At 40.3% G+C, this 72,089-nt stretch overlaps 3 protein-coding genes across 3 annotated transcripts; 2 read left to right on the top strand and 1 right to left on the bottom strand.

Annotated features, from left to right (window-relative positions):
• Positions 1-18,687: 18,687 nt before the first annotated feature.
• Positions 18,688-26,504, top strand: LOC308379990 (homeobox protein Dlx4a-like; the record flags this gene model as incomplete). The annotated part of the gene is made up of 3 exons (XM_080857267.1): positions 18,688-19,003; positions 21,350-21,543; positions 26,253-26,504. The coding sequence occupies 3 exons, from the start codon at positions 18,688-18,690 to the stop codon at positions 26,502-26,504; spliced, it is 762 nt and encodes a 253-aa protein (XP_080713393.1).
• Positions 26,505-30,128: 3,624 nt separating this feature from the next.
• LOC308379204 (homeobox protein Dlx3b-like) lies at positions 30,129-32,213 on the bottom strand (the record flags this gene model as incomplete). The annotated part of the gene is made up of 3 exons (XM_080856262.1): positions 30,129-30,443; positions 30,783-30,967; positions 32,003-32,213. 3 exons carry the CDS (start codon positions 32,211-32,213, stop codon positions 30,129-30,131), a joined length of 711 nt encoding a protein of 236 aa, XP_080712388.1.
• Positions 32,214-33,590: 1,377 nt separating this feature from the next.
• Positions 33,591-36,775, top strand: LOC308378845 (dual specificity protein phosphatase 3-like; the record flags this gene model as incomplete). The annotated part of the gene is made up of 3 exons (XM_080855847.1): positions 33,591-33,712; positions 35,059-35,291; positions 36,576-36,775. The coding sequence occupies 3 exons, from the start codon at positions 33,591-33,593 to the stop codon at positions 36,773-36,775; spliced, it is 555 nt and encodes a 184-aa protein (XP_080711973.1).
• Positions 36,776-72,089: the final 35,314 nt, after the last annotated feature.

Here is a 72,089-nt window from a genome sequence, read left to right as displayed (position 1 = left end):
CACACCTCCCCATACGCACCCAGGGCCCCCCACCTCTTGGGCCGACCTCCAGGATGCAGACCGTGGGTAGGGTAAACACACAGGGAGGGAATGGGGGGAAGTGAGGGGTGGGGAGATTGGCATCGCTCAGACTCCTGGGGGAGCACAACATTGGGACGGCCTTCTGGGGACAGGGAGCAGACAGAGCGGGCGGGGGCCATAGTATGTGTGTGTGTGTGTGTGTGTGTGTGTGTGTGTGTGTGTGTGTGTGTGTGTGTGTGTGTGTGTGTGTGTGTGTGTGTGTGTGTGTGTGTGTGTGTGTCTGTGTGTGTGTCTGTGTGTCTGTGAGTGTATGTGTCGGTGTGTGTATGTGTCTGTGAGTGTTTGTGTGAGTGTGTTGGGAGGGGAGAGAGACTGCTGCTGCTGTGGTTTCTTCGACTAAACTTGGATGGCATGTCGTGCCACCCACCCTGCGCCTTTCTTTGAGGTTCACATGCAAACCCCCTCCCCCCTGGACGATGCATCATGCTGTCCCATAGTCAGATCGTTTGTTTAGAAATACAGACGTAATAAAATGTGCCTGGATCTTTTCAGTACTCTGCTGTGGTGTGTGGTGTGCTGTTTAGATCCATGTTGTTATTGTACAATGGATTGTAGCTAACATACTGTAAGCCATTTGCATATCAGCATATTGATATAAGACATATTGAATATATTTGAGTATATACTTAAGTGTAAAGTACATACTACATCATATATAGAAAACATACAGTGTGTCTCCATTATTTATTCTTTCCTCATTACCTGATATATAATTTGTTTGCTAGAACATTTTTTAGACACTCTTGCTAACTGATGCGTACTGAATGTCATAACATAGCAAGCATAACATCATGGGTTTGGCCTTGATGTTTAACCTTAAATACCACCTTTAAATCCATATAATGTATTTAATGCAGCAATATATTGTGTCATTGGAAAGACTGATTGACTGAGTTCCTTCAGCAAAGATATAAAACTGAGGTCCTAAATCTCTGTGGTCAGACAAGATCCCAATGTCATTATGAGTAAGGGTGGCTCAAATTGGTTCTTTCACAATCAAGACCCATTAAATTGACCCCAAGTATGAGTAATTGGTTAAATTCGGCCCCTTTCCTCCATGCAAGGCAGCCAAAGTGCGGTGAGCGTGTTAGCGGTGGTGTGATGAGCCTTCAGCACTACACTTGAACCACTTTGGGGTATCAAAGAAACACTGGCCCAGTGCAGACCATCTTTCAATAATTAATTCAGTTCACCCAGCATAGTCCTGAACAGAAGACCAGTGGTTGCTGCAAACAGTGGAAACAGACACAACTGAAAAATTTGGCATCAGAAAAGTGACCATGTCACCCAAACACAGAAAACTTCGAGACGTCCCAACCTGGCACTTTTCCAGAGCTGCACCAGACTCTGTTTTGTCTTCCTGTTTGAGTTGTTTCCGTGGTAACGGCAGTTGAACAGTGCACCGTTCCATCGGCACAGGTCCCTTGACCGTTTTCACAGCTGAACGCGAGGCTGCACAACGCATTGTAGACATCAAATCAAAGTCGATCTCAATTTATTTATACAAGCGATCTCACTCATTCATTTCTCCGAAAAGACAACATAACACAAAGAATCCATCCATATGTGGGAAGAAATTACAAGAATATGTAACTTATGTGATTTATGCGGTGTATTATGTATGCCATTTGCGAACAGCATGGCTAATTCATCACAGACATTCATTCACACATATGAGGGCCATATCAATTGGTCCGAAGGGGCCCATCAAATTTCACTCTTCACTCTCTGAACAACAAGGTGGTGAGAATTTGTACAGATTCATTCAGGCTCTTTAATCACGTGTCCTAAGATTAGCTGCTGACATGTTATGCACCTACTTTAGACTTTTAAACTGTCAGTGGAGTTGTGAGTTGCTGCTGAACAGAAGATGAGGCATTATAAGTGACAAGACACATAAGTCTTTGACAGTACTCCAAAGACCACCTGTGTCATTAAATCATATTACTCTACCTTACACCAGGTCTATAGACATAAACCCATCTAAAATACATGCCTTTTTTATGTTTTGATAACACTTCAACAAACTACACAAAGGATTCAACTACCTGGGCCAAGGAGACAGAGTGAGAAAGAGGGGAAGCTCGCCAGATTTCACAGCCTTTTAACAACAAAGTCAACGTGTCAGACTTCCCCTCGAGCTCTTTCCGTTGGGCCCTGGACACACAGACAGAAACTCACTGCCAGCCAGAGATACCTCCACTGTTCACTCCCTCTTAAACCTCTCTCTTTCTCTCTTTTTCTTTCTCTCTCTCTCTCACTCTGTCTCTCTCTCTCTCGCTCTCTCTGTTGCTCTGTCTCTCTCTTGCTCTCTCTCTCGCTCTGTCTCTCTCTCTTGCTCTCTCCCTCTCTTGCTCTGTCTCTCTCTCTCTCTCGCTCTCTCTCTCGCTCTGTCTCTCTCTTGCTCTCTCTCTTTCTCTCTCTCTCTCTTCCTCTCTCTGCCCATACAACTGTTGCTGATTTTGTACGTGTGAGTTTTTACCCGGTTTTTAACAAGCCCTGTTGGGGTTCTCTGGATTGCTGCCAGGCATCATGGAGGGAGTAGCTGGCGCAGTCCTGGCATGTACAACCATCCAAGCTGGCGTGCCTAAAATCGCATCGGAGCCAGCCTCCTTGATGTTTCCGTATGTATAAATTCACAAGTAAATCTGTATGTGTGTGTATTTGAGAGAGAGAGAGAGTGTCAATAATCAAAGAACGCAAGAGAAAGACAAAGACAAGGGGAGGAGAAATGAATGGTGCATTTGATCCTTTTTTCCAGCACTTGAAAAGGCCTCCAGAGACCAACAGACCAAATGATTTGGCTCTGCGTCATGGACAAAGAGGCCAGCTTGTTCATCTGGAATTGGACTCAAGTCCATGGCTAGAGTTTGGAACATAGAAGGAATTGTATACTAAATCATCGAACTATCTAAGGGGAACATAAGAAGTGGGATATACATTTACACCAGCCTACAATTTGATAATAACCCCACTAGTAAACGAAACATCTAGGATGCAACTGAGTTAACAATAATATAACAACAATAAGACGCCAAAAATTTTGATGCACTTTTACACTGGCGCAGTTCTGCTATCTTTCATGCATTTTCACTTGATGTCTTTCATCATTGGACTACGTTGTTTCCCGTTTGGCAGAGTTGGCTGTACACTGCTATCTGCTGTGCAATCTAGGGTCAGAACCGCTGCGAACTGCTTCTGTTTTCTGTTTTCTGACATTCCCCATTGAGTTGGCCTGCTAGCTACAACTAGTTGGCTTCCACTGTTTGTCATGGCATCTCCTTGTGCTAGCTCTGTTTGCTACCTGGCATTGAATATGTGCCTAATACTTGGTTGCTGCACCTTTGGCAGCGATTACAGCTTCAAGGCGTCTTGGGAAAGAAGCTACGAGCTTGCCGCACTTGTTTCTGGACATTTTTTGCCCATTCTTCGTGGCATATCTTTGCAAGCTCCGTCAGGTTGTATGGGGAGGTTGGATTTTCAGCTATTTCCACCGATGTTCAGTTGGATTCAGGTCTGGGCTCTGGCTGGGCCACTCAAGGACATGCACAGACTTTCTCCAAAGCCTCTCCTTTGTTTTTTTGACTGTGTGCTTAGGGTCGTTGTCATGTTGGAAGGTAAACCTTCGCCCCAGTCTGAGGTCCAGAGCGCTTTGGAGCAGGTTTTCCTCAGGGATCTTGGTGTACTTAGCTGCATTCATCTTTCCCTCTATCAGGACTAGTCGCTCCATTCCAGCTGCTGAAAAACATCCCCACATCATGATGCTGCCACCGCAATGCAATCATCCTTTTGCCTAACTGAACGGAGCCACAATTCAGTTCGGCAAAGGATGGCGACACCCCATTCAAAACTAATGGGGATCTGTTAACCCTGACGCATCAACGCATTCCAACGCGTACGTGTGACCGGTGTGTAAAGGCCGATTGAAGGAGTGCTGCCTGGATGGTTGATCTTCTGAAAGGTTCTCCCGTCTCCACAAGGATATGCTGGCGCTCCGACAGAGTGATCCTCAGGTTCCTGCTCACCTCCCTGGTCTTCCCTGATTGCTTTTGGCCGGGCAGCCAGGTTTAGGAAAATTCTTGGTAGTTCCAAACTTCTTCCATTTACGAATGATGGTGGCCACTGTGCTCTTTGGGACCTGTAAAGCAGCAGAAGTTTTGCACAATCTTGTTTCTGAGGTAAATATTTGGTATAGACTTTTTTTTAAATGAACTCAATCTATAGTATATTATGTCTGTAACGTAATAAAGCGTGAAGAAGGTGAAAGGGGTGTGCAGACTTTCCGGTTTGACCATAGGTCACGGTAAAGCAAGGAAGAGTAGAAGAAATAAATTGATGGGTATTTCTCAAAGTCAAGGATGCTTTTTTTCTTGCTAGGAATCGAGGCACCCTTTAAATAGGCTAAATTGGTCCAATCAACCAATTTGGACCCAACCATTGTGTTGGAGGAGTCCAAGTCCAAGGGCAACATGAGTCCAACAAGGGGGATTTCACCTTCTCACGCGTACTTATACACATATTAGGTAGCTTAGCTGTGCCCACTCACTTTGTCTCTTTTCTTCTCCTCCCCAGTCCCAGGCTGTCTCCGTTGTGGGATGCTGCCGTAGTCTCTCCACCTGATCTATTTGAAGAAACCCTTCTCCTCCATGTTTCTGATTCTCTTCCCTCCCTTTCTCCTCCTTTCCCTTCTTCCCTCCTTTTCTATCTCTACCTGTCTTACCTGGCCGGCTCTAAGCCTGGTGGCCTGAACTTTACTGTGATATGAAATACAAAAGGTATTAACTTTACAGGTCAGTGCAAAAATGCACCACCTGGCTTACACCTTGGCAACCAATTCATTAATTGTCTATCACAGAAATTCAAAGATATTTCTATCCCAACACCAACCTAGAAATGGAAGAGAAATTCTGGCCTTCATCTGTTCTGTACAATAATGCTAGGCACAGGAGTGACATCGTCATGACAGTGAACTTACCCCTTCACCTCAACACTGCCTCTGGCACCTGGCGCATAGATGTGCCTGTGTGTGTGTGTGTGTGTGTGTGTGTGTGTGTGTGTGTGTGTGTGTGTGTGTGTGTGTGTGTGTGTGTGTGTGTGTGTGTGTGTGTGTGTGTGTGTAGGTGTGTGTTTGTGTGTCTGTGTGTGTGTGTGTGTGTGTGTATGTGTGTGTGTGTGTGTGTGTGTGTGTGTGTGTCTGTCTGTCTGTGCCTGTGTGTGCATGTGTGTGTGTGTGTGTGTGTGTGAAGTGCTGAAGCTTGTTTCATCTTACACAGAGGAACCTGGACACACCTCTCGCTACATTACCTCCCTGGAGATGCACCAGGGCCCGATAAGCCACAAAGCTGCACTCTTCATACAGTGTGTTAAAGCTTAAGTGCCTTTGAGACAGTCTATCCAGAATTACCTGCTCACTGTGCTTAACCATGAGCATTATCTTTTAAAGTCGTCTGTAATCGCTATAATCCAGCTCTACCCAACATGCCTTCAGCACTTTCTTTTATTTCAGCGGTCATAGCATGCGAGGTATTAAGTCTAGCAGTCAAGGGGTTGAATTTCCCTGTTTTTTTGCACTTCAAAGTGGCATTTTTGTATGTGCACATATTCTCTTATAACATAACTGATATGACTAATGTACCCAAAAAGGTAAAAAAAAAAAAAAGAATTCCATACCAGCTGTGTTTCCAGCTTCTAGAAAAAAGGTTTGGTGCATTTCTAGGTTTGGTGCAAGTCACCCTCGCCTCAAAAACGTCTTGAATCACAGAGATGGATGTTTTGATGTAGCATTACTTTCAGACTAATTAAACGTTCTTAAAGGTAAACAAAAAGGCTTTACAGTGTTTTATGTCATTTTGAGTAAGTGGAAGGACATGATCATGAACTTTCAATAAAAATGTTCTGAACTGTGGCACTGAAGGTTTTGAATGCTGATGATGTTCTATCCAACCACACAGTAGTGTGTCGTATTACCATGAGAGAATCCCAAAGATCCTTGTTTCTTGTCATGGCCTTTTGGTTTTCAGGTCAAGACATGCTCCGTCTCTCATTCAGGCTTGCACATACACACACACACACACACACACACACGCACACATACATGAACACACACACACACACACACATGCACACACACACGCACGCACTTGCAGAAACACTTTCATCCCTCTCTCTGCTATGCGTTTCCTGCGGCACTGCTGTCTGGAAATGATGGATGCATTTAATGTTCTTGTCAGTACGAGGCAGATCCTGTGAACACGGCGAGGACACAGGCAAGATCAGTCAGAAATGCCACAGGGGTTATCAGCCAGAGATGTTCACAAAATCAGAGGAGATCCATCAGCCACATCCAATCATCAGGCTTCACTGCCCTGTCCTACCCGTGTTCAGCCAATCATGTAGCTGATACAGCGTGTTGTGACACAGTACTCTTATGTTGCCTGTTTACATGTTTAAGGTGCTCCACTTATCAATCAAAAAGAAAGTTCAAATCAGCATGTCATCAGTAAAGTTTTAGCTTTTAGTCAAGGGCAGCAGTTATGGCAGGGAGATAGAACATTTATATTTGGTTACCTTATTTTAATTAGTGTCAACAATTATGTTTCATAAACACCCCAGTACACATTAATGGTTGTGTTAACTCACTGTTTAGCTGTCATTCACATCGCTGCTCTTGGTGGGCCACCCATATAAGTTGATAGTCAAACCTATGTGTCATTTGTGTTGAGCCACAAACTGAGGCATTCATCACATTAAGTGAAGTATTTGATGATAATAGTCAGGTGTGTCATATCTAATGACCAGTATCATGTTATTTATGATTGTGCAGATGACAGACTGGAAGGCTCGTGTCAAACAAGTTGTTACTAAAAACGTAATTTACACAGACAATTAACCGCTACGAGAAAGTTACGATACTTTCATGATTAATACAAATGGTTCCAGTTAACAGACATGATGATTGCTATATGCATGGCTTAAGGAAATCCATTGTCTGTTTAACTGACAGAGTGAACCCAAAGCCAGTCAAGAATCTTTCATAGGCCTGAAGCTATACCGCTTCAAAGGGACAACACACACACACACACACACAAACACACACACACACACATGTGGCATCAGTGCACAGTGTCAGATTTACTGAGTCTCTACAGCCCACGGTCACATGTACATACCACTCGGCGAGGAGCAAATTTGAGCATTTGTGTGTGTCTGTGTATGTCGGTGTGCATGTGTGTGTGTCAATAGCATACTGAATGCTGTCTGTGAGGTACCGAAGCGGAAGTGATTAGCTGCAAGAAACTCAAGCTGTTAGTGCTTTAGAGCACTCAGCCTCAGGCTCCTGGGCCAAGCGGTCAAATCACGGGAACAACACACACACACACACACTCTTACAATACACTGATCATCACAGCCCCCGGGCCAACACTGTCTCAGGTGTCACATGAGAAACACACACACACACACACACACACACACACACACACACACACACAATAACACACACACACACACACACACACAATACAAAACATTGACATGTACACATTTACGCACCCTCTTCTCCTGCACGGTTCCCAAAGCATCTCTTTTGGAGATCAGTTGTCTCACTTCCTGTATTTAAGATCTATTCCAAAAGCTGCCCTCTAATGTATGTCATATGATGGCACGCAGTGTTTTGACACCTCTGTGTATGTGTGAATGGTAAATGATTGATGACAGCTCACTGGGAAAAATGAGAGGCCTGACATACTTGTGGCTGAAATGTAGTTCTGCTGAGGGTGTGCATGCATGTGTGTGTTTCTGTGTGTGTATGTGTGTGTGTGTGTGTGTGTGTGTGTGTGTGTGTGTGTGTGTGTGTGTTGTGTGTGTGTGTGTGTGTGTGTATGACCGCATTTATGTTTACATTCACTGTATATCTGTGTTTTTGTATATGTGTTTGTGTGTTTGTGTCTATACTATTGTTACTTTGTGATGACATATGGATGTGTATGTGAGTATATGTGCATATGCATATATACGTACAGTGTGTGTGTCGATACAGATCAATTGTATGTTGGGGTATGTTTGCATGTATGTGCATATTTCCTGCAGGCTACATGTGTGTGTTTGTGTGTAATTGTGTGTACAGTGGAAGTACTTCTTGTTGGCATGTTGGTGAACTATGACTTTATGTGCATATGCACATATTTGTTTCTATATTGTATAGATTTGACCATGTTTGTGCTGAGACCATCTCAGGTTTGTGGAGACTGTGTGTGTGTGTGTGTGTGTGTGTGTGTGTGTGTGTGTGTGTGTGTGTGTGTGTGTGTGTCTGTGTGTGTGTGTGTGTGTGTGTGTGTCTGTGTGTGTGTGTGTGTGTGTGTGTGTGTGTGTGTTTGTGATCTGAGCTGGGGGTGGGGTTGCGTTTAGGGAGAGGATTAGGTTTAGAGCAGCCGTAGGCAGGAAGGCAAGCCCCTGCCGTCATCCACAGGTGCGAGGGGACAGTGAGCGGGGGCTGGAGGCTGTCAGCTCAGATCCATAGACACTCTTCTGTGGATTCAACTGCCCCCCTGCCCTGGGCGCCACAGCCACACCCTCGCCACAGAGCAGATTTGCCTAATTGGTCAAATGAGTGACATTAAAGCAACACTATGCAGCAATTTGCCCCAATTTGAGACATGTTTTTATGTTTTGTATGTTTAGGTTACTAGTTTTGGTATCTTTTTCAAATACAGGTTGTTCCTAGAATAATAATAATAAAAAAAAAACATGTTAAAGATAACATTTCAATTTAATTAATGTCGAATATCATTGTTACCTGATACAAACATAATCTGCTGAAAAACTTCGGCATTTTAAGCTGGGCCCTGTTTTTAGATATTTTTGGGGCCAAAAATGTACAATTGGACACTTATCGATTGAAATCGGTCCTGTATTTAGCTAAAACCATCAACTGCAAAACTATTACAATGGAATCCTATGAAGCAAGCATCTGCGTCAAGGTAAATGCTTGTTTTCACCATTGACCGGCTCATATGTCTTATTAAAAGGGTCTGACAACATGGAAAGGATCCATACAGAGATACACCTGCGTCTGTTCACCTCAGTATCTGTACAGAAACTTACAGCCTTTACAATCCGGCGTTGACCTTTCTCTAGTTCCGGTCTCTGACGTCGCACCCCGTTCAGTGAACATACGACAAAACACATTAATGAATAAAATTATACCTGTTTATATAAATATATGTATAATATAGTATATATATATATATATATAAAATGGTGAGAGCGGCATAATGAACATTTAGCCGACAAAAGTTTTGCTGTGTTAAAATCAGCCATAGGCCTATGTTTATTTCCGTATCTTCGTCGACCTCTTCCTCATCCTCAAATTCCTTCTACACTGATACCCAACAGTGCACTTGCTCAGGCAGGATGCCATTCGCTGTACGCGATAGCAAATGTATGTGTATGCAGATGTTAACGTTTATTAAAGTTTACCTTTTTGGTCAATAAGCATGTCGGTCAAATTAAGTTCAAAAGGCAGCTGTTACGTCACCTGATATCACCAAATAAGGTGATAATTCAGCACTTTTAACATGGACAGCGTCGTAATTCTTTCGTTTATTCGAAACGTTCATAGTCTCGGAGAGTCGTCGTTTTTGGGAAACCCGGCCAGTCAGTCAGTACCAAGGTATGTAGATTGGGCATTTTAAAACAATTGTTTAGAATAACTGAAGAGACGCTATGGTTTTGGTCAAAGCGCAGTCAAAACACTCCCCCGACCGTGCAGCGATATTGACGCCATTTAAAATTATACTCACGTTTGACGCATTCAGTGAAAAGGAATTGTTTGGCATTGCATTTGGTCGGCTTTCCTTCCATTAAATACCCTCGGCTTAGCACTGTCCAGTTAAAGCTTTTGAGACACCTTTACCTCTCTCTCTGAAGCATCTATCTATTTGTGCAACTTTGTGCATGCACTGCGGTTTCCACTAGCCGTTTTCGCTCTCTATCTAGGGCCCACTCCGTCAAAGTAAACCAATGCGGCAGGATCCATAAAGTGAAGGCCAACTTTTCTGCCTCTTTCTCTATTGGGCTGCATGCTTTTCTAGTAATTCTAAACGTGGCCAGTCCCCTGGTTTGCAGTATTGTCTAGGTGTTCATTGAAAGAGACTCACATAGTTTGCTTTGGTTTCCCAAATAGAGACAGTTGTGATTAAATGTTACGCATGGATATGTATTCACAAGGAATTAAAAATGAACGGGTTATTAATATATACTGATGTTTTAGTTTTTATTTGTATTAAGTGAAGCACAAAATGTAATGCGACACATACTTTATATTGGTCTTAAATCACAGACAGTGCATAAGCTACGTCCAGACACACAGACACAATTTCTCTAGGCTCTTAAATGTTTGTTTTATCTGAAAGTTGCATTAAGGTATAGGAGTGGTCCAGGCGAACCTTACAAACATGTTTCTTGGATAAGGTATACTTAGCTAAGTACCTTCTGGGAAACACCTCAAAACATTAAGGTATAGCCTAAGGTATTACCTTTCCACGATTACTTTGAAAGCTGCCACAATTTAGGGCATTGTCATCTGCAACTGCAAAACTTTGTTGACCAAATGTCTACAGATTGTATTATATTGTAATACTTTATTTGAAGTGTTCTATCAAGGTATTTTCTGGTGCCATGGTGCCAATCTGATGCTACTGTTCAAACTGTAAATGGTGACGGTCAGGTGTTCAGCAGACACTTTTATCCAATTTAACTTGTGGCAAGAGACACCTCGCAGCAGTCGGGAATCGAACCCTGGTCATCTTCTTTCACCAATCCCTATTCAGCCTACTGACAATTTTTTTTTTTTTTTTTAATTAGAGCGTTCTATCAAGTTCTTATCTGGTGGACCTGTGCCAATCCAGTGCTACTGTAAGCATGCATGCAGATGGTGCTCCTTATCTCCAGTGCCGCTCACTCCTTCACTGGCCTGCAGCCACAGAGATGGTCCGGTTGTAGCGGTCCACTCCTGGGGAGCTCACACCGGGCCTTGACCTCACTTCACCCCTATCTGGGTGGGGCGCGGTGGGGGGGTGGGCTCCCTCCTGCCTCTCCTAATGCTGCCCCAAGCGGAGGGCAGAAAGCAGACCTGCCAGGACCTGTTTCCTGGGTGGCTGCTCCTAAGAGAGAAGTAGGGAGAGAGCAGCAGAGAGTGTGTGTGTGTGTTGGGTAGGGGGGGGGGGGGGGGGGGGTGATGAGAAATGACAGGGTTGGAGAGAACGCCAGAAGAGAGAGAGAGAGAGAAAGAGAGAGAGAGTGGGATGAGATATAAAGTGTAGAGAAGGGATAGAAAGAAAAGAAAGAGAGAGAGAGAGAGAGAAAGAGAACACAAATGCCTTAGAGCGGTTCAAAGTAGTGCTGAGTCGGAATGGGCAGCTTTGAAGTGGCTGGCAGGCGTCAGACAGAGGGAGCCAATCAACTGTTTCAGTGAGATGCCCACAAGCCAATCAGACGTGTTGCTGTAGCGTAGCAACTCTCCTCTGAGTCCATCAACCCCAACTGCTGTTGTCACGGACTCCCTTCCTGACTCCTTCTCTCTCTCTCTCTCTCTCTCTCTCTCTCTCTCTCTCTCTCTCTCTCTCTCTCTCTCTCTCATTCTCTCTCTCTCACACACACACTCACACACCAACACGTGCACACACACAGGTAGATACAGTCACACACACGTGTGCGTCTGTTCAGGGCTCGGCCGTGACAAATACCATAATGACTGTGCCTTTGATAACATAATCAATATTAGATAATAAGCCTACGATTACTAACAATGTATTAAAATGTGTGTTGGGTGATGTCTACAGTAGGTCTCATATCACTTGAGGTTAAGTAAGGTCACCCAGAGAATAGACTACAGGCCTATCAGAGGACTAGCTCTCTCTTCCCTCTCACAAACATACAAACACTCACACACTCTCATAAACACACACACACACACACACACACACACACACACACACACACACACACACACACACACACACACACACACACACACACACACACACACACAGAGACACACACACACACACACACACACACACACACACACACAAACAAACAAGGAATTTGACCTGGTGAACTGACTCTCAATGTGCTTACACATAATATACATTACAACACAATACAAAGCAAACACAGTACAATACAAAAACAAACAGTGCAATGGTCTATGAAAGTTTGAGAAAGTATATACAGGAGCTGTAAATTGTTTCAATTGTGCAAAGAAGAAGTGGAGAGTGCAAGAAGTGCACTCTCATCTCATCTTACCATTCTCTTTGTCACCTTCGCACCTACAGATTTAATGTCATGCATCTCTATTCTATTGGCATTGGCTCTGCTGACTCAGCCTTCGGGTATAACTGACTTTGAGTTTGAGCATTCGGTTTAAAAATGTCGCTTTGGACAAAAGCGTCTGCTAAATGACTAAATGTAAATGTTAATAGACTACTCCTTGCATGGTTGCAAATGCATTGAGCAGGCAGATTGCTCCCTTGTTTATCAATGACAAAAAGTGACGCGTCTTGAAATCGCCCCCTGTAGTCTTTCCCTAAAATCCATCAAACGAGTTCTCTTTTCCTGTGTGCGCTTTATTGTCACCTCTTTATAAGACTTGTCATGTGTTGGTCCAACAAATTTCTTGTAACATTTCGGCTAGGGTAAGCACTTTATTCTGATTTTATATATGTCTGGAAAGCAAGGTGTGACTACTCTGTTTACTTTCATTACAAAAAACAAATATACATTATGCATAATAATAATAATAATAATAATAATAATAATAATAATAATAAACACTTCACCTTGAAAAACCTTTAAAAGCATCACAAAGAATTTCCCGTCTTTTGCATACACATGGCTCAATAAGCCAAATAGTTTTCTTGAACACGTAACGGAAAAAACTAAAACCCAATTAGTTTACCTAGTTCCTCAAATAAAAGACTAAATATTTCCTTTCTGAGGCTACCAAAACAAGCCAGCAAACTCTTGAAATGTTAACAGAGGATCAAGAAAAGGCCCGTGGAAAATGTAACTATATGGCTCTGTGTGGCCAGGTACTGTTTCCCTTTATACACAGAAAAGTAATGGTTCTTAACTGGTTATTTAAAAGGCTGTGTGGTTCCACGAAAACCATTGTCTACGCAAGAGCAATATATGGGCCAGTCTTTAAACTGCTTCTGACAGATGCATCATAACCTAAGCAGCTCACCGTGGAAGTTTCATTCAAAAAAAAGACGGGTCCTATATTGTTCAGGGCTTAAATTGGCATGTTCTGTAACTTGGAAAGAACTGACAAAACACCTTAATTTAGAACGAGGAAAAGAAACAATTCACATTGTGAGGAATAAAATAAAATAAGAAAGAAAGATTTAAACGAAGAATTACCTGACCACAAAAACGTTTTAAACAACTGGCCTTGTGAAGTAACATGCTGGTGTAGTTCGTTTGAGCATTTCTTATCAAAGCTATAAAAAGCTAAGTGTGCTCAGTAGGCACCTGTTGAACCAAGCCACTTTCATTTCCTAATTAATAAATGACGTGCTCATTTTGTAGGCCAGTTGCAAACTGTTATTTAAACTGTTATCTTTTCTATTAAAAAAAGAGACTAACATATATCTTCAGCATATAGGCTCTGGGCTGTATGAAGCACCTTGAGACAATTGTATTGTTTTGACGCTATATAAATAAAATTGAATTGAATACCTGCACATTGTTTTCTTATGTGAGACAAATGCAAGGACAACCCTTTTTTGTAGCCTTTTCGCAGACCTGTAGTCATGTATGGACCTTTTCTTAGCTCTGTAGTCACGTATAGACTTTTTTTTAGACCTGTATAGACCTTTTCCTAGACCTGTAGTCATGTACGTATAGACCTAATTGTCCCACAATGGCTCCTTATCCTGTTACAGTAATATGCCCGTGGGCATTGTAGTGTAAGCGTTATTACATCTAAATTATGTTTGCTTTGGTGGAGAGGACTTGGTGGGTATTCTTCAAAGAGGATTCCCCTCGCCCCTGCATAACCACAAGTCTTCCTCCCCTAATTTGAGTCGTTGTTACTAATGCAACCCTGCAAATCTGTGGCTCAAATTATCCAGAGCCATGATCTCCTCGTCAGCTGGGAGCAAATCCTCGCAGTGAGTACAGAGTAAACATCACGGAGAGAAACACATGCGGCACGTCAGTGAAAGTTATGAAAATTATTATCATCTTGATAAAACGGACTGATTCGCTGGGGAAGTGGGTGATATGCTCTGTCGTTTCATCCCTTACGAATGGTTCCTGATCTCTAAAAGGTCATCGTCTATTCAATCTACTAAGTCTCAAGAGACAACAGTAATACGCATACAATCCCCCTGGAGGTATTAAAAAGTCTACTGATAATTCATCTTAAGTCAAGGACCTCTCTAAAATGTTGGTAGACTTTGTGCTTTCGCAGTCACTTTGCTTTAGTGTGCTATTGTTGTGATGGTCTCACACCCCGAAAATTCTTCAGTATGAACCAGAGGTTGCTGTCAACACAATTGTGATTGTGTGCAGGATGTGATAGTGTTCATATGACCAAACCCAAGTGTACATGCCAACACTCATATTCTGCACATGCATGCAGACATTTTGATTGGTTACATAGAGAACCAAACACACACACACACACACACACACACACACACACGCACAGACACACACACACACACACACACACACACACACACACACACACACACATACACAGACACACACACACACACACACACACACACACACACACACACACACACACACACGCGCGCGCGCGCACACACACACACACACACACACACACACACACACACACACACACACACACACACACACACACACACACACACACACATACACGTGGGAGGGCAGACGCCACTGTGTCTGGGTTGAGCTGGAGAGTATTGTTATTAACTTTTCTCCCTTCTGAGTGAATGAAAGCTGCAGTAAGGGCACATCCTCGCACCATGACTCCAGGGCCTGCCTTTGTTCTGCTCTATAATGTACTCATAATTACAGCCTTTAAGAGAGTCTGTGTTTCTAGTTCACCTCTCTCGCTCTCTCTCTCCTCTCTCTCTCTCTCTCACACACGCACACACACACTCACTCACAAACACACCACATATATAGAGAGATAGAGACATATATACATACACTTAATTACACACTGCCAAGCTTCAATTTCTGCTTCAATTTCAATCACCTTTCCCCCAGCCTTTTTTTTTGGTTGTGTTTTTTGGAGATAGCCTACATGGCATAGGTTTCCCAGACCCACAGCCCTATGGGAGCGGGATTCTGGTTTGCTTAAACTCAGATAGGATAGTGTTTTACATAGATGGATGAAGGCATAAAAGCATGGTAAGGTTATTCAGTTCATCTAAATCCCTGCCTTGATGTCAACCCATTAGTCTGTAAGCCTTTCTGTCAGACACCCCAGTAGTAATTCTATCTGCTCAAGCGGCAAACATGGTACATGTCTCTTGTTTAGTTTGCTTGTAACAATATGCTAAGGAACCTTGAACAAGCAGGTGCATCAATGTAAACACACAATGCAGGGTCAAGCTCTGTGACCTTAGTGTAGGTTAAACGGTACTTGACCTCCCACACGCGTTGTAAACAAAACCGCAAAGACTGGCAACAAGAAATGTCACAGTTCGGGGCTGGGAAAGGGCGTGCCCAGACGGTTGTACGGTTATAAATCAAAGCGCTGTGGAATGCTGGCGCGAGATGAAAGCCAGGGGGATCTGCAATTCTCCTCACGTCATTGCATTGGCCTAATAACACGAGTCCTGCGGCGGGAAACAAGCACCAACTGTACTCCAGGAATGAGTGTAGCAAAGTCTTTATTGGCACAAACTATAGTTTAAAGGTGTGAGGGCTACTTCGATGAGGCGAGGCTGATGTCCCTTGCTACTAGTTAAATGCAGGCATGCAGAAACAAAAACTCCATTGGATTTTTATCAAATGACTGTGTCTTAAATAAGCTCCAGCCAGGTATCACACTGCAGGCTTACTCTCCGGACTAGCATTTAATTACAAACTTTTGCGCTTTGCTTTTGAGCGAACGGCTAGGGCTGTTTCTCATCTCAGGGAAATTAATCAATAAATTCATCCAACCTACGAACACTAAATGAAAAACAAAAAAGACGAATTGCTCCTCAATGCTTAGACCATAACACGGAAGATATGATTTGCTTTATTGGAGTATAGGAATGAACTCAAGGAACCTCAAGGAACTAGTGACATGATCCATGATGGATCAAGAAATAAAAAAAATTAAAATGCATTTAAATACGAGGGTGCTGATTTTATTACAAGTAGGAATAATTTATAGCCTGACACGTCGACAACGAATCGTTTTAAGGACAATTGTTCCTCAGCGAGTTGCCAGCTAATATGTCATGTCACTGAGAATATCACCAGGAGGCCACTTCAGAATCAGGATACGAACGCATATTCAGATTTTCTTTTCTGTCTGAAATGACCACCTTGTCCCCAGTCTCAATAAGTCTCAGCATTGGACAGCAAATGATTGGTACCTTTGTCAATTAACAACCAATTCTAACTCTGTTGTATTTATTGTTCAAATAATTTACGGGCCTATTAACTTCGAAATAGGCTACCTTGCACCTGTAGGTTCGTTTTGAACACACAAAGCGTGTGGTACGGCTACACATGCCTTTTTATTTGACTGTGGACCTAAATAGAATTGGTCAATTAGTAGAATAACAACTGGTGAAATGCAAAGCAACAAAATAACAACGGGATAAAGTTGGGATGTTTTTTTTTTCCACTTATAGTGGGAATGTGAATTAAATTGTTTTGCTAGTGCTGTCTCCCATCTAGGCATACCCAATACATACTGCTGAAAATCGATGTTTCCATTTGTCAGTAATTGTCCAACCAAATTGGATTACGGCGACGTCCTAACATAGGATCTCTCTGATGAGAAAGTTCGATCAAATTTAGTCCGAATGAACACCTTTCTATACTCCTTGCATCTCACTCATATTTGTTGACAGGTTGGAATATTTAAAACTAGTCTGTATCACCTTAAGACGTCCTTTGAACTAACCAACTTAAATAAACGTATACACGTATAAACTAATGCTGAGAGGTCGTGCAGCTGCACCTTCTTAATATTTGTGCAGTTATATTATTATGAATTGATACACAATAGGGATTTCTTAATCTTAACAAAAATATCATCACAGTCCAGCGAGAAGCTCTTTGTGTCAACAGTGGCATAACTACTTTTATTTTATAGAACTGTGGGTGCTGAAGGGGAAACAAACAAAGAAGCAAATGCAAATGCCAGTTAAATAAATGTTAAATCCACTTTTGAAATGTATCAGAACTACGATGCATAAACCTTTTTTGCAATATTGCTGAAATTACAATAGTATTTTTCCATTCATAGCGTACCATAATAGCTACATATTTGCCATTGTTTACTTTGGAAATAAATACAATATTTAGGATCAGTCACCGTGCAACAGAAAGAATGGACATTGGGCATTGATGCTAACTTTTGGACGATATGCCTTACACATAGGCTGCTTCGCATAATTAGGAATAATGAGTTAGGATTAGAATCATGTTATTTGAGATTATACTGTAGCCCAAATCGCGATTACATATACCTCAAACAATGATTGGGTGGGCAGAAGAACAAATGCGCACCTCATCTTTACAATAATAGTTGGTTGACTGTTTTAGCTACCCCAGAAACCCCAGTGAGCTAAATCATTGCCTTTCATATCATAAAACGAAAGCGCATCATCTATTCTAGAAAAAGTTGATTTAAAACAACGTTGAAAATCTGAGTAAACCGTAGCAATTTTACAGGACCAAATCTCGTTACATTTGGGTGCATTGACTTGAGCTGATATGCATTGTTAATGGGTAATTGAATCTCTGAACTGTACAGTTTTTATCTAAATTAAATGTAACAACAGAAAGGGAAGACATCACCCACGATATGGATAAATAGTGTAACATTTATTTGGCAGGTTTTCATTTTTGGAATAAGGAATAACTTAATAAAACTAATAGCAAGTGATAACGACGAAGTGACTTGTGGCATCTATGTGTGGCATAACCAGTGTATGAATTTATGTTACCGATTTCTTAAGATCATTCTGAAGCCAACATATGGCATCAATGAGCATAGAATTGCGGTGTAATTAAAGATCACCCATCCATGCAAAATTGTATTATGAATCAGGGTGTTTATCAGGTTCAGTATACTTGTCCCCTATCCTTTGACTGATTGACATATTTTGTCAACCAATCAGAGAGAGCTCTTTATTTGACCAACGGAGACCGGAACGCACCCGCCCCCGATATTCGAAATGTGAAGATAGACTGGGAGCGCCCGTGATTCATGTCTAGTGCACTGACGTTGCTCTTTTGTTTGTGGTCTGGTCAGAAATTCTGAAGAATTTAGCTGTTTATGTTCATGTGACCCACTAAAGGATGTATATGGTGACTTGGATTTATTTTGCGTCCACCCAACTTACGGTGCGTTAATGGACCTCTCGCTTAATAATGACTATGAGTTCGCTCTCTGACAATTTGGTTGCTCCGGATCCCTCTAAATCGGCATTTTTGGAATTCGGTCACGGTTACCCACCTCACCAACAGCACTCTCCCGGGTTGTCTCACGGACATTATTCCGTTCATGGGTTGCATCCGGGTGGACATTCGCAGCACGACACTCCTTTCTCCTCCGGCGCGTCCTCTTATGGTCGCTCTCTTGGTTACCCCTACCCGGCCCCGGTGGGCGCTCACCATCCGAGTGCGTACCTTCCATACCAGCCTAGCCACAACAGCGGTTTGGGGCACACAAGAATCGAAGACTCAGGTGAGCGAAAGTGACCTGTCGACACATAGTCAGCCGATTTAGATATAGTCTAAGAAGGCAATGCAAAAAAATCCTTCATACTCGGAGTCAGCTGGATTGATATACCTATATATATGTATATATAATATGATATGAAAATGATATATATATATCAGCATTTCGGTGTAATTAATTTTAACACCACTGTACCGTTTAAACATCAATTGCACTTGTCTGTTTATCATGTTGGCACTGTTAGCCAAACCATTGAACTTGAACTGTGCATCCGGTGTTTATTATAGATAACTCGACATCGCCTACGACTGCAGGGCCTTGGAAGGCTGTGTTAAATCAGCTATGGGTCCCTAAATCATTTATGGTGTTCTCATTTGGAAGCCAACAAAGACCTTATGTAATGCATTCAAATTGAGCAAATTTGGCCATTTTTGTTTGAGTTTCAAGCCACCAGCGCCTCTCGCTGAATTTAAACACTAACGAATTCCTTCTTCGACTGCCCACAGTACCGGTTGTGTTTATATAGTATTAGAGAACAATGAGTTGGACGTAATTGATAAGAACTTAACTAGGTAGTTCCCCTCGGTAGTCGTGCTACCTAGCCATATGTCATATAAGGCCTATGGCTTTAACAAGTGAATACTTTTCAGTTCTACGTGATTAGCTACTTTGAAGGAAACATTAAGATAAAACACACATTTACTGAGCAAATAATGTATTTGTATTTGTAAATACTGTACATTTACATTAGTTTTGTTTATCCCACTCAAACCTGTTCGATGCTGCTATATTGTTGAAATTAATGATTGTTGTAACATTTTGCCTAGGGTTACAGTCAGGGAAACTAAATTCAAAACTTCCACTTATCTCCGAGCATAATCAATACTAACCAATCACTACCCCATTGTCTGAATGTATACATCTTTAAATCTGATGTCGTTTATATTAGCATTTGAGATTTTGTACTCATTATTATTGGTGTGGATATTATTCTTTGCTGTTGTTGTTAAATTCACTGGCCTAGATCTGCTTTTAACTGACATGCTGTCCTGTGGAAAACGTGCACTTCTTCAGGTGATGCTGTACAAACGGCGCAGAAGGTTTTGCTTAATGTGTTCAGGGTTGAGATGTGGATGTGTTTTTTCCCAATAATTTTGATAAATGGTATATATTGCCTATTATATGTGCTTTCATTGTATCTACTCTAATGAAAATATGGGCCCCGTTTCACTAAGCCTTCTCAAAGTTACGTCATTCGTAAACTATATCTTAAGATGTAGCCAACTTTTCGAGTTGTTTCACAGAGCGTCCTTGGCTAAGGTATACCTTATCAAGAGATACGTTCGTAAGGGTGGTCTATTCCTGAACACAGTTTCAGATAAAATAAACATTTTAGAGCCTAAAAATGTAGGCTATGTGTCAGGACGTATGAATTGATTGCGATGGAAGACCAAAATATATGACGCATTTTACTGTGCTCCATTTAATAAAAAGAAAAACATCGGAATAAAATGAATTAGCTGTTCATTTTTAATCCCTTGCGAATACAAATCTTTTAATAACTTCTAGAGCACAACCGTATTTTGGAACTTAAAAAAATGGATTTGCATAACGTTTCTTATTGATGTTCTTTCTAATAATGATCACCTGCGCTACAATCGGATAGGCCTATGCCTCATTTTAGGCATGGGCGAACCTAAGAGAATGACCATAATCAATTCCAGAAACATGGATTAATTCCCTTAAGGTTTACGCTTTAGAGAAAAATTGGGAAACATTCGTAGAATAACAAACACATTTAGTGAGGAATACCTTTCGAGTCTAAAACGCAAGGACACAGCGGGACTGGGAAACGCTCCTCAGTATGGAAAAAAAGCATACTTCCACATAATGTGTTTGTTAAATCCAAATTTCACAATATGTTTACAGTGAACGTCTAGACATTTAAGCAATTAAGCCTGTAATGTATTCTGTAATGTAACCAACCCAATTTACATTTTGAAGGCTAATGTGAAGATTGTGAACTACCTCGCACACAGCCTAGGCCTAATGGGGACAAATCAGTCTCCTTGTTCCATTTCCACAGGTACCCCATTGCAAGTAAGAAAGAATTAGAATAAATAGTTTAACAGGAGTTTATTAGGCTCTTTATATACTCAACATGGAAATTCGAGCCATTCGTGACGTCAGTGTGATAATGTTTGAATATTATTAATAGAAATTGGCATGAGTAGGGTAGACCTGTCGGTCACGTTGGTACTTTGACTGGAATTTAGGGCCTACAGTAGCAATTTTCGATATCCTCGTTGATTTTGCAAAAGCGTAATAATGCAGTACTTACTTATTTTATAGATCATGAAAAGCCAACTGTCATAGAAAACGGAGAAATTCGTCTGAACGGCAAAGGAAAGAAGATTCGCAAGCCACGGACGATCTATTCCAGTTTACAACTCCAGGCCTTAAACCAGCGCTTTCAGCAAACACAGTACCTAGCTCTGCCTGAACGCGCTGACCTTGCTGCAAAAATGGGTCTGACACAAACTCAGGTACATACTCTTTTTTAACTTTTTCTCAATTTCTGTTGACATCAAAATAAGAGTAAGAGACCGCTGCTTTTGAGTTTCTTTTTAATGCAACATGGGTTTACAAACTGCTGTCACTGTTGTCTTGTGAAATTAAGGTGTAACTATTCTGTTGAAATGTATGTAAATCCACTGTTAAAATTACTATAGGCCAAAGAGAGGTAATTAAAGGTATGGAGTGGTTAATTAACTTTATTCTTGTGATCCATGCAGAGAAAAAAAGAATTTGACCATTAATTACTTTGAAAGGCCTGATGTAGTGACACAAAGAGATTAGTTTCTCTAGATACTGAGGATAACAGATCTTTGTAACACTTTCAGGCATGGCAAAGCAGGCACCGATGATGTACTGTACTTCTTTGTTATTCTCATAAGTGTCCATAGCATATTCAGTACGATTCACATCATGATTATCACATAAATGTTCCCAAATGCACATTATGAAATATATGGTGATGTAGGTTGAATGCACTTATAAAACATCATAGATAAGAGAATTGTTACAACAATGTTCCTGTTGTTTTTAATCATTTAAACCTGCTACACAAACATGTCTGCTTAAGGTGTAGGCTGACGCTATAACATCAGATGTTCTACTCTTAGCCTACCCCCTGTCTTCATCATCTCCGCCAATAAATATTTGAACAAGATGTCCTCTCCGTACGTCAGTATGGTGCACCTTTCTTGGCTGTGGTTAGATGGTGCCAGCCCAGTGTAAGATGACCTCTGCCACAGGGAGTCTTTGCACCTCCTGTTGTTTAAGTACTGCCTCATCTCTTTTTTTGCTATCTGGAGGATGACTGAGGCCCAAGATTTCATTTAAAATTCTTGAAATACGCATTGGCAAGGCTGGCTAAAGAGTAACACACTATATAACTCCACACAGTAACGGCTTGCCAGGTTGGAATCTTGTGCTCAACGCAGATCAAACTCTTTGAAAAGATGTGTGAAGTCTATGACTGTGCTCTGTTCTGTTGCTTGTTAAGAGCCATCACTATCATTACTATTTTTTTGCAATCCCGACCAAGGGCAGGGCAGCTAGGGGTCCACGGAAAGGGCAGAGAACGAGAGAAGCCATTTTGTCAGTCATCAAAATGGCCTGAGTGTGTTCAGCGTAACCATGTCGACCTCTCAGGAGACCTTCGACTGGAAACAGTTTCAGGGGGACTGCCAGCTGCATGGCTTCTCTGCTGTCATCTTTATTTGGGGCCGCTTGAGTTCGGTTCACTGATGTGCTTTATTTTTGTAAGAGTGAGCTGGTGGTCAGTCTCAAGTTACGTTTGAGATTAGACATTTATCTTATATTACCACAGTAACACTCTTGTTCAGTTTTATGAGGAACCCATGGGAATTCATGTAATTAACTGGTTCATATTCTTAAACATAAAACAAGAAACAAGAAAAGACATGCCCTTGTGAAAAAACTAAAAACTTTTTGTTGCTGAATGCACGTGTATGTATCACACAACCTTCTAGTATTTTACTGAACAGTGTCCTTCAAGTTCTTATACTTAAGCCCAGCTGTCCATTTTTAGTCAAAGGTAGTTTTCAAAAATGGTAACGTCAGACATCCCTAGCAGTGAAGAGGTTGCTTTCTTCTATCTACAAATGTATTTAGAAAAAAGGCAGAATTAAATGGAATGTAGAATGCTGAAACGTGAAATATCAAAATCATGCGTAATGGTGTGAATTGTCTTGGTTATCAGCCGACACTAATGATAGAAAACAAACGTGCGTCTCCTCGTCTTTGAGCAGAACCATGACTATATGATGAACTATGACCTTAAATACTGCGCCACAGCAACATCTGTCACAAGTGCAAAATGTAGGCTCCATGTTGTGATTCTGTTTTTTGTGAAATGGTGCCACATTTCGCCAAAGTGGACACTTCACCTGACGTGAAACAATGCGGCACCATCACACTACTGCGTTTAAACACTTTTGTCCAAATCTTCTCAGTATTCAATAAAATTCCCTTTCATCCTAGTCTAAAAGTCTCATCTCTGATATGAGCTAAAATACATATGAGCTCAAATAAAAATGAGCTAATAAGGAAAATATGTTGATATTCATAGTTGTGTCTATTCCAGCGTCTCTTTGTGTTCTCAGTTTGACAGCTTGTTCAGCAGACCTTCAATGGTTTCACTAATGCTATAAAAGACTTATGATGCAAAAAGGGCTCTTCAAAAGTTGCATGTTGAAATTTAAATGGGATCAGTTCGAGCTATTTCTTAAGTTCAAATGCTTTTACACAAACTTTAATGTGAAGCACACAAAGTTTAATGCCAAAAAAATGTTAAACTCAACTCATCTGAAGCTGCAAAATAGTAGTGGCTTGGCAATGTATGGGGCTTGGTTGACTTTAAGATGTATTCCAAGTCTTTTTAACTTAAATATATAATTATTATATTTGTATTCTGTAAAAGATTAAAGACCTGACACGCCAGCCATGGAAGAAAGTTATGTTTAAAATGTGAAGACCCCCCCCCAAGACCTTACATCAGTTGACATTACTTATATAGGGAAATATATATTTAATATATGTATTATATGTTATACGTGTAATGTGATAAATCAGTGATTCACAGAAAAATGATGATGATAATGATTTGTTTCATTAATTGTCAGTTATTTCAATGGGTAAAGCATGATACATAATCACTTTATCTCTCTTTTTCTCTCTCTCACACACATACACACACACACACACACACACACACACACACACACACTCACACTCACACCACACATACAGTACACACAGACTGAGAAACAGGGCTGGCCCCAACTCCAGTTCTGCTGGCCAAAGCGCTCCACTGTCGTCAATGCCACTATTTACCTGTCAGAAACATGTGCCCACCCCATTCGTTCTCCCCAGAAGTGCACCTGCAAAACTGCACGGAGCAACTCAACCCTCGACACACACACTCACACACACACACACACACACACACACACACACACACACACACACACACACACACACAAAACATCCCGTCCAGTCCATATTGAATGCTCCGTTCGAATCGTTACTCCTCTGTTTCCTCCATCATTCTTATATTACAGGCTTGTTTTTTTTCCAGCCAGCAATCAGCTATCTGACCAATTTTCATATTCCCCTTGCTTACCATTCTGGCTCAGTGCTTTTAGTTATTGTGCTCTTTTTTCCGCCACTTAGATGCTCCCTACGGAGGACTCACACTGTTGTTGTCCACACATCTGTCCCACCATACCCCTGAAGGCATTAAGCTAGTCGCATTGCCTGTATTTGGAGTCATTGGCTGGTCATATGAACTCTTGCATTGGTTGCCCACCCAGTATTACTGTCTAGCAGGTCTCACAAGGTCTTTGAGCTTTGAGTCTTTGAGGTTTTTTTTAAACATCTGACATTACCCAATTAGTACACATATCAAGCTAAAAGCTTTGGTTATTTACTTTTGTAGCTATTGAAATCCACACCAGTAATTGCAGCATATTTGTGTGGGCCCTGGTTGATATATAAAAAAGGAATGGCTCTTGATTGATCGAATATGTTTGCTTGTCTGGAATAGAACAAAGCAGCATTAGTGGTGATTTTGTGGCTAAAATTACACGGTATAACTTGATTTTGACCTTTGTTTTCAACCTTGTTTTCAACACCTGTCTGTTACTTGCTGCTTGGATCCAACTGACTGTATGTATGTGTGTGAATGGAAGTATGGCCACAGTTTGAAACATCGGAGACGCCTGTTCTATACATGAAACAGTCAGCAAAGTGGATGCTTTCTTTGATCATCTTCAGAATAGTTTTACTATGTCATCACTCTCCATCGCCAGCAACAGCATCAGCTCTCATCTAACTCTCCTGCTGCACCTCCTCCTCCTCCTCCTCATCGTCATCTTCGTGTTTAAAATGGATAATGTTACTGTACATGCAAAGTGTTAGACTTGCCTGCAATGTGCCTGAGACTCAGCTTTGGAATACATTACCATAATTACCTTTTACTAGAGAGAATTTTACTGCACTGTGGGTGCTGCGGTTCCATAAACATTTTCCCATCTTCTTAAATCAAAATAGCTATAAAAATGCCCTCATTGTTCGTATCACGCCGAAAACAACCGCTAAAGCGTGCCAGGCCCAGAGTGACTCGCTCCATCATGTTAATTACGGCACATATTCCCTGGCGAGCCACCCGTGCGCTGCTTTGTTCCGTGTGCATTTTGGGGTGGTACAGTGCTGTTTCCAAACCCATGCGGCACTAGCATGGAAATTGTGAATGTTTGCAATTCTGTGGCACCCCGAGAGCTGTCACAGCAATTAAGACGCTTTCAACCTGCTGCCACCAAGCCACCCAGCCACCCAGCCCAACACTTCTTTATGACTGTCAGATATTTACATGGCCAAATGCTGGCTGGCATGCAAGGTGAATGAGTTGATATTTGATTGGCGGTGGCTTATGCGTGTCTCTTCAATAACATTTCAATCACATCCATTGTGTTTTAAGCAGAAATCATATGACAAAAATCATATCATATCAAAAATATGACTTTTTATAGTGTTAAAAGTGGTGGTATTTTATGATATTAGTAAGTGACCTCTCTCTCTCTCTCTCTCTCTCTCTCTCTCTCTCTCTCTCTCTCCATCTCTCTCTCTATCTCTCTCTCTCTCTCTCTGTCCTTCTCTCAATTCACAGGTTAAGATTTGGTTCCAGAACAAACGCTCAAAGTACAAGAAGATTATGAAGCACGGCTCGAGTGGACCTGAAGGGGAGCATCTCCACGGCATCTCCTCCGCCCAGCCCTGCTCACCCGGAATGCCACCACTCTGGGACGTTTCTATGACTACCAAAGGAGCCCCCATGCATTCTGGTGGATATATGAACTCGTTCAGTCACTGGTACCCTGGTCATCACCAAGACTCTATGCCTAGGACTCAGATGATGTGATAGGGAGCATCTACCATACAACATGCTATAGCCCAGCTTCTGGGTGTCCTCTCCATGTGCATTTCTATTGACGCTGTTGAGAGAGCGACTGCCTTTAAGATGTGGACGCAAACCCATTTCTGTTTTTGTCAGACGAACGCAGGAATGCTTCAGTATGAAGGTTGTAAACAGTTCTGATGTTGCTGAATTTCCATCTTGACGTTTTTTTGTTTTTTTTTGCTGAAATCCAAATGACTTTTCCACTGAAACAGATGTTGACTCCACTTTCATTGGACAGATGGTGTTTTGTGTCCAGCTGCCTTTGACATGAATTTTGTTTGCTAACACAAGTTTGAAATACCTTCTAAACTCACTTTTGCTCAGCTGATTTTGATATGTGGAGCAAAACTATTAACACAACCAACTGCTTGCAAAAATCTGCTTATCTATCAGGTGGAAAAATTCTGGTCCGATTTCATCTTGAATTTGTTTATGTTTATGCTTGATTTGTTTTCTTAATCTGTAGCACCAGATTAGGGTTCTCTAGTAAGTTTACATTAAATTACACCTATTGTCGAGACATAGTTTGTCAAAAATGTTTTGTCTCATAGTTTTTCCTTTTTTTGTTTCGTTTTTATTATTTTACAGGAATTGCTATTTTACATTACAATGTCTCTGACTTTTTCATAGACAATAAAGAAAATATTTGTGGAGTATTCAGTTTTAGTTCATTTTTTTTATGTAGCGTTTTTGACTGCTTGGAAGCAGTCAAACTGCTTTGAAGTGTGTCCTTGGAACTCACAGGAAATCATATAAGCAATAACCTAAAGCCATTTCTTATACCTGAGATATAAAATGGGCATATTTCATAGGCATTATCTAGATATTTGTATTTTATGCCATGGCAGAGTTCCAACTGAAGTCCTTGTTTTTTCAGAAGTGTATTTGTTAATAATTCATCATCTCGCTGTAACAGGTGATAGCATCAATTTGAGTATCAAATTTAGTCATAGAGTGCGACACATCAAAATGAAGAGATGTGGTCCAATGTTCTCCTTCTAAACAACATCTGTACAAGCAATGGGGGTCTTATTTGAGGAATTCCTTAAGCTTTGTAAAATGCTCACGTCAATTAAAGGTCATTTAGGGCACGGTTGTTAAATGGAGCTTTCACTCAAGCAGTATAATTACTAGCAATTTGCAGACTACAAATGTCTCTTTTAGTATGAAAAAGGTGCACGGGGAAGGCCCGATAGAGTCGTCCTCTACAGACTGTTGGGGGATGGAATAGAATCGCCACTGCGCGGAATCAAACGCAGGTGTGATGCTGATAGACCTAGGAAAAGCTGAGAAAGAGAAAGAATGGGAACTTAAAGTCCTGTGAAGGTAAAAAAGGACCCTGTTACATTACTCACTGGCATTATGCGTGATTCCTCTTTGTCGAGTGTTCCATGATCAGTAAGGCTATCTTTCAAAACACACCTTATTTAGAGATAACATATTTCAAGTCTTATGTTTGCAGTTTTTGCTTCTAGTCTCATCACTTTCCGTATAACATAAACAGTAACATTTTGAAATAATTTTGAATGTTACTGTTTTAAATTCATGCTTTATAGCCTACCGGTTTTTTTTTAAATTATGATTTCAAATGGTCTGTGTGCGAATACACGCATCTTGAAAGTGGAATATCCGAAAAAAAGTATGGTTGAGGGTCAGTTCAGCCAGATATTAACTGAAGATTAAACAAATGCACCTTCACTCTTAACTACACATGCTTACAGACTCAAGACTTGCTGTCCTGATACCGTTTTAATTGTAGCCATTGCAGACTTAAAATATATACTGAACTCAGAACGGACATATAGTCTACCCGTAATTGAACAAATGTCCATTCCAACCAGTAGGTCAAAAGGTTTTACAGGGGACAAACATTGTTTCATACCTGCATGGTGTAGCCTATGTCTTGCGTTTGTCTATTGCGCTGACGATAGATTATCACTGCCCGTCCGAAACCGTATATCTTCTGGGCTCTAGCAGCTGGAGCAGTTGAGCTCTCCCCTTCCACACTCCACTTCACCCCGTTCTGCACTTCTGTGGCTGTATCGTGGACCTCGTATTTGCCAAGTGTGCTTACTACAGATTGTGTTTTCGTTACACTAAGCCCAAACGTATTTGCTAAAATGCTGAGTGACTTCATGTCGCTTTGTTGTTAACCGGGAGGCCAAGATAGTCTACCATAATCGATGGGTTTGGGGGGGATGAGGGATTCCCTAGCGACAGACACATGAGGGCTGGGAGAGGCATGACCACACAAGCAGTAAGGGATCTCTCTTAATGATGGAGAATCGTGTTGAACATGGTTGTCATCATCAAAGGGCACACTAGAATGCACATTGAACAGCGCAAGGATTCGTGACGACAAAAAAATACTTCGGATACTTGACTTTTGAATTTGCAGATGCTTTAGCATGTAATAATTTCACTGAAAACTTAAACTTCTTCATAAGCCTACTTCAACAGACCACAGAATACCCAAATTCAAGAGAGGTGACAAAGCACAAATTATTTCACCTGGCAGTTTTTGCCTTAGATTGTGCTTTCCTTCCCCGTGGCTTGCGCCTTGCTAGCTCATCTCACTTTTAGAAATATAATCAAAATTCCGTGATGGTAAAACAGAAGTACATTCAGAAATCCTCATATTGTTTATTAAATTAAATATAACTATGGTTTTCATTCCTTGACGAATTAGGTGCTATGATCTCGACCTTCACAACCGTCACAGGTAATATAAGTTTACAATTAGCTTGATCCATGTTTCCATAACTGTGCAGCACACACTTCAAGCATGGGCCTTGTACCCCTTCCAGGTAAATCAGACTTGTCCACTACTACACATGTTTTTACACATTAGGGCCATAATGTTCAGAGAGACTATTTCTAAGGTAAGTTCTACTTCATTATCACCCGTCCAGGTAATTACTAAAATCGACATTTTTATAAGACTGATAAACACACCGTTTGTGTTAAACAAACAGTTTGTATGAAAACGTAGTCTACCTCAAAGGAAAAACTCACGTAAACTTTGACATAATGACCAATTACCAAACGTAAAATAGTAGACTACAATTTGCACAAATTGCTGCAACAAAGTTGCTTATTTTCACACAAATGTATTGTTTGTGTGGGCCTAATGCATTGTATGTACTGTTTCGGTTAATATATTGATGATTTATCAAAGTAAAGCAAATATGTAAAAAAAAAAAAGCACAAAACAAAACACACACAAAAAAAAAACATTAAAAAGGCTATATATGAGCCCCCTCTCAAACCCCTTCATTATGATAATAAAAACACATAGTTAACTCACAAATTGAAGTAGAGTATTTCACCCGCACTGTTTTTAATAAATGCCATTCTGATACAAAGGCCAAACGTTTATAAACTCTGAACTAAACGCTAAGAACACTGACAGAGCATGCAGTAGCAAGTGTTAATGCTGTCCAAATGGTAAGCAAAATGACAGTGCAAACGAATAAAGACGACCAAAACTGTAAAGTAAATAAACGTTCTTTTAGTTTCATCCAACGGACGAAATTAAAATTGTTCAATGCCATGGTAGATCTTAAATTCACTGTAGAGCGTCTATCAGGGTCGGTAAGCATTCTGCGTAGATGGGGGCGTATGGTGCACCGAGTTCGGGTGCTGAACTCCTAAATGTGAGCCTTGCTGATAGTGATGGCTGCAATCATCCATAAAAGACGGCGAAGAAGAATGGGACTGTGGAGGAATCTGCCCTCTGTTGGCTGCATTAGCGTGTGCGCTCGAATCCCAAGTTGCAGGGGAGGGCGGCGAGTTGCATGCCATTGAGTCGCTGGCATTCGGACTGTGATCCAGCGACAGCTCGCCGTTTTTGTACAGTTTCTTGAACTTCGACCGGCGGTTCTGAAACCATATCTTGACCTGAAAGGAGAAAGGTCATTTGTGATTACTGCGTGGCTGAAAAAAATGCCAAAATGTGGATCATAAACTAGGCTATGCAGCGAAAGGATGTTACACACTTTCATATAATTTGTAGACAAATAAGTTAAATAATAGGCGAATTTCATAACGGGCACTATTTTGTACTTAATGTAAAATAAAAAGCCCAGTCTTTCATAATTGTGAGGAATGTGGTGTGTTTGCTTTACAAGCGCTCTTACGGTTTTGACTAACGCTACAGCAAGAGATGGGTCGACTTGTAAACAAATGCCTGCCTCAAACTGATGTGCCAACTGAGTGGGTTTATTGCTGCTAACATACCTGTGTCTGGGTAACCCCAAGCTGCGCCGCAAGCGCTGCCCGTTCCGGTAGGGCCAGATACTGTGCCTTTTGAAAGCGCCGCTGTAAAGCCGTCAGCTGGTAACTGGAATAGATGGTTCGTGGCTTGCGAATTTTCTTCGGTTTTCCGTTAACCATTCGCACTTCAGGTTCCGGTTCTTCTTTCACTGAAAGAGATATATTATAAAAAGGCATTAAGTTTACACAAAAATTACTAACAGGAACGAAAAGGAAACACCATCAAAGAAAGTATACTTAAAATGGCATATGCCATTACATAGCTGTGTAAATCTTGCATAACTACAGCACATGCAGACCAACCCCGAAACCAAAACATATAATTTAAAAGGGACTTCCAGTCCTGAGTGTGTATGTGTGTGTGTGTGTGTGTGTGTGTGTGTGTGTGTGTGTGTGTGTGTGTGTGTGTGTGTGTGTGTGTGTGTGTGTGTGTTTGTGTGTGTGGGTGTGTGGGTGAGTGTGAGAGAGCCAGGGAGCCAGAGAGAGGGGAGGAGAAAGAGAAAACATGTTTAGGCCTACAGAGTTTATAGACTCCTTCATGTAGGCTACACAGAAGAACAAGCAAACACTCGCATGGAGAGGACACTTTTTGTTTGTTGCAGCGAATAAACGAACTCTGTGATGTACAGAGGACTGTATTTGGTACATACAAATGCTGTAAATAAGACTATGCAGTCTATTATATGCACGAAGACATGTAAAATAACTATCCGACATTATTATTGTTGTAACTATTGTTAGAATAGTTGCAGTAGTAGCATAGTGTGTTTTTTCTCTGAATATCTAAGTTCATTTTGGCGAAAACTAATTGCTTGAAATTCTCAACAAAACATTTCAAAGAGGGTGCAATCTCGGAAAGGAACTAGGTATTCTGTGACAATGTTACATTGAATCTTGCCAGTAGGTTTTGAGTTGTTTGACAGAAACAAAATCTGACACAAAGGCCTACGTGTTTTCCAACTGGGCAGCAACGACTGGCTTATTCTTGAAAACTACTGAAAAATATTGTATCTGACATAAAGATAACTTGCTCTCCATAGCTCTCTGGGATCATTTGTCAACTGATGGTCTTGATTTTAATGGCTGGGTGATGTTGATGTGTTCTACTCGATTTCACATCCGACCCAAACCACATCACTGACAGAAAGTAGGTCCTGCTACACATTTTGTTTCAGTGGTCTTACCTGTGTCTTGGGTTGTCTGTATTTCCCTACTGTAATGTCCATATTGTCTGTACGTATGAGAATAAGGATACTCCGTCTTCATGGGATAACCACCTGATGCTCCTATTCCGTTCGGATTGTACTGCTGATAGGAATATGGACTCATCGACTGAGAATATGGCTGGTAGTAGTCCTGGTGGCTGTGCGACGTGTGACCGGTATAGTAACTCATGCCAGCGACTTCAGAATCCGTGAGGGTATGTAAGTCAGTTTCGGATGCTTGTTCGAACACCGATGAGCCAAGCAAGTGGGATGAAACGTTAGAAAACTTTTTTTCAGAGAGGACTCCGGTCATTGCGCACCGTGGTCTGTGAAGGTCCAAGCAACTGACTCGCCAGTCCCGTGGAAATGACAGCCCAAGGAAAAAAAATAATCCAAACAATTTTGTGAAAAATGAAATTAAGGAGGTTTGCTGATACGAGACCTTGGTTTCTCACAAGGCAGTTCTTCGTCTCCGAGTCAATGCCGTCGACGTTGCATCTGCTCCCTAACCGGTGATTCACAGACTACCCAAATCAGACACCAGTGCATCAAACTGCGCAGCGCAGTAGTGGATGCTGCCTTTTCATTGGTTCTCAAGTGCCCACGCATACAGAATTATACAAACTTCTCTTGCACAAAATTATGTACGAAAATTCGGTCCTCCCCCTCCTTATCAAGTTAAAGAAGACTAACTAACAAAATAGTTTATGCATGGGTTCGCCCGTAAAAGCAGAAATTAAAAAAACAGGTCATTGCTAAATGTGGGTATTCTACGCACTACTCTCCATTAGGCCTATACTTATTCTATGTATTTGAGGTTATATAATAGAGTGCGGAACACCTCAGGAAAAATCGCAACGGAGTTAAATTCTTAGGCGTGGTATAAATTGGCTAATATAGTCTACTGCCTCTGATGATATTCAGCGACATGTTGGTGGTTATAACACAACAATATTATATTTTTGAGACAAAAATAGGCAGAGAACACGAACAACAAACGAGTGTGGATTTTATTAGCGGGGAGCAATCTCTCAACATAAGTCAACTGCACACTCTAGTGCCGAAAGTATATACAGTTTACTTCACGCATGAATCTTTACGAACTTACAATGGATTCCTTATAGCCAGGCTTTTCATACTGTATTCATCTGACCAACACACTTGAATAACGAAACGTGAGGAATACCGTGTCTCTTTCAAGTCTTTTTAATCTAATTTAAGATTTAATGTAACCTTGACCTCGACACAAACGTAAACCTTGTAATTCACTATGAAGAGGTCTGCATGGCAATACTCTGGTGTATACACACTGACATCTAGTGGCAGGGTCCTTACCACGCAGCTCCAAAGCAATTCATGCGCAAAACTTTCCTGGGCACTATTTGTTGTTTGGGGGCGTGTTGAGAGAAGGCTGCACTGCAACTTAACGCGAAAGGCTACAGTCACTTCGCGCTCAGTCTCAGCGCGGAAATAATACAGCGTTACCATATCCATTAGCTGACTGTACAACTAAAATAATATCACGGTCGTTGGTATTTCAAGGTTCAACTATTTCAGGTTCGTAAGCATGACTGAATATGAGGTGTCCGTGCAGCAGCTCAATGATCTACTGACAGACGAAAGTGGATTGTATATGATGCCTTCAAAACACTTCAACGAGGTTTACCCAAGGATATATGTCGGAAATGAGTGAGTATATCCTATGAAACCCAGAAAGATGTGAAAAGAATGTTTTGTAATGCATGGGCCTCAACACTAGTAAAAGGTGCCATTAATCAATTACGATTGTTATTATCAGGAGTTGATTGATTTTGTGGAAGGACATCTCCAAAATAAAGTGAACTATATTGAGAGATCAAGCAATTTGAACTCCCCATGTTTGTGTTGCATAGTTCTCTGGCTATTATGTAGAATATAATGGCATTTAATCCGAATTAGAGAAGTGAGGGGGAGAGGGAAGAGTTTTAAATGACATGACACAGAAGCTATTATTCCCTTTGTGAACATTTAAATTAAAATCTTTCCACGTGTGCAAGCTCATCCTGAGCACCTCCCCTCCCCTGGCTGTGCCTGGATGCTTTAAATAGACTCACTATATTTACTCCGCCACCTCTCCCGCTCTCCTTCCTTCTCTCCCTCCTTCTCTCCCTCTCTCTAGGACATACATAAAACACATGTAGTAGAAACAAAGGGAGAGCCACTATACATTGTCAGGTAGTCAGACAGACGCTGTTTTACCAGATTAGAAATTATGGAATCATTTTCCCATGATTTAGATGACTGAGAGCAGACTGGAGAAGGGTGGGACTCTGTTATGTAATGGAGACAGTTGTGTCTAAGGTTGCAGCGTCCTCTCTGGACCTTCCCACTCTTGTATTTCACTGATGGAATGATGAATAATTGACAAAGAGGATATAAAAATAGGAAAACACACACGCTGTGTGTTTGCTTGCTTGCTTGTATATGCACACAGGAATACACACACAGACCAAGAACTGCCACTATTCTTGGTTGTGATGATGCTAGGTTATGCTACTGCACACCAATTACTTTGAATCTTAATCTATAACATTTTGTGTATAAAGTTTTATAAATGTTATATAATGTCATTCTTTTTCTAGCTTACATTTACATATAAATATAGATATATTATACTATACTATACCGCACACACATGCAACTTTCTCACGCATATCATATCTTAAGCACACCAACATCCTGTCAAATCCTGTCAGAAGTGTCAAAAATCAAAGTATTTGCAGATGCAGCCAAGCTCGCCACCTCACATTGATAGCATAGAGATGTACTGTGGAGTTTAATGCTGTAATATTTATCACTCAAAGATAGGAATAATGAAATAAAAACACACACACGCGTGGGATAAAACTGAGAAAATATTTCACGTGTGGCAAAAATAGCAACATTTGAAAAGAGTGTATTTGCCTCAGTGCTGCCTGTGCAGTAATATCCCATCTCCCATAGCAACCACTCCCAGCAACCCCTGAAATCAGTTTTCCCTTGATGTGTTTCTTCAGGTGTGTGGCCACCAGTGTAATGCACTTGCAACGTGTAGGTGTGACCCACGTGCTGAACGCAGCAGAGGGGAACTCGCTCATGCACGTGAACACCAACGCTGAGTTTTACGCGGGCACGGACATCGTCTACCACGGGATGCCAGCCAGTGACACAGACCACTTTGACCTCAGTGTCTACTTTGAGGAGGGAGCTGATTTTATCGAGAAGGCACTAGCACACAAAAATGGGAAAGGTAAGTGTAGTCAATTCAATCAATTTGTTTGAAGTTTGGAATAGGTCATTGTGCTGTGAATTTTTAGAAAGATTATTACGGTGAATAAATGTAAGTTTATAGCATTTACATTTGTTTTAGATATACACTACTGTTCAAAAGTTTGGGGTCACTTATAAATGTTTTTGTTTTTGAAAGAAAGGTAATTGGAAGATTCTTTGACAAAAGGAAAGTCTGAAGGACACAATTATTATTTCAAATTAAAATAATAATTCTAACCTTGGCCATGATTTTCAAAAAGTACATCTGAGTGCCTCCAAAGTTTTGAACAGTAGTGTATGTAGTCGTGACTGACTTTGTAAGTCAAATAGAAATTAATATCAATCAATATCCTTATTGATTAATTGAATGGAGAACGTATGGTGCAAGCGTGGTTGATGTGAGGACAGGACTATGTAGTTCCAGTCTGGATTTCGACTCTGTAATTATTGATTTCCTGTGATTACACAAGAGGGCACTCATGAAGTTGCTACCACCTTGTTATGAATGGATGTGCAAAGTTACCATCCTGTTATGAATGGATGTGCAAAGTTACCATCTAGTTATGAATGGATGTGCAAAGTTACCATCTTGTTATGAATGGATGTGCAAAGTTACAATCTTGTTATGAATGGATGTGCAAAGTTACCGTCTTGTTATGAATGGATGTGCAAAGTTACCGTCTTGTTATGAATGGATGTGCAAAGTAACCGTCTAGTTATGAATGGATGTGCAAAGTTACCGTCTTGTTATGAATGGATGTGCAAAGTAACCGTCTAGTTATGAATGGATGTGCAAAGTAAAACATTTTCAATGCTGGCAACTGAGAAATGTAAAGAGACACAAGAAGCAAGATAGGGAGGATGTCATTGAATATGCAGTCAAGGCAATGGTTCTTATGTCTAAAGTCTTATGTAACAATTAACAACCTAAATCAGTAGATGCCATTAACTTAAGGCATTAGATAACATCAATAAAGCATCAAATCATGTTAATTTAATTTAATTTGGTCTTTTTTTGTTAAAGTTGAATTCAATGAATTGTTTGTATATGTGAACTAATGTATGAAATGATGAAGAATATAATGTATCATTCCAAATAAACAACCCAGACTTAATTCTGGTGACAGCTGTGTATTCACATGACTGTAAATAATATGCCTAAACGAAAGATTAAAAAAAAAATACCTGTAGTGTGAATTCGATTTCAGTCTCCTGTAATGCTGTGTTCAACTCTCACGACCGTAATCCCCTGCCCTACCTGTAGGGAAGGTATACGTGCACTGCCAGAAGGGATACAGCCGCTCCCCCTCTCTGGTCATCGCTTATCTCATGCTGCGGCACAAGATGGACGTGAGGACAGCCCTGGCCATGATCCGACAGAAGAGGGAAATTGGCCCAAATGACGGCTTCTTACGCCAGCTTTGCCAACTCAACGACAGACTGGTAGCAGAAGGAAAGCTCTAGAACAAACAAGAGGGCTTTGCCTTTTGCCGTTTCGTCAGGCTTCGATGTGTCAAGGATTTATGCTTAAGCACAAGAAACTGTGACGCTGACACATAAACCCACTGACACACAAACACACAAGCAAACATACATGCACACATACACACACACACACACACACACACACACACACACACACACTGTTATAATTAGTTTTGCCTGTTGATATTTTTTGTGACGCACTTCCTCACACACTCTTTCATACAGATGCAAGCGACACACACATTCAGAGACGTTATCGCTGCCCCTTAATTCCCAAACACTCCGTCACAGGGTCTGTACTATAGCTCTGTTTGTGTGCCCATACAGACAGACACACACACACACACACATACTCACTGCAATTTATGTCTTGCTGGCTGGTCAAGGCAGAGAGATTCTTCTGAGATGAGTATTATAATAATGTTATTTAAGTAGGCTGTTCAAAGCTCATTTGCACTTTATGTACTGCATTGCACTGATTGTTACTGCTGCCATTGCGTGGACCAAATGCTGAACCGTGGAAAGTTAATATTTAAGGAGCTGGCCTCTGATTTGCTCAGTGTCATCTTCAGCTCTTAGTCACCTTTAGAGCGCAGCAAAGAACCTTCAAGGATGGAGAGAGTGTGTGTTTACTGACCAGGATGGAGGGAGTGTGTGTTTACTGAGCATGATGGCAGAGTGTGTGTAATCTGACAAAGATGGCAGAGTGTGTGTTTACTGACCAGGATGGAGAGAGTGTGTGTATACTGACAAGCAGCTGAAGATGTGTGCAGACTGAAAGACAACACGTTAATGTTGTTTTATTTCCTCTTTTATCTGGTAACGTATTGCATCAAGTGTTACATTCCCTCTGTATATGCCATATGAGTATACTATATCTGCTTATAAAAGACACCAATGTCTGTTTTGTGTGAGCTGCTTTTGATAAAAACAGTCATGATTACAGGGCATCCTACTGTGGTGTTTCTGTGAAGTCTGTCATTAGTGTTTGAGGGCTGAGTTTGCTTAGTGATGTACATTATTTGTATAATGTATCTCTCTAAGATACACAGAAAACTGTTTCTGGAATGGATGTTTGAATTGAATGGAAGGCACCCCACCACTGTCGTGGCCAAAACCAGCCACTATCTTGCATTTCCAGGTCAAGGGGAGAGGGGGAAGGGAGAATTTTTTTGTATAACTTGAATCTGTCTCATGTTATGTTTTCATGTGTTGTTATTTCAAGAAAACAATAAAAACAAAAAAAAAAAAAAAAAAAAATAGGTTTAATGTACACATCTGAAGTTTATTGTAGTCATTAAGCCTCAATAGAAGATGGTCCATGGATGATCTTGAAGAAGGTATCGCTGATCAGTCTCATTTAAAGGAATCTAGTTCCTCCCACATTCTCATGTAGTTGTTTGTTCCTATGGCCAATTAGAATTAGCTCCTAGCAGATGGGTCCCCCTTATGAGCCCAGGTTCTGCTCAAGATTTCTCCCTGTTAGCAGGAAGTTTTTCCTTGCCCCTGCTTGCTCTAGGGAGGGTTCAGGCCCTGGAATCTGTAAAGCACTCTTGAGACAATGTTATTGTTTTGGCGCTGTATCAAAACAATCAAATTGAATTGAAGTGTTTCTGGAGGACACTTAGAAGTGATAACATGACTGCAAACCAGTGTTATCTGCAATAATATCTGAATCATGCGATCACACCATTAAAATAAACCAAAAACACTTATATTTGAGCTCAACTTCAAACACCACTGATCCGAGTGTCCAGAAGAGTTCTTTGGAAACACTTCCGTTGTCGTTTGGTGTCACTGCAGAACATTTCTGTCCTGTGTTGTCTGAATTTTCAGGGTGTTTCTGTAATGTTCTGTGTTGTCTGAATTTGGCAGCAAGTTTTCTAAATGCTCCCATGTTTTTGTGAAATAACATTTTGTTAATTTATTTATTTTTGGCTTGTGTTGTGTCCAATTTAATGGGTTTTTATTGGGCTCTCAGGGTTGCTGTAGTACACCTGCTGTAGTCCACCATCACCATTGACTGATTTATATTTTAATAGAAGACTGTGTGTTGTCTGCCTGTGTGTGCCAGAATATCATTGGGTCTTTGCTATCACAGAATTGCTGTGCCCTTGTGCCCTTGTGCCCTTGTCAGATGTTTTACTGCTCATCCAACACGTAGTAGAGAATCCAACCTTTCTTTTGTAAGGTGAACCCTCAGCACAAATGTAACTTTAGAGTTGATGCTACGAAATGGCGGACTGCTGTTGCGGCACAACTACGTACATTTGCATTTTCTTGCACAAGTGCATCTCTAGTAAACTGTAGTATCCTACATATGTGCCTAGTGTGGTGTTTCTATAGAAGTGCATCTCTAGTAAACTGTAGTGTCCTACACATGTGCCTAGTGTGGTGTTTCTATAGAAGTGCATCTCTAGTAAACTGTAGTGTCCTACACATGTGCCTAGTGTGGTGTTTCTATCCAGTCAGTCATGAGTATTTGACAGGTGAATTTGCTGATTAGTGCACTGTACTGTATTTATTTAACTTAATCCTCGGATAAAGAAAATAGATTGTGGAACAGAAGTTTTCATTTAATTGCACAATGGAGGAATTGCTAATCGCTAACGAGATGCTAGTGGCTAAACATAGAGAAACCTCTTGAAATTTGCTTACTTTCATACTATGACAAACTAGTGAGTCAACAACTTACCTAACACAGTCAAACATTAAGCAAGTGCAACACAAGACCAAGCAAGACGACATATAAGCTACTTACTAGTTCGGCAGATAGGAGTAATCGGGCGGCTTCAGGCAAACCTGCATAACACAGTTATATGCCTACAGACCCTGATGGCAATGGCACTGAGGTGATTCTCCATATTAAACGCCATTGTAGCGCCCGCATTTTAATTTTAATTTTAAGGTAAAACTGCTAATCCTAACCCTGAAGTACAATTCCTACATAATGCCACTTTAATAAAAGGCACTCTATGCCAACTTCTATTGAGTTGCTTAATTATTATAAAAGTATGACCAAATGTCAAGTTTTCCATTTGATGAAAATAAAGGACATCATAAATACACCCAATGAATCATTCAAAACATTTAATGAAATTGCTTATTAGGGACAATAAGTTCAGTTAAGAAAATAAATGTGAACTTGTTAATAAGAGCACTTCTTGACTACAAAATTTCAGCATTTAATAACAGCATTTCTTGACTACAATGCTCTCTCTCCATCAACATCATTGTGCCATAATCATCTCTAGTTGTTCATGATCTAGATTATCAACAAAATCTGAAAAGCTTTATTCTTCGCAATTATTACACTTTAGCATTGTAGCAATGATTAAATCATATATGTTAGCAAATTTAAACTAGTACTGCGTCATGAAGGTTACAACATTTAAAAAAAAAAAAAATTCACACAATGACATACATAAATTGACGTTAGCATCTGCTGACATTCATCACGTGGCATAATGTTGTTGAATTTAAGGTTTGCCCTTCTCTCCTTTTACTGACACGTCTTTCCTGTTTCTCTCAGATCATGCACAGTTCATGTCGAAGTAGCCATTTCATCCATAATTCCAGACTCCTGTTTTGTTTTAATTAGTACAACTACTTGGTCTTCAAAACCAGGCCTTTGGTCATCCCCTTCAGTGTAACTCAGTGTGCCAGTATACTCAGTGGTAGACTATCACTGTATAATCATCTTCACTGCAGTCTGTGCATATAGTTTGAGGCCTGTTTGATGGGTTTCAGCCGCACACTTTCACTCAAATCAAGTTTATACTGAAGCTGCTCTACCTCTTCTGTAATGTGTTTTACTGGTACTGAGGAGGTTGTGTTTCAGCTCCCTAACAGTCCTCCTCTTCTTCCCCTTTGTCTCATTGGTCCATAAGGCATCCATTTGCCTTGTTCATCACAGCACATGAGAGGATATATTTGGCCTCAGGAAGGTAACATTCAGAGTGACGAGGAAAAAACAAACATGTTTTGCTGTTTGTGACAAGGCTGCTGATTTGACTAAAAATAATGGCACATCCAGTTGTGTTTCATTTTCCTACTAAGTCTTTCCCTTATTTTCCAGGCATTCGATACTCTTAGAGAGCCCAGCTGTGGTCAGTCTTGCAATGGCATTGTCTGGTCGCTCATGCTTTTCAAGAACAGTCTTGGTCAGAGTCTTTGCTCTGTGTTTTGGGCTGTGAAACATTTGCTCAATTACTTGAAATAAGTTCAAATTCCCATCATTATCACAATCATCATTCACTTCAAATAAGTCACATTCTTGTGGCAAGGTACATCGGCTGCCTTTAATGCTTTAACATCTAGAGTAGGATACCAATCATCACATTTATAAGTGTCACGCCAACTAGCTAATGTTAGCTGATTTTACTGATGATTTTTTTTTTGCCGAATGTTTGCTAGTTAGCATCCAGGGTTAACGTTGCCTATATTCAAAGCATAGAAGACAAGAAAGAAAGATTATTTGTTTACATAATAGTATTTAAAAAAAATCTGCTAAAAAGCTAAATCCCTGTTTTGTTTTGTTTTGTTTAGAAGGCTCTAGGCTAAGATGAGTGGCGTAAAGCCAAGAGACCGTTAAGAGTCTTAATTTCCCTTTGGCCAATCCTTTAGAACTGCATTCATTTGTTTAACTTTTTCTGCAGTCTTCTTGATTCTGTCCAGTTTGTGTTTAACCATGCGGCGCTCTTGTGGCAGTACATCTTCTCCTCTTGCAATCTTATGTAGAATTTCCGCTTCCTGTTTCATTTTCTTCAACCCGATGATCCGATCCTCAAACCCAGGCTTTTTCTCCTCCTCCTCTGTTCGGATAAGTATTTCAATGTAATCTAAGGTTGACATAGAGCTTGGCTTCAGTGCAATCTCATTGAGTCTCTTCATGCAGTTAGAGGACAGCTTGATCAAATACATCAGTTTATCCTCAATCGCATAAAAATCCTCCTCCAATTTCTCTAGCATCTGCTTGGTGTCCATGAATTTTCCTTGTGCTTTCATGAAGTTGTCCTTCAGCTCTTGTATGGTCTTTTTCTCCATTTTTGTCTCATATGTCCACAAGGCTTTCTCTCTGAGATGCTCATAGGAAGAGCAGTTATTTGGGCATACAACACAGTTCCCATGGTAATCCATCACAGCACACGTGCGGAGATTATCCCCTTCAGGCAGGAAACAACCAGAATGACATGTAAACAAACAACTGTTACAGTTTGTTGCAAAGAAGTTCACGTTGTTCCGTTTGGCTGTCAGTACCTCAACTTCCGTCTCAAAGTCCTTATTTTGAGCCATCATCTCATCCTCATTCTCCAGGCATTGTTTAAAGCTTTTGATCTCACTGAGCTTGGAAAGCCCAGCTGTGATTTGAGGAGTTAGTCTTGCAGTGGCATTCTCAAGACGTTCACGTTCTTCAAGAACTTTCTTTGTCATTTCGAGATCTTTGCCCTGTGTGCTACCAAGGGCCTTGAAGAACCCCTTCATCTGTTTGAAGGTTGTTGACCAGATAATGCTCTTCATTTTCTCCTCCTCCTCTTCATCATCGTTGTCTTCATCTTCATCTGAACTGTCTTCCTCACTGCCTCTGTCAATTTCCTTTTTCTGCACATATAAGGTAGAGTTGTTAAACTTAAAGTGGGTGGGTTGGCCCTTCTTGTTCTTCTGACATGGCAACTCTGCAGCCTTAATTGCCTCTAAAACTGGAATGTTGTCACTGTCAACAAATGTGACAAGAACCATGATGTTTTCGCCAATGTCCTTTCCAAAAATGGACAGAATTGAGTCAAAGATGTATTTTTGGTTGGCACTGAGACGGGCGAGAGATGCCTGAACGACAAAGCATACAGCATCTATGTGATCAACCCCTAAAGGGCTGCACAGGAAACCTTTCACCTGTTCTGTAATCAGTTTGTCCTGGGCCATTCCTCTGGTGTCTCCAAACCCAGGTGTGTCGATAATTGTGAGTGAGTATGGGATCTGAAAACCTGGTTGGTTATAGAGCTCATAAGATGTTACCACGGATGTCTGGCTTTCTGCTTGTGTCCGGTTGGTCACCTCATGGATCAATTTGAAACGGTATTGGTCCTCCCATTTAACCCCCAGTATGTAATTTATCATCACATTGACAAGAGTTGTTTTTCCTGCACCAGTAGATCCCAGAAGTAGTATGACCTTGTTTTGCACATCTTCCACCTTCCTACCAAACATGTATTGCAAGAAATCAACATTCTCTCCATATTTCCTTTCTAACTCGACCAGATACACAGATGGGTTGCCCTTTTCCAGACGTTCAGATTGTTCCACAAAATATTCACTCTTGCCCTGTGCCGATTTCTTTTTTGGGGGCTTGGTGTCAGGTGCTAATGTAGTAATATTCCTTTCAGGACTTGGCAAACTCTTTCCTGATTTCCCTGTATTCGCCACAACACGGATGCTGTAGGTGGTACTCATCTTCAGTCCTTCCAAAGTGCACTCCCTCGTGGTGGCTTTTACACACTCCCATGGTTTGGTCTTAGTGTCATCTTCCATGTGTTGTCTGTATTGAACATCATAGCTGATGACTGTTACATCTTCTCCAACTGCTGTTGGGATATCCCATGTAATAGAAATGCTCTCAGACCCTGAACGTTTCTCCTCAGGTGGACCAGGAGGGCCGCACGGACGTGTTTGGATGAAATCTGTTGCATCGCTAGTAAGGCTCACTCCAGGTTGACACACTGCCTTACAGCTAAATCGGTACTCTGTATGAGGCTGTAGGCGACTAACAGTAAAATCTGTTGCTTTTCCATCAGTGCCTATCTCCTTCCAGTCAGACTCAGACGTCTGGTACAGGATTCGATAAGAATCCACAAAAGGTTCTCCTGTGGCTGGGGGTTGGATTTGCAAGTGGACACGATCATGTTCCTGTCTCAAAAGGGTCGGGCTAGGAGGTGTGGAGGGCAGCAAAAACTGAGAATCAAGAAGTGTCCCTTTCTCATACACATGAATTGAGGAGGCTGTGATGGACTTGTTTGGAACTGATGCTATGCAAAACTCAATGTTTTCTCTGTCTTGGTTGGACTGCTTGAAATCAAGGAACAGGCGAATGCTTTGCCTGGTAAGAGCGGTCACCTCCCCAGAGCGAAACCATTGTTCCTCTCTGCAAGCACTTTGGGCCTCGTAAGGTGTGTCAGACTTAGTGGCCTTTGCCTCGTCCTTCAGATAGTTTTCCAAATCCTGTAGATATTCTGTATCCCCACTGAGGGATGAGAACACACAAGCCACTACAAAGTCATTTCTTGGATCTAGGACAACCTTATCCAGTTCACTACTGGATTTAATCACCCTGATTCCTTTCATAATCTCAAGGTAGGATCTGATAACATTCATCTCACGTTCTCTGTCACTCAGATATTCTGTGCTTAATGCGCTCTGGAATGGGGATCTCTCTCTGCTGTTCAGGGCAATCACCAATTCTTGCTCCTCTGTACCCCCTCCGCGAATAGTGGGAAGTAATTTGCAAAGCTTCTTTTGAAATACCAGTTTGTATTCAGAAATCAGGTCTTTGAATTTCCTAAGCTTGGTTGTAAACTCAGAGAAGTCGATGGCTATCTCCAATTTCATCAGGTCTTGGCACTCAATGCCAGCCTCGTCTAACTCATCAAGGATGCGCTGACAATGGCGCACCAGACCTACACTTATCTCCCTAACAAGCTTGGCTGCAGTCGAGTCCAGATTTTTGAGGGGATACAGCCACACTGTCATGGGTACAGCGTGTTGCCCGTTTTCTCCCAGGAGCTTTGGAAGCTGTGAGTACACCCTCATTGCATCTTGAAAGCTGACAGGATTATTCTCCAATGCAAAATCACCATGGAATGTACAGTTGAATTTGTCTGCTTGTTGTTGTTCTGTTTCACTCATCTCCAAAGATCCCTCTCCCTTAATAGATACAAATGGGATTTTGGTTATTGCAATCTGAAGACTTCCTTGTATTTCCTGATGATTTTCATTCGAAGAGACTGCACGATCAAACACAAAGAAGGCATTGGCACCATACAATATTGCAGTCACCACATGTGTGGCAGATCCTTCCTGGAAGACATTGCAGTGTTTGAAATTTCCAGTCCCTAGGTGTTCCATTGTAAGCTGCTCAAAACGTGTGGTGGTGCGATACTGAAGAGTGACTCTGGACTGTTGTTTTGATTTTTTCTTGTCATTCAGAAACGCTGCCGACCCTTTTACACTCACCAGCCCACCCATAAAGCTTGCCTCAAGTGATGCACTGACATTTAGAGCCTCTGCCTTGCTCTCTGTGGAATCTGAGGTAATGATCTTGAACTCAGTGTTTGGTTGTGGTCGGATATTAATGTTCTTCTTCAGCATGTCACCATCCCAGAGTGTAATACCTGTGTTTCAGAGCAAAAGTAATAACAATCAGATTTGATTCAACCCTCAGTATGGTAGTCAGACTTAAAATTTTGTCTGATACATCATCAACTGAGTGTTTTGAACTGGGTGTTAACAGTGAGCTGGTGTCACTCGGTGACATTCATAACTGAGTCAAACTGTTTTTAAGACTATGTTTAATTCATTTGTTTTATCTTCATCATGATAATATTAAAACAATGTATAGACTTGTTTTTCTTCTTATAAGTAAGCAATAAGAAAATAAGTAAGGAATTATGGTCGCTGGAGTATCCCTAGGGGGATAGATATTTAACTGGCATGTGGCATCGGGAAGCATAGATATATACGTATATAAAGGCTAGATGTCTCGTCCACGTTGCCGGCCAACGGAGTCGAATGTCCGTACGTGGCGGCCATCTTGCAAGTCAGCTCGCTCACCCATAACATTGTGTTGGTAGTGTTACATGTTCTTTTTAAATAACCATAACTTGCTTAATTTTCAACCGAGTCTTTAAATAATGTCAGAGTTGTAGTTATGACACTGCAGACTTAAAAATAGAAAATGTTCTGAAATAGGTTCAAGATTTCCCTTTACAAATATACATCAAGAAATGCTGCATGTTGAAAACCCCACCCTGTACAGAGATGTTTTTGTGCAGTGCATACTTATGAATAATACTTATCAAGGGTTTTCATATGAAAATAACATTAAACAGAACAGATATGTGCAATAAATACACACATGCACAAGGTATTTATGTTAAAGCTATAGGCTACTAAAACTCAGCATACAGAATGGCAACATGAGATATATGTATACTTATACTAAGTCATAATTCAAATTATTTTATTGTATAAGTAATATTCCTTTTATAAAAGTGACATTTATTTGCAGTAAAAAAAAAGGTGCAAGATTTCCCTTTACAAATATACATAAAAAAAATGCTGCCTGTTGAAAATCTCCACCCTCTAGAGAGAACTAGACTACTCTGGAGGTACAGTATACACATGAAGGACAGAGATACATTTATTAATAAAGAACATGTACCACTACCAACACAATGTTATGGGTGAGTTATAGCTGACTGTGACAAGATGGCCGCCATGAGCGGATGTTCGGCACCGTTGGACGAGACATCTAGGCTGTGTTCGAAAACTTAGATAGCTGTCTTGATCCTTGATCTCTTGTTGGACAGGTGTCTGACGAGACATGTCCTTTCGAGAGAAGGTATCTCAAAGACCGGTTGATTTCGAACAGTCCATTTAGATAGTATGTATGGCAACATGTGACGTCATCACGCTGTATGTGCTTATTTGCTAGCTACCAGCTACTGTTAGCAACCTGGCTGACGGATACATCGCTAACGAAATCAGACTATTTTTGTTAATCAATTTCTCTGTAACTTTAAAAAAAAAATAAGCTAAGAAACTTTCATGGGTGAATACTTTTGTGGGACGTCGACGATTTCATCTGCCATCTTTTAAAAGATGTGTCTCTGGTTAGGGACGTGGCGCACAGAGTTATGTGTAATAGGCAGCATCTACTATGCTCTCTTGAAAAATGACCGTTATCTAGTGATGTTACAAATGAACCCGAGGCTTCGGAGCTTGTGTCGCGAAAATAAAGCACTTCCTCACCGGAGCGCGTATCGAGGCTTGTATCGTTTTGCCGAGATGACGTCACCGGTGACGTCTGAAGCCTCATTTGAATCAAGTGCTTCACCAAGTGGTTCGTTCGTTCACTTTTCGCGGGACGCTTCGACTATACGACGTCCCAAAACTTATCTTGTATTCCTGGTAGTTATTGTCAGTGGTTGGAGAATTAACGATAGTTGGAGATTTAGCGGTAGTTGGAGATTAAAGATCAAACTATAATAACAACAAAGCATACAAAAATAAAGCCTTTATTATCATTGTATTCGCCTACAATGAAATTTTAATTAATGGAGAAACGTTTGCTTCCACCATACGTTTGTGTGCATGTTATTTTAGCAGGCCTTGCGCACCACAACAAATTTTACAAATTCAATGTCCCGAGAAAATCTTTCTTACACCGTGTTTTTATTTACCTGCAGGTGTCACTAGAGAGCGAACGGCGCTTCGAGTAGTGAACCTTTTTTCAACACGTCTGGCTGGAAAGCTTCGAGGGTTCATGAAGCTTCATTTCGCCATCACTACCGTTACCTGACGATTTCAAGGTATTTTATAAAAGCGGAACACAAAGACTAAGATTTTTCAAACGGCTTAGAAGGAAGGAAGGAAGGAAGGAAGGAAGAAGGCATTTTAAGAGTTTTCGAACAGGGCCCTAGCCTTTATATATATGTCAGGAAGTACATGCCACTGGCAGGAGGCGGGACATACAAGTGAGCCGCCAATTAGCAGCATCGACCGTTGACAGCCAATTGCACGAGCGAATACTAAGCCAGAAGTGTTTACAGGATTAAAATGTTCTTTTCTTTAAATACCGTACACTGGAGTGGAGTTAACATACTCTCGTAGTGTAATAATGCCAGATTGCTCTATTGTATTATAAATATAAAGGCTGAAATGATCTTTACCAGGGTAAAGCAATAGCCTACTTGACTGTAAAAGGAGCTTGTTATCATTCATCAAACTTTAACATTATACGTACTGAAACTTACATATTCAACACACAGTAGGTCTACTAAAACATTTATTAGCTTGTAGCTAAATATCATTTTGACTACGAACTTTAATGTAATCATGTAAACACTTGATATTTACTTATAGGTCTACGTATTAGACTAATAATACGTCTGTTGCACACGGTAGGTCTACAACAACATTTATTAACTTGTAGCTAAATAACATTTTAAACCACAAACTTTAATTAATCCTGTAAACAATTCACACTCAGTATTCGTTCGTGCAATTGGCTGTCAACGGTCGATGCTGTTGATTGGCAGGGCTCACTGGCATGTCCCGCCTCCTGCTAGTGGCATGTACTTCCTGATGCCACATGCCAGTTAAAGATTTAACTCCCTCTTCCCAAATGGACAATAGTACACGTGTATTGGTTGACAAGCTGAAGGATATGGAACCAGGAAAAACAATATCAGAAGCTAAAGGAGCATGATGACTGACAAGGTAGAGTAATATTCCAAGATTTTACACCAATATGACTCGATAGTTTGTGTCATATTTGTGACCATGATAGTTATATTTATTGTGACATGATGAGATAAGCGTAACCAAAAAGAACAATACATTTTTTTTTGCTGAAATGCTGCTCGTGTTTTCAGCCTATACATGGTTTCCTAACCCTTAGGACCCAAAGCTGACCCGTGTTTTGTCCTGAAGACATAAAAGTTTTTGTCCTGCAGGCATAAAACTAACACACCCAGACACCTAGAATCTTTAATTTTCAAATGGTAAATTGTCGATTGCTATTGAGTCATGACGTAGAAAGAACACCAGAGAAAACACTCCATTTCACCAGTAAACAAGTCCACATGTTGGGTTGTATGCATACTTCATACATACAGCTGAAGACAGTGATACGGTGTTCATTTAAAGACATCCTCAGATCTCAGACTCAAATGTCAGACTCAAACGAAAAGGCGTCAGGTCTCAGACCAAAAGTCGTCAGACTCAGGCGAAACTGCTTCAGTCTCTGAAAAACCTCTGTCATTCTCAGACAAAACGCCGTCATTCTCAGACAAAACGTCGTCAAACCAAACACCGTCATTCTCAGAAAAAACGGTGTAAAAAAAACGGCATCATTCTCACCCAAAACGGCATCAAAAAACCTGGCTTCATTCTCACACAAAACGGCGTCAAATAAACCAGCCTCATCCTCACACAAAACGGACTCAAAGAAACCGTCATCATTCTCACTCAAAACGGTGTCAGAAAAAACGTCATCATTCTCACACAACACTTTGTCAAACCAAACGGCGTCATTCTCACATAGCACCAGTGTTGTGTGTAACGAGTTACAAAGTAACTCGTTACAGTAACGTAACTACTTTTTTCGGGTAAAACTAGTGTAACGAGTTACTACGGACAATTTGGTAACTAACTTAATGTAGTTTCTTTTTCAATCCAGTGCAACGTTACTTTTACCAGGGATAGACGTCACCGTAACACAGCCTCCTGAGCTGCGCGATTGCGCAATAGTCACGACTCACGCGCGAGCTCTCATTCAACATTGTACGTGACAGAGGCTGGCTACTGGTGGTGGCTTGATGAAGACAAAATGGCAACCAACAACGGCGCTAACGTTTGAGAGTTGGAGGTATAACCACTACTTCGAACTTGTCGAAACGAAGGGGAACATGTCACTGTTCACTTTTCCTGCTCTGTCTGTCTCTGACCGTGGTAGGAGATAGCAGGGGAGACTTTGTCAAATGCTCCAGGGCCGAAGTATTACCTGCTTGTAACTTCGGGTTAATTCCCTTTTACTTTCACTCTGTTGCTGCTGGTAAGCAAATAAACGCCACTGTATTCTTTCTAGGGGATTTATTCAATACACACCAAAATAAGGTTACAGTTACAGTTTTTGCTCCGGTCGCTCACACAAAACCATTCCCAAGAATCACCTCTCTTTCTTGCTCTCTCTCCTCGCTCTGTCACACCCACCGTGTATGTACGGCTTTTAGGGAGCCGCACCATTTAACACTACCCCCACTCTGGATGGCAATTACCTAACTTAATGCCACTCCAGCACAACATACAACAACATGTTATTCAACCTTACTCTTTTTCACAGGTACATAGCCCTCATTTGCAGAGTTCATTCACGGTGGTCTGGGCAACCCATCTTCCACAGTCCATTAGAAGGTGTAACAGTCGTTGGCATAATTTTACAGTGAAAAGTGGCAGTTGAATTTACATGAGCCATGTTTTATTTTGAGAAGTGAGGTTCTGAGGTTTGAACCATTTTCATGTTCCTATCTGATATAACTTGTTAAGTGCTCTGTGGTATTTTTTATAATAAAGAGCACAAAATAAATATCTGTTATGTCCTCCATAGTAGAACTTTCACAAGCCTACACATTTAGGAACAGCGATGGGGTTCTGCCCAAAGTCGAGAAACATAACAGTAACGTAAAAGTAACGAGTAACTTTAAAAGTTACTTTCCATAGAGGGTAACTAAGTAAAGTAACGGATTACTTTTTAAAGAAGTAACGAGTAACGATCAAACACTACTTTTTAAAAGTAACTTCCCCAACACTGCATAGCACTTTGTCAAACCAAACTGCGTCATTCTTTCTCACATAGCACTTTGTCAAACCAAACGGCGTCATTCTCACATAGCACTTTGTCAAACCAAACGGCGTCATTCTCACATAGCACTTTGTCAGAAAAAAAGTTGTCAGAGCCAGATGAGGGAGTTGTTGACTAGCTTTCTGAATAAGCTAAAGTAGCAACTTTTACAATGTGTGGTGTTTATGTTAACTGGTACAGCAAGAACTTTTGATGTAATACAAAATAGTTGTTTACTCTCAAAATGTTGCAGAGTATTGTGGGTCTTAACTGAAGCTATCGCTAACGCTTAGACCAAAAATCCATTGAAACACGTAGTAGCCGTTGACGCCGTTTGGTTTGACAAAGTGTTGAGTGAGAATGAGGGAGTTTTTTTGACAAAGTGTTGTGTGAGAATGAGGGCGTTTTTTTTTTTTTACTCCATTTTGTGTGAGAATGATGCCGGTTTTTCTGACACCGTTTTGTGTGAGAATGATGACGGTTTCTTTGACGCTGTTTTCTGTGAGAATTAAGCCGTTTTCTGTGAGAATGATGCCCGTTTTTTTTACGCCATTTTGTGTCAAAATGATGCCGGTTTTTTTACGCCGTTTTTTCTGAGAATGACAGGGTTTGGTTTGACGAAGTTTTGTGTGACAATGGTTTTTCTGAGACTGAAGCAGTTTCTGACGAGTTTCTGAGCAGTTTCTGAAGAGTCTGACGACTTTTGGTTTGAGTCTGACATTTGAGTCTGAGATCTGAGGATGTCCTAAAATGAACACCGTACAGTGAGGACAAACATATCCACTTTGAACTTTGCCTTGACGCCGTTTGGTTTGACAAAGTGTTGAGTGAGAATGAGGGAGTTTTTTTTGACAAAGTGTTGTGTGAGAATGAGGGCGTTTTTTTTTTTTTACTCCATTTTGTGTGAGAATGATGCCGGTTTTTCTGACACCGTTTTGTGTGAGAATGATGACGGTTTCTTTGACGCTGTTTTCTGTGAGAATTAAGCCGTTTTCTGTGAGAATGATGCCCGGTTTTTTTACGCCATTTTGTGTCAGAATGATGCAGGTTTTTTTACGCTGTTTTTTCTGAGAATGACAGGGTTTGGTTTGACGAAGTTTTGTGTGACAATGGTTTTTCTGAGACTGAAGCAGTTTCTGACGAGTTTCTGAGCAGTTTCTGAAGAGTCTGACGACTTTTGGTTTGAGTCTGACATTTGAGTCTGAGATCTGAGGATGTCCTAAAATGAACACCGTACAGTGAGGACAAACATATCCACTTTGAACTTTGCCTTGACCCTGCTCAGGATATTTGTGACGAGTTATAAGTTATATTCGTTTGACTAGGTCTTGAATGAATACATTAATAAATGCTGTTGATTAACTTATAGGGAGTAAAACGTCATATTCAGAGTTCAAAGTTTAGGCTATTACCGTCAACTCTGCACTGCAATTTTTAAACATATAAATAATTTAAGACTATTATACAGTTAAACATGCTCAGATTTAATTTTATTAGGCTACATACGTCGGTGTTTAGAGCTTGTTGTCTGCGCATCAATTAGTATTAGGCTCCGGTGAAGTAAAGAACGCAAGTCATGTTCACCATTGTCTTTGACAATCTATAAAACATGACTTGTCTTTCGGTGTAGCCCAAAGGAGCTGTCCATTAACAAACATCATAGGTCAGCACAATGTAAACTTCCACAGCTAAGCCAACTATATATTTCTGCGGAGCCAACAAACCCAGATGGCCTTTGCTCCCTCACCCTCACGGCCTGTTTAGCCTCCATTAATCAGCGGATGGGCATCCATTTTATTTAAAGCCAAATTACGGTAAAAAAGAGGTACTTTTGGTTTGACCAAAATCAAAGAGAGATACCGTTCTTAGTAATCTTGGGAACCTGGCACACTAGGTCAAAAGTAACAGGTGTCATCTTAGATTCAGAGCTAAAGTTAAACTCCCATATAAAAGCTATGGTATATGCTAAAGTTACCCAGACTGCTTTCCTACACTTGTGATATATTGCTATGATGTGGTCTTTTTTAACACAACAAGATGCTGAGAAACGAATCCATGCCTTTATCACTAGTAGGTTAGACTCCTGCAATGCACTTTTTTACTGATCTCCCAAAAAAGGTATACAAAGAAACTAAAACTCATACAGAACTTGGCTGCCAGACTCTTAAATAAGACCAATGAGAGAGCACATCGCCCCTTTTTTAGCTCAACTGCACTGACTCCCTGTTTCTTACATCATTTAACCTGGCAATCGTTACAGAAAAGAACCTGCTCTCCCATCGGCCGTTTATATAAAAAAAATATGTATATGCCTTTTATTGTTGTTGAGCATGCATGTGCCGCTGTTAAGCACGTTACATAACATAAACATATGTTCTTATGAGATGGCGCTCATATACATGCGCATGCCAGTTGAACGTTTGCCAGCAGTAGAGTAACATTAAAAGCCAGCTAGCATAACTATTCTCAAGTGGGCAAAGCCAGCAGCACCTACAGCCAGCTGAGGCAGAGAATGAAGACAGGATAGATGAACCTCTCCTCTCGTCTCAAGTCAACAATCTGCTATTTATGTTAAAATTATCTCAGATAACAACTATTTTCAAAGTATGCTTTATGAATAAATATTGCTATACAAATACATATTATTATAAATATTATAGTCCTGAACATTGATTTTTATAAATAATCAACTTCACCTGTACTATTTATAAAAAACAAATATGGGTATACCTGATGTGGACAAAGTCTTGAAGTGTTTTAGGGAAACCGCTACATTGCATGGGTTTGTTTCTTTAGCATGCTATATAAAATTCAATTAAATTCAATTCAATTTTATTTATATAGCTCCATAACAATACAATAGCCTCTAGGCGCTTAACAGAGCCCAGAGCCTAAACCCCCTTAGGAAACAGGGGTAAGAAAAAACTCCCTGTTAGGCAGGAAGAAACCTTAAGCAGAATCACGGCTCATAAAGGGGGCCCCAACTGCTTGAGGTCGGCCGGGTGGAGTTAGGAAGGTGGGATGGGGGGAAGGGGGAGGGTTGTGTGGCAGAAGGGGAAGGAAACAACAGGGGTTGGACACAGCCAGCATTTGGTCGCTGGACATAGTTTGTATAAAGACATCCAGTGGTAAACACATGATAAAGGCAAGACGGAGAAACATTTCAGTGGTGACAATAATGTATATGTGACAGTCGCAACACGCGCCATATGCTGTACAGGAAGCGACGAATCAAATCAACCCAAATCACACTTAAAAGCCACTGCTTTGTAAAATTATCTCAAATGACAACTCTATTCAAAGTATGCTTTATAAATAACATAAGTCCTTAACATTGACTGTATAAGTAATAAACTTCATTTGTACTAAAAACTAATATAGGTGTACCTGGGATGAGAACATCTTTCCTGCAGTCATACAGCATTCCCAGTTGGAATGGGCGGCCCAGCCCTGCCAGCTCGATGGTCCCAGAAGCAGACATCTCTCTCCTTTAAGCTAAATTGAAACAGATAACAAAAAGTGTCTTGCTAGAATGTACTGTGCAGCTAACAGCATATCTAAAATGTGCTGAACTGTTTACTTTATGAATCTGTTTAAAGTAAGTATATGATGCGTACAGTTTTGGTAATGTATTCACTTTCATATCCTATACAAAATGTCATATATTACAGATATTTCACTTTTAAATTAGCTATTATTTAATGAAGACATCAGTTAAGAGTTAAACTAAGAGAATGGATGAATTACCAATGATTCATCTCCAATGAACTGATGAACATATTATGATAAATTAATAATGAACAAAAAACGTTTTTAATAGCTGAAAATTCTGATAATGCGTTGTACATTACTTACAAACTAAAATAATTGAATGCATTGTAAGCAGAAATTATACATTACCTACTAAACTTGTTTATCATCCGTAGACACCGTGGCCGTCAGGCTAATTTCCTTCATGTAAAATGGGATACAGAGAGCTAAGAAAAAAAAGAGAGACCCTTTAAAATTCCATCAACAAATATTCAATGCAAAGTCTTAACCGGAGTGTTCTGCCAATGTCCGTTCAGTTGTAGTTGTGTCTGTTCAAGTTGTAGCTGCCACTCACAGTGCAATCAGTACAGGATTTATAACAAAAGTGGGGACTGATCCACCCTACAAAGTTGATGCCCTCATATTACTCGATGCATTTTTTCTGTCCCATAACAGCATAAAGTCCTCCAATCTGATATTGATGTGGGTGGTAATATCATGACTGCCTTTTATAGTTGTTACCTACAACGTTATCAAAATCCCTTTTACAGCACTATGGCCAGCAGCCTAATCTCCTTCCTGTAAAAGTCCATCTAAAGAGAGCCACGGAGAGAAGAAAGGCCCTTTATGATGACATCAACAAATATTTATTGGGTAACTGTATACTCTGTACTGTAACAGTGTGTGCCAAGTGTGACCCTGTTGTTTCAGTAAGACTGACGGAATATTAGACAATCTAAGATAAGATAATGTCTATTGGCCAAATAAATAAGCAGTGTTCTGCTAATGACCATTCAGTCACAAGTGAGACAGTTGTTTCAGTAAGACTGGCAGAAGATTAGACTGTAGATCATGTTTATTGGCACATGGTGGTCTCCAAGTTCAAGTTTATTTATACAGCACATTTCATATGATATACATAAAGATCCTGTGCTTATTAAAACTAGGATGTTTCAGATATCTAACGATTACATATAGTTTTGTCAAACATTTAGCAGCTATAATAAACCAATACATCAACACACCTCTGGTTTTAATTTAATGTGGTGTTTGATAATGTTTTGTTTATAGTTATTTTACCATCCTCAGATCAACAATGTTCCATTGTTAGTTTATTCTGTGTGATTAACTTTTTAGGCGAGCACTTGAGTAACATGACTGAGAAGACATGTGTTGCTGAGGTTACTGCTCAGTAAAATGTTAAAATAGGGAGTATTTCCCAGAGCCATCTTAAAATTACATTGTTGGTAAGATATACACCTTAAGATGTACCCTACCTTCTGAGGTGTATCCCACAGCATCATTCGCATAGGTAGACATTTTCTAAGAGATACTTTTGTAAGGTAATGTGGACCACTCTTAGATATACTTTAACAGTTTTCAGATTAAACAAACACTTTAGAGCCTAAATATGCCAGTGTCTTGATGTATGCATTGACTGCAATCAATGTGTGCTTCATTAAATAAATAATAATCTACAAATCTATGAACAGTCTGAGAGGCTACAACCATTCTTATTTGGGGACATTTTATTTTAACTTGCATAGTATTTCTTGTTCTTTCTTATAATGTTCACCAATGCTCCCATGTCTACTAAGGATGAAATAAATTAATTGATACAATCTGAGGTGATGGAAATGCATGAAAACCAGATGGGTAATAATGGAAGTGAAATCAAAAATAGAAATAGAAAACAAAAATTTGAATAGGAAATATTTTTCAATTCACATGCATTTCCATCACCGTAAGCATTTCATTTTAGTGATTTCCACCCTTGGGGTTACTTTCCTTAAATTACTTTTCTTAAGTGAGCTTGTTTACAACCCAGCCTTTGTAGCTCAACAGGAGTTTTTTCATACCATTGGTAAGATTAGTGGATGGACTGGTTTGGTGTAGTTGGGATGAGCCTCAGCCACCTGCACCCTTTGGTGTGTGAGCACAGACCTCCTGCCCAATGCTGTATGGAGACTTTGCCAGGCAAGGTCTGTCTTCTAGCACCAGTGTAAATACATCAGTTTGTTTCAGTGCTAATCTTGGTCTGCCTATCTGACCAACTATTGCGCAGTCCGAGAAAACACACCCAGTGAAAATTTGAGGAAAGCTTTCACAGCACGAGGATTTACATTTATGTCGATAAAAGACACCAGACAACAACAACTTTTAGCAATTCATGTTTTATTTAATTGATATCGTTTTGGTAACTAAATGTAATGTTCATCTTTCATTGTTGAAAATAATAATATTAAAATGATCTCCATATTAAATTCAATTTACTTCCGATCACAATCATACATTAACATTAATAGTGTACACTGGAAAATGTTCAGTAATTCAAGCTGGTTTAGTATAGAACAGAGAATGGAGAATTGAATGCCCTTATCCCCTTGTGGGGAGACCTCACATTGCTCCCTTCCCCTCACTCTTCAACTTTAGTTTCACCTACAGCCTCGTCGACAGTTTCTTCAGCTCATCCCTGAGCATCTTACAGGCCTTTATGAATTCTTATTCTCTCCTGCTTCTCCCTTTCCCTTTGGGCCCATTCCATTTTCCTTCGGGCCTCTTCCATTTTCCTTTGCTCCTCTTTCCTCTGGTTCTCTTGAGCCACTCGCATGTTATTTTCCATCTCCATCTTCATTTTTTCTTGCCTTAAATTCTCCATCGCTGCTTCGGCTTCCTCTTTCTTCCTCTTTTCAGCCTCTCTCTCTGCCTCGGCATTTCGGCGCCATCTTTCGGCATTCTTGGCTTTTTCTTCTGCTTCTGCTGAGTTATTGCTGCCCATAGTCAAGGTTGCTATGGCAATGATATACACATAAGATTACAGCTGTTTTAATAACTCAACAACTCTTTACCACATTGTAGATGACATACAAAAATGTCACTGATAACGTACATGTTAATGATTAAAACAAAGATTTTGGATCATGCAACCTCAAGCTCTGATGGCAATAATATTATTGACAGCTATACATTGTTATGCCACGTTCAGTGTGATTTTTTTTAGCCTGTGTAGTTTATGCTCAAAGTCCTCACTGTGTGACTAACTCGTGCTTCTTTTACATTCCATTAATACAAGTGATTTTATAATACCATTTTGAATATTAGATAGACACAGAGGACTGCAAAGTCAAAGAAGGTTGACCAAAAAGTGGAAAAAAGAGTAGGAATTGAAAGAAGAAAGAAAAGAAGAGTGTCTGTGGATATGTGGATAAAGAATGATTGAAGAGAGAAGATTGAAGCAGAGAGATGATGTGAGAGAGAGTAGACTGAGAGGGATAGAAAAAAGGATTGATGGAGAGAAAATCAAAGAGAGTGTGGTAGGTGCCTCCTAATATTCCTAGTTATACAGTTGGGGGAGCCTTGGAGCAGGGCATTTTATGCACTGTAATAAGTTTAAGTCAGCCTATGAATAACATGGCATTGCATGCACTGTAATAAGAAGCCTATGAATAACAGTACATGGCATTGCATGCACTGTAATAAGAAGCCTATAGGAATAACAGTACAGGGCATTTCATGCAGCGTAATAATAAGTTAGAAGAAGAAGAAGCCTAGGAATAACAATTCAGGGCATTTCATGCACTGCCATAAGTATGACAAGCCTAAGACTATCAATACAGGGCATTTAAAAAAGAGGGATGGAAAAGGACAAAACAAAAACAAGTTATGCACGCACACTACACGTGATCAGGACGGATGTGTCAGAGTTGTAGTGGTGTCGATATCTCATCATAGCATTGATTTGATTATACACGTATAGCGTTTTCTTTCTAGAGTTTAATTTTGACGATGAACAGGGCTACGTTCTTGCAGCCAAATTGAAAGCTAGTTCAACGTCTTAAACGAGAATACATGCAATAGGGCCATCCGATATGCCTTCGGCCAACCAGGGGCGGAGATCCCATTTCATTGCAGGGGGGGACAATACATGGGAACATTTCAGAGAGTAATTCCGGGGGGGGGGACATGAAAAAAATTGCTGTCACGAGAGCTAGCATAACTTAGCTGCTAAATACCGAATTATCTAATAACAGTGACAAAACAGAAATTCGACGTCAGTTTTAAATTCTCTAAACGGCAATACATGTCCTAACAACCAACATCTACTCACAGACAAATAATGATGAAAGTTCAAACGCATACCAAGGCTCTTCAAGGAGGAATTCAGCTGCATGCAAATTAACGTCTTCTGTAGTGCCCTGCGCAGCAGTGACTGTGGAGTCCATGAGCCGTCCATTGAGTTAAAACTAATAAAATCAGATCAAGTTCCCGAGATAATCTCCAAGAAGACCGGTAATGTTTAACAAGGAGGTCCAACCAATATGTATAGCACTTGTTGTCTCAAAACATCTCACTTATGGTGAGATAAACTCACTTTCATTAATACAGCCTACTGATTTTTGCTTAGCCTCCTACCTTGATGTAATTCTTTTTATTCAGACTTTACATAACTTTCATGACCAAAAATATAAATTGGTCAGCGATTTAATTCGTTTTTTTGTTCATAAATCAATGTAGGATGGTTGCAAAGCCTCATGGGAAATGCCTTTATCCAGTGATAGTAGGGAAATGACTGACCGGCTGTCAGAGAGAGAGAGAGAGAGAGAGAGAGGAGGTGAGAGAGAGCAGGTGAAGCGGACCTGATGGAAACAATGAATGTAGACATATTCTCGAATGTTTTATTCTTTTATTTGTTTAAATTTCGAGATTGTAGAATCAATAGCACACTGGGTTAAGCGTAGAATACCACGCCAGCGACCCGGGTTCGCATCCCAACTCTGGTGACCTGACAATGTAAAAAAAATATATTTTTTTTTTTCAATTTTGTTGGGGGGGACAACGTTATGCGTCCCCCCCGTCCCCCCCGGGATCTCCGCCCCTGCGGCCAACCTATCTTTAAAAAAGGGCCTCCTGCAACGATGAACACGACCCGTACTGATGGAAGATTAACTGCATCACTTGCATATTATGCCAGTTAACATTACTACCATGAAAAATCCGCTTTAGTTACGTTAACCACACTGCATTATGGTCATTGTAATACGCATCGTCAACATTTTGTGATGGTTAAATGCACATGGAGCATATGGATAGATGTAATAAATAGAATGCTGCAAGATTCACGCTTGATGATGACATGGGGTATGATAACTGTCATGTAGCCTACTTAAGTATGATAAAGCCAGCAGTATTTCATCTTAAACAATACATTTTCAGAATGATATGTTGTTACATATATGGGCATCGCAGAAATATGGTTCTTCAGCCGCGGTAAAAATTAAGAGACCACTTCAAAATTATCAGTTTCTCTGGTTTTACTATTTATTGGTATGAGTTAAAGTAAAGTTAACATTTTAGTTTTATTCTATAAATTACTGACAACATTTCTACCAAATTTCAAATAAAAATATTGTCATTTAGAGCATTTATTTGCAGAAAAATGACAATTGGTCAAAATAGCAAAATAAATGGAATGTTTTCAGATCTCGAATAGCACCTGTATAAGCACAAATCCGGACACATTTTTTAAATCAAGACAAACCTTTATACCTCAAAGTAGTCTGTGAGCAAGAAATACAATGAAATGGATAAAATACTTACGTATGCTGCTATCACTTGATGTTCACTCTGGTTGTCGATTAAGAGTTAGTGAATGCGATGGAGTGATGGCCGCTGCTTTTATGCTGCACTGAAAATGAAACTGTTTGTCTGCATTTGTAAATGAGGAAGTCCCGAAACACAGAGAGTCCGTTTGAACGTAATGGTTTTAGAAGATGAAGGCCAATGATCACTGACATACTTGTCTATTTAAGCAATAAGGTAAGAGAGACAGTACTGTATCGTCAATAATGTAGCCTACAGTTCAAGAGTGTTGTTAGGCTCGACGAAGAGATACAGTACTGCCTCGAGTATCTTATTGCTTTTATAATACGGTTTCCAGTGATATTATAAATAGAAAGTAAATAGAAAGCTGCCTTATAGCAAAAAATATTTGGAGCCACCAAACGTGCATTGCATTTCAGTAGGGCTTGAAATGACAAAGTTCGCGCAAAATGAACCATTATTTTTAGTGCGCACTGATTTGGAACGCTCAAGTAAATGTAAACAGGTGTACAGTACATTATGGCTCAAAACATAGGGTGACCAGATTTGCCGAAAACTTGGGCACTTTGCGCGTGACCATAATGCTTGTACACTCACATGCTTTTTATCCTGAACATTTGCCAGGAACATAGATTTTGCCAACAACAGGAGTGTTTTAAACACTCGGGGGGCTTAGCCCCAACGGGAGAGGCATGTTGGCGCACATAGCGCGCGACAATTTTTGGGGGGGCCCATTTGAAATACATCTTAAATATCAAATGACAAATATTGTATGATGGGCTGAAATGGAAGCATTCACTATAATCATGTCAAATTAGGATACACTAGCATTAACTGATTATAAACAACAACATTCTATAGGGACTGATAATATTGTTTCGAAATACTAGATATATAATGCAAAGAATAGAGAGATGTCGATTTCTTGTATTTCGAATTCGCTTGTTCACACTTGCTCACTGGAGACAGTTTCTAACAAAATAGCTAGCTAGCTTAGTGCTAACATAGCCCAATACAATATTCCCTTTCATTTACCTCAAGTAAACCTAAATTTGAGCAGGTAACAATCGTTAATAACATCAGATAACAACTACAGCCACATTCTGTATCTACCTGTAGGCTACTTACAATTTCACTCCTTGCATCATTTACTTTGAGCTAAACTCCATGGCTATAATCCTGGCTGTCGTTGAAGAGACGTTTCTAGGCAGAAACAAATACATTGTAATGATGGTTGCACAGGTTATGCAGACGCAGACCCCTACGATTGACTGACACACACACACACACATTGTTCAAATCATACGCTGGACGCTTTATTAGTATTTCTACATGGTTTTAGTTAATGATCAGGCTTTAATAAGACCACATCGGCTATGTAATCGCTGACAACCAGGACAATTTCATAGTGGTGTAAACCGGGACATTTTAGCGTCCCAACAGGTTTTGTCGGGACTCGGGACACGCAACTCAAAATCGGGACGGTCCCGGTCAAACTGGAACGTCTGGTCACCCTATCAAAACAGTACACCCCGTGACTCACTCTCAACCAATCAGAATGCTCGATATCATCTATCCGTATTATATGTAAGGGATAATGTATAGAACGCCGGTCCTTATCGGGAAAATAAGCCCCGACAGGGCGAACAGCACCCCGACGCGAAGCGGAGAAACGTAAAACACGCCTCACCTGACAAGCCGACACCTGCTTTGGCAAGTAATGGAATTTTACCACTGACCTCTGTTTTAACTCCCATTGCCAAAGAACCACAAACGTCGAATTGCTGCTACACTGAAAATTAAACTGTTGTCTACATTAAATCAGGAAGTCCCGAAACACAGAGGGTCAGTTTGAAACTAATGGTTTAAGAAGATAAAGGTCAATGACCACTGAAAAACCTGTCTTTTACAGCAATGAGTAGCGATCATCAGAACAGCGATCATCAATGATCACCTCATCTCACACGTCACGAACACTTATCTCCTATCAAAAAAGCATAGCTGAATTCAAAGGAATATGGTATTTAGGCCTATGCTACATTAAGAGCTGTCCTATCTACTAACGCCCATAGGCAAAGGAAAAGGCTCGGAGAAGAAAAGGCAAAATGTTAAGGCTTCATTTTGATTAACTATAAACTGTAAACAGAAAAAGTAGCTTGGACTGAGCCATACACTATTCCAGCCCATCACAGCATTTCACACGTATTGCATATCTATACATTTTATTGTTTTTCACTCTTAAGCACTTTGAAGTTATTTTTCATTTGGATGTTCCTTTTGTTTTTACTGATGTAAACACATAGAATTCCCTCTCTGTATGAAATTGCCTTTCCTTTTTTGCCCAGGGGCCCTTGAATTCATAATCTCTCCGTGCTCACAGTAGATATAGTTTATAAGGCCTTGCCAAATTAGCCATTTTAAAATGTCCATGAGAAATGTTGGTTGAGGATGCTGCTTGTCTTTGTTTCTGATGTGGAGTGATGGTCGCCGCCTGACTTACGAGAAATGATGGGGGTGGCTGGCGGTGCTACATTCTTAAATTAGGAAGTCCTGAAAAACAGAGGGTCCGTTCGAAAACAAAGGCCAGCGACCACTGACATGTCTGTCTGTTACTCAATGAGCAACGATCATCAGAACAGCGTCCATCAATGATTCAATTCAATTCAATTCAATTTTATTTGTATAGCGCCATAACAATACAATTGCCTCTAGGCGCTTAACAGAGCCCAGAGCCTATACCAAGATCATCAGTCATATTAAGTCTGTCATAGCAATTGTACAGTGTATGGTTTTGTCCAAGCTGTTTTGTTTGTTCCCCATTTACAGAGCTAGGGCTGTATACAAACCCCATAGCCTTTTTGGGCACCCACACAGAATGGACAGACCGAGAACAGTGAAGGGAAATTCACAGAATGAGACAAAAAGTGTGTTGTATTAGAATGACACCACAACACACCATACTCTTTCAAAGCCTGAAATGTTATCCATTGACTTATAGAAAGCATGTTCCACCATGTTCTTACCAAAGACACAAACAAGCAGCATCCTCAACCAGCGTTTCACATGGACCATTTTAAAACGGCTATGGGGTTTGTATACAGCCCTAGCTCTGTAAATGGGGAACAAACAAAACAGCTTGGACAAAACCATACACTGTACAATTGCTATGACAGACTTAATATGACTGATGATCTTAGTTAATTGTTTTCTTTGAGTACATTGAATTGAATGTTAGGGTGAAGGCAGAGGTATGGAGAACTGGTAGAGAAGGAATGAAAAGGTAGCATTCAAGGTTTGATTTGTTTTCCTGCCTGGTGTGTTGGTTAAAACTCACCCTTAGATATATTCAGTTTATAGCTGGAAAATGAACCAAAAGTGTCCAAACATTGCAGGACACTAGCGATGGTAGTTAGAGGGTTTGTGATCAAATGTAACAAATCAGCAAAGAGCTTAACTACACGCTATGCTCAGTTCCTCCTCTGTGAACACCAGTAATCGACTGAGTGGTCTTAAGTGCAGCTGGGAGAAGCTTTGGTCTAGTGTTGTTCCATTCCTTTTCAGGAACTGTAAAACAAAAAAAGGAAACTGGGTAACAGTATAATGCTTTGCAAGCACTATAATTCAAATTTGCTGTGGTACATAACCTCTGACCATTCAAATAAAGTTGAGGTCCTGAATGCTTGAAGATTTACCGACTTACTTAAACATTTTGGTTTGGTGCAAGTCTGAATAGACAACATAAAAAGTATCACCACCCTGGTTACGACTACCTATTTTATCTTTTATAAGATATGAATTTAGTGTTCACATTATATGTCAGAGATCAGAACAAATTCTAAGTGGACAAACTCTTGGTGAAAATGCCATTTGCTAGAAAGTGAATCTGTCATTCAGTCACAAACAGGAAGTGTGGAAGTTTATACAATTTTTTGAAGTCAGCATGTTAAGAAACAGAAGGCATAATAGTAATGAAATGATAGTCCTTGCTTTACTGGTCCTCAAAAGGGGTTAATCTGTAGAAAATCCAGGCCCATGGATGGTACCCTAATTTAGTAGGTTGTGGCTGCACAAGTTATATGTGACTAACTGATGTCCTGTCCCCTGGAAATGTGCTGTTGGGTTTAGCCGATATGGGGATAGAGTTCATGAAGCTGAGATCCTTAAATGGTGTTGGAGTGAAATTAAGTTTTTCTTGCATTCAGGGTGAAAATACCAAGTGTTATTCATGGTTGTCACAGGCAGTTAACTCATATGACTGCTTCTGATCTGCTGGTATCACTACATGACGCCCTATTCTGTCACTTTGGTTGTACTATGGGAGCTGTGGTGTCATTATTTTTGTCTCATTCTGTGAATTTCCTTTTCACGGCCCTCTACCTCCCCGCTCACGCCTACCCTGGTTGTGGTCCAAGACTGGGAGCCTGCCATGACTGACAAAAGCAACAGTTCTTGCCTCAGAAAAGGCCTCCAATTCAGGTAATGCTTCGATCAGGCCGCAGTAGCCCTGCCCCTAGGGCCCATGCAGGCACGCCCCCAAACCACCACTTCACTCCTGGCTGGAACAGTTCCAATCAAATCTAAATAAATCAAACTTTATTTATGCCGCGCAACACAATGCGCTTCACAGAAGGAAATGGGGGTGTTACAAACACTTGTATATGAAAAAAAAAACATATCATGATGATATCAATATAACAGAGAGAGATTGAATTAATTGAAGTTGATAAGGAAATGTGAAACTCTGACTTTAATCAAGTATGTATGCGTATTAATCATACGCCTTTGTGAGCTGAAACATGATGTTTCTGGCTCTGTTCTTAAGTGCTGACATTTCTAACTATGCGTATATGCTTTAAAGTGTACCTTCTGCGTGTGTGTGTGTAAGCAAGGGGTGATAAGAAGAACTAGAAGTCCTTCTTTTCTGCCTTGCTGATGCATTACGTTGCAAAAAGCATAGCAAGATGACCTCCGACGTGAGAGATCCACTACGTGGTTATCCCTGCTGACAAAGTGTTTTGGCGTCAGAGAATGCTAACTTCTTTCTACATAAACCTTGTGTGATTTGTTTAATTTTGGCTTTGGAAGCCTTAACAGTGGTGAAGTGTCACATGTATCCATTTTTCACTTTGTATAATTTTTATTTCAACCGCTGCAAGTCAGACGCCCCCGACCCCATCTCCCTTGAATCTTCATATTCACCTTTTTTGCCTGGAGACACAGTTCTGTTCAGATCAGATGATCCACACCATCAGACGCTTGCAACAACACTGTCTTCCATTGGTCCAGGACTGGGCTTTCTGTTATGACCCCATCACCTAATTGGTTGACTGTTCTCATGGGGGCAGTTGCACATGTTCCACAGACATAACTCTGGGTAGGTGTGTCAAGATTGAGTTACATGTTTTGCCATTTTGTCAAAAAGCAGTACTATGTAGTTCATGCAGATAATATTTATTTGATAGAAGTTTGAAATCTTATATTGTTTAGTTTTTTTGATTAATTGCTTTGCGTGTTCTTTCAGTGTCCATTCCAAACACATTAAACATTCAGATGAGTAGCCTGGAAAGGTCAACTTAAGTCATCATTAACTATAAGCTGTTATAACCTCTAAGATACAAGATATAACCTCTAAGATACCAGTTATAAGCTTGATCTGCTGTTGTGTTGAATGGTTGAAGCCTGTCCAATCAGGTGAGACCACCAACATGTTAATGTTGCTGTTGTCATGACAGTACCAATGTTATCTTGGTTGCCTTCATGAAGACAGTATTACTATTTATGCACATTTATTCGTCGCCCACTCACAAGTTAAGGTTCCTACATTATTCTGGTGTGGTATGTGAGGCTGGTACCAATTAAACCTACAATACAGTATACCTTGCTGACATAGAATCAAATGAAAATAGATAGATCTAAGAGGCTTGCACTGAGGCTGCACAAAGGCTTGGCATATTTTTGACTGTTTTTGACATTCATTATTATTATTTTTAAGCCATGACTTACACTCCAAACTGAAAAAGGAGCCCTATCTGGGTCAACCAATAAGAATGACCAGCTCCACCCCTACTCAGTACCTGGATGGAACATGCACTCTACAGCAGTTCTCTGGGTCCTATTTAAGCCAAGGGCAGCCTCAGGAACCGCTGCTGTTTTCACCATCCGTCAGGTGGACTTTGAAAGAGTATGCTGTTCTTGGTGAATTTATTGATGAAAACACCAAAGTTGTTAGCTTGTTCAGAGTAAGAGACTTGTCGAAGACGGCTCAGCAAAACAATATGTTTATTCCGATGAGTAGCACAGTAACCTCGGATAGCAAGTCACGAGGAAAGTCTTCAATATTCTTGCAGAAATGTACATGTTTTATAGGGTATAATTAACATATTAAACAATGGCATACAGTGTAGGGGAGGGGATGGCTCTGTCTGGAGGTCAATGTAAATGCTACTATGTTCGGCTTCAACCATCTTGTCGTGGCTGTAGACAAAAGCCAACAATCAAATCTAATAGCTCTGGCTCCAAGACATACAAAAACCAGGAACCAAGTCAGATGCTTCTCAACATAGACAAAAGGCCAGGAACCAAGCTATGGCTTCAGATCTCTGGTGTTATTCAAGCTGAGAGCGGAGGTCTATTTGAGATATAGTCTGGTTTGTGAAATTATGGTCTGGTATAAGATTATTCACCTAAATCTAACAACTTAAAGGATCCTACTACTGCCAGTATCAAACATGTCGTGTCGTGACTATACCTCCTCTCGCAGTGATTCTGCTGGTTTCTCTGTAGTGGCTGACATTTTTTCTTGGGTATCCCACAAGATATTTTCATAGGTTAAAATCTATTTGATATTATTCATACTACATACACACACACACACACACACACACACACATACACACACACACACACACACACACACACTAGCATGTTAGGCATATTTAGGCACATATAGACACACTAATGGAGAAGAAAAAACTACTGTGTTAAGACAAATGGACTTTATATAAACATCTATAACGTGTGTTTTCCTCATAATCTTTGTACCTCCAGTGTCCCTGCCTCAGCCCATCATCTCTGTCTGTGCCCCAGGTGGAGAGCAGGTGTGGGGATTGATCTTGGGGTCAAAGGTCAAATATTCTCTGTCGTCTGAACAACTGAGCCATAGTACCAATGAGGATCTTTCCACCTCACGTCTGATGGGTCAGCGCAAAGCTAAACTGAGACTGTCAAATCACCCGGCCTCTTCCTGCTTTTCTTTCCTGGCTATAAGTTTTGCTTTCACTCCTTTTTATATTCACTTGTTTTCCTGGTTTTATCTGATTTTTTTCTGTGCTTGATTCTTTTGGATTTGTTGTATTATTTGTTGTGTATTTCTGTTTGTTAATGTCCAGACTATTTGCTATTAGAGGTGTTTGATTGGGCAATGTGTTAGTGGCTAAGCTGCATTTCGGACAGTCTTCCCCTCCTGGCACTCAGCTGCTGGTTACTGGCTGGTCACTAGGGCTTCACAAAGAGTAATCATATCTCTCAATTCTCCCTCTTACCAGCAGGAGTCAGTGTACCTGCGCTGGTGTTTGCGGTTAGTGGATAGTGGTAGCCTTCTCCCTACACTGCATGAGGTGAACTAGGTGTAACATTAATGAGCACCTTCACTTTCTACTATGGCTTACTGTGTGTGGGTGTGTTTGTTAACCTATTGTTACAACAATGAAAGACCTTGAATATTCAGGAGGAAGAGAAACATGGAAGGGGAAGAATCCGTGACTGCGTAGGGATACAACGCATCATAAGTCACTTCAAAGCAATGTTAAACTTACCTAAGACACTCAAACAACACCAACCTTTCTGCAATCCCCGTCTATTCCCCACTGATAGAGAGTGGAGTGAAGTGGAATTACTTAATCCTTACTACAGGCCAACTTTTGAGGAGACCTTAGTTAGAGTTCAAGGTATAAGTGTGTAGTTTTTAGTGGCATCTAGTGGTGAGTTTAATGAGTTGCAACCAGCTGAATACCCTTCTCTTTACAAACATGTGGGAGTTGCTCTCAAATGCTATAACAAATGTGAAAAAGCCATCTCAAGCCACTGTTTTGATTTGTCCCTTCTAGGCTTCTGTAGAAACATGGTGGCGCAACATGGTTTCATGGAAACGTCCTTTCATCTCTTTTTCTTTGAAATTTTAACTAATTATAGCTCGATAACATTACTGATGTTAGTTCACATACTGTAGATGCATTAAACTCCAGCTAACTTTACCCTTGTGTGGTTTAAATGTGGACCCGCTGTATTTTTTATTTTTTTTATTCAATTCAATCAAACAATTTTATGTTAAAATACTCAACAGATGTTTACGTCATCCCAATAAAAAGCAATGGTTAATATTTGCCCTTTAACTTACATCACATTTATTTTAGCATTAGCTAGCTAAATAGCTTGGTTAACTGACATTCAATTATTCATTCCACATCTGAAGGAGTGATTCACTGGTATCATACCCAATCATAGACAGTAATACTGTTTATCTTCTCTTATTGCTGTGTAACAGGGTTAAAAAATACATATGTTACTTTTGATAAGATAGGGTTAGGGTTTGGGTAGGGTTAGTTTTTAATTCAATACAATCATACAATTTTATGTTAAAATACTAGATGTTTACTTCATCCTAATTAAAAGCAATATAAACAGCAAATATGGTTAATATTTGCCCTTTAACTTATATCACATTTACAAATGTTTATATAGCTTCCTGAGCTAGCATTATCTAGCTAAATAGCTTGGTTAACTGACATTCAATTATTCATTCCACATCTGAAAGAGTGATTCACTGGTGTCATACCCAATCATAGACAGTAATACTGTTTATTTTCTCGCATTGCTTATTAAGAGAAAAGGTTCATGTTGTGACGTAAGGGGACACTATGAGATTAAAATTGTCAAAGAGATGCATTAGGCCTATCTAGTCTCAAATCTATGGTTGTGTGGCTAGAGCTTTCAAAACTATTCAGCTTGAGCCCAGCTTTCTTTTGCCAGTGCAAGACGGTGCTGGAGATTTGGTGATATCATGTGGCTGTTATTCACAGGACCACAATGAAAAAGTGTACAAAGTACAAAAAGGTATTAACCTTTTCATTCATTCGATTCATTTAATTAGTTGGGGTAAATGTTAAGAAGTAAGGTATCCTTTCTGGCTTGAGAATGAAGTTTTCAAGGAGGCAGGCAGTATAACTGATGTCATTTATCTGTGTCTCCTGGAGATTCTCATCTGGTTGCATTTTTCCACCTCAGTTTCATGCCAAATTTCACCATTCACCATGTTTGAGTAGACTTACTATGATGGCGATGTCAGAGGTGGCAATATGGATATGTGTTTTTTTTCTACTTTCGTAACAGACATAACTTTAAAATAGGCAATTACATTTGAATTGAAAACATGAAATATCTTCACATACATGACAACTATCATGAATGCACAGTGCACAAAGTTTTAAAATGCATGGTTGAAGGCCATTTATTGATGGTTTTCTGGGAAAATGTAACACACTTTTTACCATTTGCAACACATCTATGCAACACATCTAAATATCAACACATTTTGCTATGTGCGAAAGGTGCCATCATAAAATACAAAATGGCTTAGATCTGTGACAAGGACAGATGCTATGACTAACATCGGACCAGATTACGAAGAGGTTTACAGCGTTCAACAATTCCCCTGATCTCTCCTACCTCCTGGCCAGTGTAAGTGCCAGAGATGGAGATCTCGCGCACCTCATTGTTTTTGTAGGTTCTAGTGAGTACAGCGGTGTATGGGATGTCGGCTGTGAAAGTGTTTCCTGTGATCTTCATGCTACAGGAATGGTTGGGTTTAACCTCCAAATGCATTCTGATAGAATGGGTTTGTTTTTCGCTTGTGGATCGACCATAATTGAGAGTCAAACGTAACTTGGCCGTCAAGCTGACACCTGATTTGGCAAGTAATGGAATTTTCGCATTGACCTCTGTTTTTACATCACCTTGCAAAAAAACACCAATATCGAATTTACTTATTTTATCAACAGCTTTCTCTAGGTTTGCCTCTTGTTTGACTACAACGCACTCATTGTTTTCAACTGTGTAGTGTCTCAGAACTTGTGGGTTTTCTGATACATCTATTTTTTGAGGCATCACATATTTAACCTGGTCTATATACTGCCCTTCAATATCAAGATTCAGAGTGAGGACTTCATATTGTGTGGGGTTTGGTCCGGGGAGGTTCAGTCCAGGAGTCTTTCCCTGTGTCACGATGTACCCTAAACCAGCATCTGTCCTAGCAATGTAGACATTTTTACAAGTCTGGACTGCATTGGGTGGAATCCTTCCATTTGAGGATGGTATCCATTCTAAAATTTCAAAGTCATCGGTGTTCACAAGAAACTCAAAACTTTTGTCTTGTTCTGGAACATATTGCATAACTCCGTTTGGCAGTCTCTTGAGAAATACACACTGTTTTTTAGCATCATCATAAAGACAAGGAACACATTTATCGCTTCTAGCCATGTAGTACATTTTTTTGTTTTGATGGTCGTAGGTAGAGACTGCTCCCTTGGGCACGTCCTTGGATAGGGTCCATTTTAGGTTGCCGCCGGTTGCCCTCTGCTGTTCTGGAGCCTGTCTACGTTGGCGATGATGGAGAGAAGACTCTGCAAAACAGAATATACAAAGTTCTACACTGACACAGATCTTTACAAAGCTGGTATGATTTCAAAATGTCGCTACAGTTAGTGTTCCTTATTTACCTAGATGGTGAACAAATACAGACTACAAAGAAAAGAAAAATTATACATATTTCAATTCTATTCATATAGATTGGGAATAAATATACAAACATACCAGATATTTCAATCTGTGATGAGTCGTCTGGGTTAGATACTCCACAGTCCACCATACCAGTCAGAAGAGTCATTTGCACAAGAGCAAAGAGAACCCCCATGGTGGAATCCATCTGCGATTCTGGTCACTGCTGTGATCCTTGAAATATTACTGTGAAATCACCTGATATACATAACATATTTTAAAAAATCAATAAAAGGTTACATGAAAGACCACTGAGGTACATGAAGACACAACAGTAAGTGAAGAGATCTCACATAAACAACAACAATCTATTTACAAATCCAGTAAAACCTTACACAAAACATCAAATGGCCTGTTTTTGTAATACTGATCTTAGTAATATGTCATATACTGTATATTATGCTTTGCAATGGTTTGTTTGCTACATCACTCAAAAATAATCACAGGCATGAGTGTTTTTACCGTTATGATGTAAAGCAGCGGGTTTTACAACTATATAATTTTCATAACCCACTACTTTACATGCCACTATTGTACACATTTCTGCTGTTTTACGGTTTCCTGCCGTATCCTTGCCTTGGTTTTCTTTTGATTAGAAAAGAAGACTGAAACGTTTTTATACCAAATGATCAAATGGTTAAGTGTAAATGTTTCTAATATCACTAACTGCCAGCAACAGTGTAACATTGGTATACAATCAGTAGAACACTTGAGTTGAGTCGTATATTGGAAATTTAAGAACACCACTGCCTTAAGGGTACTATGTGAGGGGACTGGGATTTCTAGAGTGTGTAGCAAAAAACAAACATAAGGTTATATAATAATTGCATATTTATAATACATTTTATATCTTACAACATTATTGATACCACAACAAGTAAAACATCCTAATTAACCTGTCGACACAGCAATACACACATTAGTCCATAACAGTTAGTCTTACCTTGACTGGTAATGGAGATGTGATGTAGTTTAAAGTTTGAACGCAGTTGAGTAGTTCCTGTGGTGTGGGTTCATTTTAAAGGATTTGTCATTATTGCGTAATCTAAATGCAGAAGGAACTACAACTACTCTGCAAGGAACTTTCTAGACCAGCTGTTGAGCTGGGTGTGGGCGGAGGTGTCTGCGTGTTTGTTTGTCTGTGCTTTGTCGAAATCTAATGTTTTACTAAAGGATCCGATCTTGGTAAACCTTATTAATCTGACTCCACTTTAGAAACTCAGGCTTAGTCCCTACTCTTTTAATGTAAAATTATTACCCATTAGGTCAGCTGTCTTTGGGTAATTTCTTCGGGATACCTACAACCTGTTGTGATTAACTCCCTTCATTTTTATTAACCTGTTTGTTCTAGAAATATTGTAGCTCAGGATATCGCCACGGTCGTTTTCTAGATTTAGGCGTATTCCACAGACACAACCTTTAAATATTTCTGGAGAATAGCTCAGAACTCAGCTACAGTGCCCAACAGTAGGTCAGATCATCAAAATGTATTTGCCA

The sequence above is a fragment of the Sprattus sprattus genome (assembly GCF_963457725.1).
Source record: "Sprattus sprattus genome assembly, chromosome: 18".
NCBI lineage: Eukaryota > Metazoa > Chordata > Actinopteri > Clupeiformes > Clupeidae > Sprattus > Sprattus sprattus.
Note: the sequence above shows the minus strand (reverse complement) of the source record. Positions and strands in the feature narration are given on the sequence as shown.